Here is a 72,089-nt window from a genome sequence, read left to right as displayed (position 1 = left end):
TTTACTCCCATGGAGGAATGAGCGCATGGTGACTGTTGTATTCAATCCCGATGCAATTTCTGTGTTTCATCAACACTCTGATAGTCCACAGATTACAGATTGCCGCCAGATGTTCATCGGAAACTACTACTGGTCTTCCAAGGAACGATCAAAGCGTAGACTGTTTGAGACATTACTACCGTTGAGGAAAGTGCTCATCGTGACTGTTGTATTCAATCCCGTTGCAATTTCTGTGTTTCATCAACACTCTGATAGTCCACAGATTACAGAATGCTTCCAGATGTACATCGTAAACTACTACTGGTCTTCCAGGGAACGATCAAAGCGTAGACTGTTTGAGACATTACTCCCAAAGAGGAAACTGCGCATGGAGACTGTTGTATTCAACCCCGATGCAATTTCTGTGTTTCATCAACACTCTGATAGTCCACAGTGTACAGAAAGCCTCCAGATGTGCATAGCAAACTACTACTGGTCTTCTGGGGAATGATCAAAAAGTAGACTGTTAGAGAGATTACTCCCATGGAGGAAAGTGCGCATGGTGACTGTTGTATTCAATCCCGATGCAATTACTGTGATTCATTAACACCCTGATAGTCTACACATTACACAATGCCACCAGATGTGCATCGGAAACTACTACTGGTCTTCCAGGGAACGATCAAATCGTAGTTTGTTTGAGACATTACTCCCGTTTAGGAAAGTGCGAATGGTGACTGTTGTATTCAATCCGGATGCAATTTCTGTGTTTCATCAACACTCTGATAGTCCACATTTTACAGAATGCCTCCAGATGTGCATCGAAAACTACTACTGGTCTTCCAGGGAACTATGAAAGCGTAGACTGTATGAGACATTACTCCAATGGAGGAAAGTGCGCATGGTGACTGTTGTATTCAATCCCGATGCAATTTCTGTGTTTCATCAACACTCTAATAGTCCACAGATTACAGAATGCCTCCAGATGTGCATCGGAAACTACTACTGGTCTTACAGGGAACGATCAAAGCATAGACTGTTTGAGAATTACTCCCATGGAGGAAAGTGCGCATGGTGACTGTTGTATTCAATCCCGATGCAACATCTGTGTTTCATCAACACTCTGATAGGCCACAGAATACAGAATGCCGCCAGATGTGCATCGGAAACTACTACTGGTCTTCCAGGGAACGATCAAAGCGTAGACTGTTCAAGACATACCTCCCGTGGAGGAAAGTGCGCATGGTGACTGTTGTATTCAATCCCGACGCAATTTCTGTGTTTCATCAACACTCTGATAGTCCACAGTAAACAGAAAGCCTCCAGATGTGCATAGGAAACTACTACTGGTCTTAGAGGGAACGATCAAAGCGTAGACTGTTTAGACATTACTCCCATGGAGGAAAGTGCGCATGGTGACTGTTGCATTCAATCCCGATGCAATTTCTGTGTTTCATCGACACCCTAATAGTAAACAGATTACAGAATTTCTCCAGATGTGCATCGCAATCTACTACTGGTCTTCCAGGGAACGATCAAAGCGTTGACTTTTTGGGACATTACTCCCATGAAGGAATATGCGCATGGTGACTGTTGTATTCAATCCCGATGCAATTTCTGTGTTTCATCAACACTCTGATAGGCCACAGAGTACAGAAAGCCTCAAGATAAGCATCGGAAACTACTTCTGGAGTTCTAGGGAACGATCAAAACGTAGAATGTTAGAGACTTTACTCCCATGGAGGAAAGTGCGCATGGTGACTGTTGTATTCAATCCCGATGCTATTTCTGTGTTTCATCAACACTCTGATAGTCCACAGACTACAGAATGCCACCAGATGTGCATCGAAACTACTACTGGTCTTCCAGGGAACGATCAAAGCGTAGACTATTTGAGACATTACTCCCATGGAGGAAAGTGCGCATGGTGACTGTTGTATTCAATCCCGATGCAATTTCTGTGTTTCATCAACACTCTGATAGTCCACAGAGTACAGAAAGCCTCCAGATGTGCATCGGAAACTACTACTGGTCTTCCACGGAACGATCAAAGCGTAGACTGTTAGAGACATTACTCCCATGGAGGAAAGTGCGCATGGTGACTGTTGTATTCAATCCCGATGCAATTTCTGTGTTTCATCAACACTCTGATAGTCCACAGAGTACAGAATGCCTGGAGATTTGCATCGGAAACTACTACTGGTCTTACAGGGAACGATCAAAGCATAGACTGTTTGAGAATTTATCCCATGGAGGAAAGTGCGCATGGTGACTGTTGTATTCAATCCCGATGCAATTACTGTGTTTCATCAACACCCTGATAGTCTACACATTACAGAATGCCACCAGATGTGCATCGGAAACTACTACTGGTCATCCAGGGAACGATCAAATCGTAGTTTGTTTGAGACATTACTCCCATGGAGGAAAGTGCGCATTGTGAATGTTGTTTTCAATCCGGATGCAATTTCTGTGTTTCATCAACACTCTGATAGTCCACATTTTACAGAATGCCTCCAGATGTGCATCGAAAACTACTACTGGTCTTCCAGGGAACTATGAAAGCGTAGACTGTTTGAGACATTACTTTTATGGAGGAAAGTGCGCATGGAGACTGTTGTATTCAATCCCGATGCAATTTCTGTGTTTCATCAACACTCTGATAGTCCATAGATTACAGTATGCCTCCAGATGTTCATCGGAATCTAGTACTGGTCTTCCAGAGAACGATCAAATCGTAGACTGTTTGCGACATTACTTTTATGGGGGAATGTGCGCATGGCCACTGTTGTATTCAATCCCGATGCAATTTCTGTGTTTCATCAACACTCTAATAGTCCACAGATTACAGAATGCCTCCAGATGTGCATCGGAAACTACTACTGGTCTTACAGGGAACGATCAAAGCATAGACTGTTTGAGAATTACTCCCATGGAGGAAAGTGCGCATGATAACTGTTGTATTCAATCCCGATGCAATTTCTGTGTTTCATCAACACTCTGATAGTCCACAGATTACAGAAAGCCAAAGATGTTCATCGGAAACTACTACTGTTCTTCCAGGGACGATCAAAGCGTAGAATGTTTGAGACATTACTCCAATGGAGGTAACTGCGCAAGGAGACTGTTGTATTCAATCCCGATGTAATTTCTGTGTTTCATCAACACTCTGATAGTCCACAGATTACAGAATGCCTCCAGATGTTCATCGGAAACTAATACTGCTCTTCCAGGGAACGATCCAAGCGTAGACTGTTTGAGACTTTATTCCCATGGAGGGATGTGCGTATGGTTACTGTTGTATTCAATCACGATGCAATTTCTTTGTTTCATCAACACTCTGATAGTCCGCAGATTACTGAATGCCTCCAGATGTACATCGTAAACTACTACTGGTCTTCCAGGGAACGATCAAAGCGTAGACTGTTTGAGACATTACTCCCATGGAGGAAACTACGCATGGAGACTGTTGTATTCAACCCCGATGCAATTACTGAGTTTCATCATCACTCTGTTAGTCCACAGTGTACAGAAAGCCTCCAGATGTGCATAGGAAACTACTACTGGTCTTCTGGGGAACGATCAAAGCGTAGACTGTTAGTGACATTACTCCCATGGAGGAAAGTGCGCATGGTGACTGTTGTATTCAATCCCGAAGCAATTACTGTGTTTCATCAACACCCTGATAGTCTACACATTACAGAATGCCACCAGATGTGCATCGGAAACTACTACTGGTCTTCCAGGGAACGATCAAATCGTAGTTTGTTTGAGACATTACTCCCGTGGAGGAAAATGCGCATGGTGAATTTTGTATTCAATCCGGATGCAATTACTGAGTTTCATCATCACTCTGTTAGTCCACAGTGTACAGAAAGCCTCCAGATGTGCATAGGAAACTACTACTGGTCTTCTGGGGAACGATCAAAGCGTAGACTGTTAGTGACATTACTCCCATGGAGGAAAGTGCGCATGGTGACTGTTGTATTCAATCCCGAAGCAATTACTGTGTTTCATCAACACCCTGATAGTCTACACATTACAGAATGCCACCAGATGTGCATCGGAAACTACTACTGGTCTTCCAGGGAACGATCAAATCGTAGACTGTTTGAGACGTTACTTTTATGGGGGAATGTGCGCATGGCGACTGTTGTATTCAATCCCGATGCAATATCTGTGTTTCATCAACACTCTGATAGTCCACAGATTACAGAATGCCTCCAGATGTGCATCGGAAACTACTACTTGTCATACAGGGAACGATCAAAGCATGGACTGTTTGAGAAATACTCCCATGGAGGAAAGTGCGCATGGTGACTGTTGTATTCAATCCCGATGCAATTTCTGTGTTTCATCAACACTCTGATAGTCCACATTTGACAGAATTCCTCCAGATGTGCATCGTAAACTACTACTGGTCTTCCAGGGAATGATGAAAGCGTAGACTGTTTGAGACATTACTCCAATGGAGGAAAGTGCGCATGGTGACAGTTGTATTCAATCCCGATCCAATTTCTGTGTTTCATCAACACTCTGATAGGCCACAGAGTACAGAAAGCCTCAAGATGTGCATCGGAAACTACTTCTGGAGTTCTAGGGAACGATCAAAACGTAGAATGTTAGAGACTTTACTCCCATGGAGGAAAGTGCGCATGGTGACTGTTGTATTCAATCCCGATGCAATTTCTGTGTTTCATCAACACTCTGGTAGTCCACAGACTACAGAATGCCACCAGATGTGCATCGAAACTACTACTGGTCTTCCAGGGAACTATCAAAGCGAAGACTATTTGAGACATTACTCCCATGGAGGAAAGTGCGCATGGTGACTGTTGTATTCAATCCCGATGCAATTTCTGTGTTTCATCAACACTCTGATAGTCCACAGAGTACAGAATGCCTCCAGATGTGCATCGGAAACTACTACTGGTCTTCCACGGAACGATCAAAGCGTAGACTGTTAGAGACATTACTCCCATGGAGGAAAGTGCGCACGGTGACTGTTGTATTCAATCCCGATGCAATTTCTGGGTTTCATCAACACTCTGATAGTCCACAGAGTACAGAATGCCTCGAGATTTGCATCGGAAACTACTACTGGTCTTACAGGCAACGATCAAAGCATAGACTGTTTGAGAATTTATCCCATGGAGGAAAGTGCGCATGGTGACTGTTGTATTCAATCCCGATGCAATTACTGTGTTTCATCAACACTCTGATAGTCCACAGATTACAGATAGCCAAAGATGTTCATCGGAAACTACTACTGTTCTTCCAGGGAACGATCAAAGCGTAGAATGTTTGAGACATTACTCCAATGGAGGTAACTGCGCAAGGAGACTGTTGTATTCAATCCCGATGCAATTTCTGTGTTTCATCATCACTCTGTTAGTCCACAGTGTACAGGAAGCCTCCAGATGTGCATAGGAAACTACTACTGGTCTTCTGGGGAACGATCATAGCGTAGACTCTTAGAGACATTACTCCCATGGTGGAAAGTGCGCATGGTGACTGTTGTATTCAATCCCGATGCAATTACTGTGTTTCATCAACACCCTGATAGTCTAAACATTACAGAATGCCACCAGATGTGCATCGGAAACTACTACTGGTCTTCCAGGGAACGATCAAATCGTAGTTTGTTTGAGACATTACTCCCGTGGAGGAAAATGCGCATGGTGAATGTTGTATTCAATCCGGATGCAATTTCTGTGTTTCATCAAAACTCTGATAGTCCACATTTTACAGAATGCCTCCAGATGTGCATCGTAAACTACTACTGGTCTTCCAGGGAACGATGAAAGCGTAGACTGTTTGAGACATTACTCCAATGGAGGAAAGGGCGCATGGTGACAGTTGTATTCAATCCCGATGCAATTTCTGTGTTTCGTCAACACTCTTTTAGTCCATAGATTACAGAATGCCTCCAGATGTTCATCGGAAACTAGTACTGGTCTTCCAGGGAACGATCAAATCGTAGACTGTTTGAGACATTACTTTTATGGGGGAATGTGCGCATGGCGACTGTTGTATTCAATCCCGATGCAATTTCTGTGTTTTATCAACACTCTAATAGTCCACAGATTACAGAATGCCTCCAGATGTGCATCGGAAACTACTACTGGTCTTACAGGGAACGATCAAAGCATAGACTGTTTGAGAATTACTCCCATGGAGGAAAGTGCGCATGTTGACTGTTGTATTCAATCCCGATGCAATTTCTGTCGTTCATCAACACTCTGATAGTCCATAGATTACAGAAAGCCCCAGATGTTCATCGGAAACTACTACTGTTCTTCCAGGGAACGATCAAAGCGTAGAATGTTTGAGACATTACTCCAATGGAGGTAACTGCGTATGGTGACTGTTGTATTCAATCCCGATGCAATTTCTGTGCTTCATCAACACTCTGATAGTCCACAGATTACAGAATGCCTCCAGATGTTCATCGGAAACTACTACTGGTCTTCCAGGGAACGATCCAAGCGTAGACTGTTTGAGACTTTACTCCCATGGAGGGATGTGCGTATGGTGACTGTTGTATTCAATCACGATGCAATTTCTGTGTTTCATCAACACTCTGATAGTCCGCAGATTACAGAATGCCTCCAGATGTACATCGTAAACTACTACTGGTCTTCCAGGGAACGATCAAAGCGTAGACTGTTTGAGACATTACTCCCATGGAGGAAACTACGCATGGAGACTGTTGTATTCAACCCCGATGCAATTTCTGAGTTTCATCATCACTCTGTTAGTCCACAGTGTACAGAAAGCCTCCAGATGTGCATAGGAAACTACTACTGGTCTTCTGGGGAACGATCAAAGCGTAGACTGTTAGAGACATTACTCCCATGGAGGAAAGTGCGCATGGTGACTGTTGTATTCAATCCCGATGCAATTACTGTGTTTCATCAACACCCTGATAGTCTACACGTTACAGAATGCCACCAGATGTGCATCGGAAACTACTACTGGTCTTCCAGGGAACGATCAAATCGTAGTTTGTTTGAGACATTACTCCTGTGGAGGAAAATGCGCATGGTGAATGTTGTATTCAATCCGGATGCCATTTCTGTGTTTCATCAACACTCTGATTGTCCACATTTTACAGAATGCCTCCAGATGTGCATCGTAAACTACTACTGGTCTTCCAGGGAACTGTGAAAGCGTAGACTGTTTGAGACATTACTTTTATGGAGAAAAGTGCGCATGGTGACTGTTGTATTCAATCCCGATGCAATTTCTGTTTTTCATCAACATTCTGATAGTCCACAGATTACAGAATGCCTCCAGACGTTCATCGTAAACTACTACTGGTCTTCCAGGGAACGATCAAACCGTAGACTGTTTGAGACATTACTCCCATCGAGGACACTGCGCATGGAGACTCTTGTATTCAACCCCGATGCAATTTCTGTCTTTCATCAACACTCTGATAGTCCACAGTGTACAGAAAGCCTCTAGATGTGCATAGGAAACTACAACTGGTCTTCTGGGGAACGATCAAAGCGTAGACATTTAGAGACATTAATCCCATGAAGGAAAGTGCGCATGGTGACTGTTGTATTCAATCCCGAGACAATTTCTGTGTCTCATCAACACTCTGATAGTCCACAGATTACAGAAAGCCCCCGATGTGCATCGGACACTACTACTGGTCTTCCAGGGAACGATCAAAGCGTAGACTGTTTGAGACTTTACTCCCATGGAGGAATGAGCGCATGGTGACTGTTGTATTCAATCCCGATGCAATTTCTGTGTTTCATCAACACTCTGATAGTCCACAGATTACAGAATGCCGCCAGATGTTCATCGGAAACTACTACTGGTCTTCCAAGGAACGATCAAAGCGTAGACTGTTTGAGACATTACTACCGTTGAGGAAAGTGCTCATGGTGACTGTTGTATTCAATCCCGTTGCAATTTCTGTGTTTCATCAACACTCTGATAGTCCACAGATTACAGAATGCTTCCAGATGTACATCGTAAACTACTACTGGTCTTCCAGGGAACGATCAAAGCGTAGACTGTTTGAGACATTACTCCCAAGGAGGAAACTGCGCATGGAGACTGTTGTATTCAACCCCGATGCAATTTCTGTGTTTCATCAACACTCTGATAGTCCACAGTGTACAGAAAGCCTCCAGATGTGCATAGGAAACTACTACTGGTCTTCTGGGGAACGATCAAAAAGTAGACTGTTAGAGAGATTACTCCCATGGAGGAAAGTGCGCATGGTGACTGTTGTATTCAATCCCGATGCAATTACTGTGATTCATTAACACCCTGATAGTCTACACATTACACAATGCCACCAGATGTGCATCGGAAACTACTACTGGTCTTCCAGGGAACGATCAAATCGTAGTTTGTTTGAGACATTACTCCCGTGGAGGAAAGTGCGAATGGTGACTGTTGTATTCAATCCGGATGCAATTTCTGTATTTCATCAACACTCTGATAGTCCACATTTTACAGAATGCCTCCAGATGTGCATCGAAAACTACTACTGGTCTTCCAGGGAACTATGAAAGCGTAGACTGTTAGACATTACTCCAATGGAGGAAAGTGCGCATGGTGACTGTTGTATTCAATCCCGATGCAATTTCTGTGTTTCATCAACACTCTAATAGTCCACAGATTACAGAATGCCTCCAGATGTGCATCGGAAACTACTACTGGTCTTACAGGGAACGATCAAAGTATAGACTGTTTGAGAATTACTCCCATGGAGGAAAGTGCGCATGGTGACTGTTGTATTCAATCCCGATGCAATATCTGTGTTTCATCAACACTCTGATAGGCCACAGAATACAGAATGCCGCCAGATGTGCATCGGAAACTACTACTGGTCTTCCAGGGAACGATCAAAGCGTAGACTGTTCAAGACATACCTCCCGTGGAGGAAAGTGCGCATGGTGACTGTTGCATTCAATCCCGATGCAATTTCTGTGTTTCATCGACACCCTAATAGTAAACAGATTACAGAATTTCTCCAGATGTGCATCGCAATCTACTACTGGTCTTCCAGTTAACGATCAAAGCGTTGACTTTTTGGGACATTACTCCCATGAAGGAATATGCGCATGGTGACTGTTGTATTCAATCCCGATGCAATTTCTGTGTTTCATCAACACTCTGATAGGCCACAGAGTACAGAAAGCCTCAAGATGTGCATCGGAAACTACTTCTGGAGTTCTAGGGAACGATCAAAACGTAGAATGTTAGAGACTTTACTCCCATGGAGGAAAGTGCGCATGGTGACTGTTGTATTCAATCCCGATGCAATTTCTGTGTTTCATCAACACTCTGATAGTCCACAGACTACAGAATGCCACCAGATGTGCATCGAAACTACTACTAGTCTTCCAGGGAACGATCAAAGCGTAGACTATTTGAGACATTACTCCCATGGAGGAAAGTGCGCATGGTGACTGTTGTATTCAATCCCGATGCAATTTCTGTGTTTCATCAACACTCTGATAGTCCACAGAGTACAGAAAGCCTCCAGATGTGCATCGGAAACTACTACTGGTCTTCCACGGAACGATCAAAGCGTAGACTGTTAGAGACATTACTCCCATGGAGGAAAGTGCGCATGGTGACTGTTGTATTCAATCCCGATGCAATTTCTGTGTTTCATCAACACTCTGATAGTCCACAGAGTACAGAATGCCTCGAGATTTGCATCGGAAACTACTACTGGTCTTACAGGGAACGATCAAAGCATAGACTGTTTGAGAATTTATCCCATGGAGGAAAGTGCGCATGGTGACTGTTGTATTCAATCCCGATGCAATTACTGTGTTTCATCAACACCCTGATAGTCTACACATTACAGAATGCCACCAGATGTGCATCGGAAACTACTACTGGTCTTACAGGGAACGATCAAAGCATAGACTGTTTGAGAATTACTCCCATGGAGGAAAGTGCGCATGATGACTGTTGTATTCAATCCCGATGCAATTTCTGTGTTTCATCAACACTCTGATAGTCCACAGATTACAGAAAGCCAAAGATGTTCATCGGAAACTACTACTGTTCTTCCAGGGAACGATCAAAGCGTAGAATGTTTGAGACATTACTCCAATGGAGGTAACTGCGCAAGGAGACTGTTGTATTCAATCCCGATGTAATTTCTGTGTTTCATCAACACTCTGATAGTCCACAGATTACAGAATGCCTCCAGATGTTCATCGGAAACTAATACTGCTCTTCCAGGGAACGATCCAAGCGTAGACTGTTTGAGACTTTATTCCCATGGAGGGATGTGCGTATGGTTACTGTTGTATTCAATCACGATGCAATTTCTTTGTTTCATCAACACTCTGATAGTCCGAAGATTACTGAATGCCTCCAGATGTACATCGTAAACTACTACTGGTCTTCCAGGGAACGATCAAAGCGTAGACTGTTTGAGACATTACTCCCATGGAGGAAACTACGCATGGAGACTGTTGTATTCAACCCCGATGCAATTACTGAGTTTCATCATCACTCTGTTAGTCCACAGTGTACAGAAAGCCTCCAGATGTGCATAGGAAACTACTACTGGTCTTCTGGGGAACGATCAAAGCGTACACTGTTAGAGACATTACTCCCATGGAGGAAAGTGCGCATGGTGACTGTTGTATTCAATCCCGAAGCAATTACTGTGTTTCATCAACACCCTGATAGTCTACACATTACAGAATGCCACCAGATGTGCATCGGAAACTACTACTGGTCTTCCAGGGAACGATCAAATCGTAGTTTGTTTGAGACATTACTCCCGTGGAGGAAAATGCGCATGGTGAATGTTGTATTCAATCCGGATGCAATTTCTGTGTTTCATCAAAACTCTGATAGTCCACATTTTACAGAATGCCTCCAGATGTGCATCGTAAACTACTACTGGTCTTCCAGGGAACGATGAAAGCGTAGACTGTTTGAGACATTACTCCAATAGAGGAAAGGGCGCATTGTGACAGTTGTATTCAATCCCGATGCAATTTCTGTGTTTCATCAACACTCTGATAGTCCATAGATTACAGTATGCCTCCAGATGTTCATCGGAAACTACTACTGGTCTTCCAGGGAACGATCAAATCGTAGATTGTTTGAGACATTACTCCCGTGGAGGAAAGTGCGCATGGTGACTGTTGTATTCAGTCCCGATGCAATTTCTGTGTTTCGTCAACACTCTTATAGTCCATAGATTACAGAATGCCTCCAGATGTTCATCGGAAACTAGTACTGATCTTCCAGGGAACGATCAAATCGTAGACTGTTTGAGACATTACTTTTATGGGGGAATGTGCGCATGGCGACTGTTGTATTCAATCCCGATGCAATTTCTGTGTTTCATCAACACTCTAATATTCCACAGATTACAGAATGCCTCCAGATGTGCATCGGAAACTACTACTGGTCTTACAGGGAACGATCAAAGCATAGACTGTTTGAGAATTACTCCCATGGAGGAAAGTGCGCATGTTGAATGTTGTATTCAATCCCAATGCAATTTCTGTGGTTCATCAACACTCTGATAGTCCACAGATTACAGAAAGCCCCAGATGTTCATCGGAAACTACTACTGTTCTTCCAGGGAACGATCAAAGCGTAGAATGTTTGAGACATTACTCCAATGGAGGTAACTGCGCATGGTGACTCTTGTATTCAATCCCGATGAAATTTCTGTGTTTCATCAACACTCTGATAGTCTACAGATTACAGAATGCCTCCAGATGTTCATCGGAAACTACTACTGGTCTTCCAGGGAACGATCCAAGCGTAGACTGTTTGAGACTTTATTCCCATGGAGGGATGTGCGTATGGTGACTGTTGTATTCAATCACGATGCAATTTCTGTGTTTCATCAACACTCTGATAGTCCGCAGATTACAGAATGCCTCCAGATGTACATCGTAAACTACTACTGGTCTTCCAGGGAACGATCAAAGCGTAGACTGTTTGAGACATTACTCCCATGGAGGAAAGTGCGCATGGTGACTGTTGTATTCAATCCCGATGCAATTACTGTGTTTCATCAACACCCTGATAGTCTACACGTTACAGAATGCCACCAGATGTGCATCGGAAACTACTACTGGTCTTCCAGGGAACGATCAAATCGTAGTTTGTTTGAGACATTACTCCTGTGGAGGAAAATGCGCATGGTGAATGTTGTATTCAATCCGGATGCCATTTCTGTGTTTCATCAACACTCTGATAGTCCACATTTTACAGAATGCCTCCAGATGTGCATCGTAAACTACTACTGGTCTTCCAGGGAACTGTGAAAGCGTAGACTGTTTGAGACATTACTTTTATGGAGGAAAGTGCGCATGGTGACTGTTGTATTCGATCCCGATGCAATTTCTGTTTTTCATCAACATTCTGATAGTCCACAGATTACAGAATGCCTCCAGACGTTCATCGTAAACTACTACTGGTCTTCCAGGGAACGATCAAACCGTAGACTGTTTGGGACATTACTCCCATCGAGGACACTGCGCATGGAGACTCTTGTATTCAACCCCGATGCAATTTCTGTCTTTCATCAACACTCTGATAGTCCACAGTGTACAGAAAGCCTCTAGATGTGCATAGGAAACTACAACTGGTCTTCTGGGGAACGATCAAAGCGTAGACATTTAGAGACATTAATCCCATGAAGGAAAGTGCGCATGGTGACTGTTGTATTCAATCCCGAGACAATTTCTGTGTCTCATCAACACTCTGATAGTCCACAGATTACAGAAAGCCCCCGATGTGCATCGGACACTACTACTGGTCTTCCAGGGAACGATCAAAGCGTAGACTGTTTGAGACTTTACTCCCATGGAGGAATGAGCGCATGGTGACTGTTGTATTGAATCCCGATGCAATTTCTGTGTTTCATCAACACTCTGATAGTCCACAGATTACAGAATGCCGCCAGATGTTCATCGGAAACTACTACTGGTCTTCCAGGGAACGATCAAAGCGTAGACTGTTTGAGACATTACTACCGTTGAGGAAAGTGCTCATGGTGACTGTTGTATTCAATCCCGTTGCAATTTCTGTGTTTCATCAACACTCTGATAGTCCACAGATTACAGAATGCTTCCAGATGTACATCGTAAACTACTACTGGTCTTCCAGGGAACGATCAAAGCGTAGACTGTTTGAGACATTACTCCCATGGAGGAAACTGCGCATGGAGACTGTTGTATTCAACCCCGATGCAATTTCTGTGTTTCATCAACACTCTGATAGTCCACAGTGTACAGAAAGCCTCCAGATGTGCATAGGAAACTACTACTGGTCTTCTGGGGAACGATCAAAAAGTTGACTGTTAGAGAGATTACTCCCATGGAGGAAAGTGCGCATGGTGACTGTTGTATTCAATCCCGATGCAATTACTGTGATTCGTTAACACCCTGATAGTCTACACATTACACATTGCCACCAGATGTGCATCGGAAACTACTACTGGTCTTCCAGGGAACGATCAAATCGTAGTTTGTTTGAGACATTACTCCCGTGGAGGAAAGTGCGAATGGTGACTGTTGTATTCAATCCGGATGCATTTTCTGTGTTTCATCAACACTCTGATAGTCCACAGATTACGGAATGCCGCTAGATGTTCATCGGAAACTACTACTGGTCTTCCAGGGAACGATCAAAGCGTAGACTGTTTGAGACATTACTTTTATGGAGGAAAGTGCGCATGGTGACTGTTGTATTCAATCCCGACGCAATTTCTGTGTTTCATCAACACTCTGATAGTCCACAGTGTACAGAAAGCCTCCAGATGTGCATAGGAAACTACTACTGGTCATCTGGGGAACAATCAAAGCGTAGACTGTTAGAGACATTACTCCTATGGAGGAAAGTGCGCATGGTGACTGTTGTATTCAATCCCGATGCAATTACTATGTTTCATCAACACCCTGATAGTCTACACATTACAGAATGCCAGCAGATGTGCATCGGAAACTACTACTGTTCTTCCAGGGAACGATGAAGGCGTAGACTGTTTGAGACATTACTCCAATGGAGGAAAGTGCGCATGGTGACTGTTGTATTCAATCCCGATGCAATTTCTGTGTTTCATCAACACTCTGATAGTCCACAGATTACAGAATGCCTCGAGATGTTCATCGGAAACTACTACTGGTCTTCCTGGGAACGATCAAATCGTATACTGTTTGAGACATTACTTTTATGGGGGAATTCTCGCATGGTGACTGTTGTATTCAATCCCGATGCAATTGCTGTGTTTCATCAACACTCTAATAGTCCACAGATTACAGAATGCCTCCAGATGTGCATCGGTAACTACTACTGGTCTTACAGGGAACGATCAGAGAATAGACTGTTTGAGAATAACTCCCATGGAGGAAGGTGCGCATGGTGACTGTTGTATTCAATCCCGAGGTAATTTCTGTGTTTCATCAACACTCTGATAGTCCAGAGATTACAGAATGCCACCAGATGTGCATCGGAAACTACTTCTGGTCTTCCAGTGAAGGATCAAAGCGTAGACTGTTTGAGACATTACTCCCATGTAGGAAAGTGAGCATGGTGACTGTTGTATTCAATCCCGATGCAGTTTCTGAATTTCATGAACACTCTGATTGTCCCCAAATTACAGAATGCCACCAGATGTGCATCGGAAACTACTACTGGTCTTCCAGGGAACGATGAAATCGTAGACTGTTTCAGACATTACTCCCATGGAGGAGAGTGCGGATGGTGACTGTTGTATTCAATCCCGATGCAATTTCTGTGTTTCATCAACACTCTGATAGTCCACAGATTACAGAATGCCACCAGATGTGCATCGGAAACTACTACGGGTCTTCCAGTGAAGGATCAAAGCGTAGACTGTTTGAGACATTACTCCCATGTAGGAAAGTGAGCATGGTGACTGTTGTATTCAATCCAGAAGCAATTTCTGTGTTTCATCAACACTCTGATACTCCACAGCTTACAGAATGCCTCCAGATGTGCATTGGAAACTACTACTGGTCTACTGGGGAACGATCAAAGCGTAGACTGTTAGAGACATTACTCCCATGGAGGAAAGTGCGCATGGTGACTGTTGTATTCAATCCCGATGCAATTACTGTGTTTAATTAACACCCTGATAGTCTACACATTACAGAATGCCACCAGATGTGCATCTGAAACTACTACTGGTCTTCCAGGAAACGTTCAAAGCGTAGATTGTTTGAGACATTACTCCCATGGAAGAAAGTGCGCATGGTGACTGTTATATTCAATCCGGATGCAATTTCTGTGTTTCATCAACACTCTGATAGTCCACATATTACAGAATGCCTCCAGATGTGCATCGGAAACTACTACTGGTCTTCCAGGGAACTATGAAATCGTAGACTGTTTGAGACATTACTCCAATGGAGGAAACTGCGCATGTTGACTGTTGTATTCAATCCCGATGCAATTTCTGTGTTTCATCAACACTCTTATAGTCCATAGATTACAGAATGCCTCCAGATGTTCATCGGAAACTACTACTGGTCTTCCAGGGAACGATGAAATCGTAGACTGTTTGAGACATTTCTTTTATGGGGGAATGTGCGCATTGCGACTGTTGTATTCAATCCCGATGCAATTTCTGTGTTTCATCAACACTCTAATAGGCCACAGATTACAGAATGCCTCCAGATGTGCATCGGAAACTACTACTTGTCTTACAGGGAACGATCAAATCATAGACTGTTTGAGAATTACTCCCATGGAGGAAAGTGCGCATGGTGACTGTTGTATTCAATCCCGATGCAATTTCTGTGTTTCATCAACACTCTGATAGGCTACAGAGTACAGAAAGCCTCCAGATGTGCATCGGAAACTACTACTGGTCTTCTAGGGATCGATCAAAGCGTAGACTGTTAGAGACTTTACTCCCATGGAGGAAAGTGCGCATGGTGACTGTTGTATTCAATCCCGATGCAATTTCTGTGTTTCATCAACACTCTGATAGTAAAGAGACTACAGAATGCCTCCAGATGTGTATCGGAAACTACTACTGGTCTTCCAGTTAACGATCAAAGCGTAGATTATTTGAGACATTACTCCCATGGAGGAAAGTGCGCATGGTGACTGTTGTATTCAATCCCGATGCAATTTCTGTGTTTCATCAACACTCTGATAGTCCACAGAGTACAGAAAGCCTCCAGATATGCATCGGAAGCTACTACTGGTCTTCCAGGGAACGATCAAAGCGTAGACTGTTAGAGACATTACACCCATGGAGGAAAGTGCGCATATATTTCAGGCGTATTATAGTATTTGACAGTTGTAGCATCGCGCTTTATTGTTTACTTCGTAGATTCTTATTTAAATTGCGTGTGAGTTTCGTATAGGAGGTGCAATTTCTAGTTTTAGCTACTGTAATCGTAAATTCAGCAGATTGTAGCGCAGTCGTTAGGCATTTGTACAGGTTAGTTGATACATTCTTTGTGTGTTCCGCTTGCGTTATCTAGGCATGGACTCGTGTTTCAGTAACTGTTGTTAAACATCATTTAGAATGGACAGCGACTGCGATTTCTGTGTTCGGATGAGGGCTGACTTGGCATCCCTTTGCTCACAGCTGCAATCGGCGCTGACTTCGGTCGCGCAGCTTGAGGCTGTTGCCAATGGGCACCACTGTGGGGAGCCGGACTCGGGTATCACGGGGATGTCGACCTCATCCCGTCTGTTCCCAGATCGGGTATGCCGCTGTGGTTGCCCCGGTTGCTGCCCGCAGTGGGGCTGAGCCCTCGCCTGTGTTTCATTGGGAGGTCGTTCCAAGGCGTGGCAGGCAGCGATAGGCGTCCCCGGAGGCTGATCAGAAAGCCTCTCCGGTGCGTCTGACAAACCGGTTTCAGGCACTGTCTCTGGCTGAGCCAGATGCAGCCGCCTGCCCTGTTTCAGAGGATCATTCTCAGCCTTCAAGGTCCGGGCAATCGCAGAGGGTGGGCTTACTGGTAGTTGGGAGCTCCAATGTTAGGCGCGTAATGGGGCCCCCTAGGGATATGGCGGCTAAGGAGGGGAAGAAATCCAGTGTGCACTCCGTGTGCATTCCGGGAGGAGTCATTCCTGATGTGGAAAGGGTCCTTCCGGATGCCATGAAGAGCACAGGGTGCCGCCAGCTGCAGGTGGTGGCACATGTCGGCACTAATGACGTGTGTCGCTTTGGATCTGAGGAAATTCTCTCTGGATTCCAGCGGCTATCTGTTTTGGTGAAGGCTGCCGGTCTTGCTTACGAGATGAAGGCAGAGCAGACCATCTGCAGCATCGTTGACAGAACCGACTGCGGACCTTTGGTGCAGAGCCGGGTGGAGGGTCTGAATCAGAGGCTCAGACGGTTTTGCGACCGTATTGGCTGCAGATTCCTTGACTTGCGCCATAGGGTGGTGGGGTTTCGGGTTCCGCTGAATAGGTCAGGAGTTCACTACACTCAGCTGGCGGCTACACGGGTAGCGGAGGCTGTGTGGCATGGACTGGGCAGTTTTTTAGGTTAGAAGGCCTCGGGAAAGTGCGGGATGGGCTGCAATGTCAAAGGGTGCTTGGCAATTACAGGACGTGCTTGGATCAAGGAACAGTCGGAATTATAGTTGTAAACTGTTGTAGTTGCGCTGGAAAAGTCCCTGAGCTTCAAGCGCTAATAGAAAGCACAGAAGCTGATATCGTTATAGGTACAGAAAGCTGGCTAAAGCCTGAAATAAGTTCTGTAGAAATTTTTACGAAGTCTCAGACGGTGTTCAGGAAAGATAGATTAGGCAGAATTGGTGGTGGAGTGTTGGTGTCTGTCAGTAGTTGTTTATCTTGTAGTGAAGTCGAAGTAGATACTCCGTGCGAATTGGTGTGGGTGGAGGTTATACTTAACAGCCGAATTAAGTTAATAATTGGCTCCTTCTACCGACCCCCAGACTCCGATGATACAGTTGCGGAACAGTTCAGAGAAAGTTTGAGTCTCGTAACAAATAAATACCCCACTCATACGGTTATAGTTGGTGGGGACTTCAACCTACCCTCGGTATGTTGGCAAAAATACTTGTTCAAAACCGGTGGTAGGCAGAAAACGTCTTCCGAGATTGTCCTAAATGCATTCTCCGAAAATTATTTCGAGCAGTTAGTCCACGAACCCACGAGAATTGGAAATGGTTGCGAAAACACACTTGACCTCTTGGCCACAAACAATCCAGAGCTGATAGAGAGCATCATGACTGATACAGGGATTAGTGATCACAAGGTCATTGTAGCTAGGCTCAATACCATTTCTTCCAAATCCATCAGAAACAAACACAAAATAATTTTATTTAAAAAAGCGGATAAAGCGCCACTAGAAGCCTTCCTAAAAGACAATTTCCATTCCTTCCGAACTGACTATGCGAATGTAGACGAGATGTGGCTCAAATTCAAAGATATAGTAGCAACAGCAATTGAGATATTCATACCTCATAAATTGGTAAGAGATGGAACGGATCCCCCGTGGTACACAAAAAAGGTCCGAACGCTGTTGCAGAGGCAACGGAAAAAGCATGCGAAGTTCAGAAGAACGCGAAATCCTGAAGATGGGCTAAAATTTACAGACGCGCGAAATTTGGCACGTACTTCAATGCGAGATGCCTTTAATAGGTTCCACAACGAAACATTGTCTCGAAATTTGGTAGAAAATCCGAAGAAATTCTGGTCGTATGTAAAGTACACAAGCGGCAAGACGCAGTCAATACCTTCGCTGCGCAGTGCCGATGGTACTGTTATCGACGACTGTGCCCCTAAAGCGGAGTTATTGAACGCAGTTTTCCGAAATTCCTTCACCAGGGAAGACGAATGGAATATTCCAGAATTTGAAACACGAACATCTGCTAGCATGAGTTTCTTAGAAGTAGATACCTTAGGGGTTGCGAAGCAACTCAAATCGCTTGATACGGGCAAGTCTTCAGGTCCAGATTGTATACCGATTAGGTTCCTTTCAGATTACGCTGATACTATAGCTCCCTACTTAGCACTCATATACAACCTCTCGCTCACCGATAGATCTGTACCTACAGATTGGAAAATTGCGCAGGTCGCACCAGTGTTCAAGAAGGGTAGTAGGAGTAATCCATTTAACTACAGACCTATATCATTGACGTCGGTTAGCAGTAGGGTTTTGGAGCATATACTGTATTCAAACATTATGAATCACCTCGAAGAGAACGATATATTGACACGTAATCAGCATGGCTTCAGAAAACATCGCTCTTGTGCAACGCACGAAGTAATGGCCGCTATCGACAGGGGATCTCAAGTTGATTCCGTATTTCTAGATTTCCGGAAAGCTTTTGACACCGTTCCTCACAAGCGACTTCTAATCAAGCTGCGGAGCTATGGGGTATCGTCTCAGTTGTGCGACTGGATTCGTGATTTCCTGTCAGGAAGGTCGCAGTTCGTAGTAATAGACGGCAAATCATCGAGTAAAACTGAAGTGATATCAGGTGTTCCCCAGGGAAGCGTCCTGGGACCTCTACTGTTCCTGATCTATATAAATGACCTGGGTGACAATCTGAGCAGTTCTCTTAGACTGTTCGCAGATGATGCTGTAATTTACCGTCTAGTAAGGTCATCCGAAGACCAGTATCAGCTGCAAAGCGATTTAGAAAAGATTGCTGTATGGTGTGTCAGGTGGCAGTTGACGCTAAATAACGAAAAGTGTGAGATGATCCACATGAGTTCCAAAAGAACTCCGTTGGAATTCGATTACTCGATAAATAGTACAATTCTCAAGGCTGTCAATTCAACTAAGTACCTGGGTGTTAAAATTACGAACAACTTCAGTTGGAAGGACCACATAGATAATATTGTCGGGATGGCGAGCCAAAGGTTGCGTTTCATTGGCAGGACACTTAGAAGATGCAACAAGTCCACTAAAGAGACAGCTTACACTACACTCGTTCGTCCTCTGTTAGAATATTGCTGCGCGGTGTGGGATCCTTACCAGGTGGGATTGACGGAGGACATCGAGAGGGTGCAAAGAAGGGCAGCTCGTTTTGTATTATCGCGTTATAGAGGAGAGAGTGTGGCAGATGTGATACACGAGTTGGGATGGAAGTCATTACAGCATAGACGTTTTTCGTCGCGGCGAGAGCTTTTTACGAAATTTCAGTCACCAACTTTCTCTTCCGAATGCGAAAATATTTTGTTGAGCCCAACCTACATAGGTAGGAATGATCATCAAAATAAAATAAGAGATATCAGAGCTCGAACAGAAAGGTTTAGGTGTTCGTTTTTCCCGCTCGCTGTTCGGGAATGGAATAGTAGAGAGATAGTATGATTGTGGTTCGATGAACCCTCTGCCAAGCACTTAAATGTGAATTGCAGAGTAGTCATGTAGATGTAGATGTAGATGTGACTGTTGTATTCAATCCCGATGTAATTTCTGTGTTTCATCAACACTCTGATAGTCCACAGAGTACAGAATGCCTCGAGATTTGCATCGGAAACTACTACTGGTCTTACAGGGAACGATCAAAGCATAGACTGTTTGAGAATTGATCCCATGGAGGAAAGTGCGCATGGTGACTCTTGTATTCAATCCCGATGCAATTTCTGTGTTACATCAACACTCTGATAGTCCACAGAGAACAGAAAGCCTCCAGATGTGCATCGGAAACTACTACTGGTCTTCCAGGGAACGATCAAAGCCTATTCTGTTTGAGACATTACTCCCATGGAGGAAAGTGCGCATGGTGACTGTTGTATTCAATCCCGATGCAATGTCTGTGTTTCATCAACACTCTGATATTCCACAGATTACAGAATGCCTCCAGATGTGCATCGGAAATTACAACTGGTCTTCCAGGGAACGATCAAAGCGTAGACTCTTGAGACATTACTTTTATGGAGGAATGTGCGCATGGTTACTGTTGTATTCAATCCCGATGCAATTTCTGTGTTTCATCAACACTCTGATAATCCACAGATTACAGAATGCCTCCAGATGTGCATCGGAAACAGCTACTGGTATTCCAGGGAACGATCAAAGCGTAAACGCTTTGAAACATTACTCCCATGGAGGAAACTGCGCATGGAGACTGTTGTATTCAACCCCGATGCAATTTCTGTCTTTCATCAACACTCTGATAGTCCACAGTGTACAGAAAGCCTCCAGATGTGCATAGGAAACTACTACTGGTCTTCTGGGGAACGATCAAAGCGTAGACTGTTAGAGACATTACTCCCATTGAGGAAAGTGCGCATGGTGACTGTTGCATTCAATCCCGATGCAATTACTGTGTTTCATCAACACCCTGATAGTATACACATTACAGAATGCCACCAGATGTGCATCTGAAACTACTACTGGTCTTCCAGGAAACGATCAAAGCGTAAATTGTTTGAGACATTACTCCCATGGAAGAAAGTGCGCATGGTGACCGTTGTATTCAATCCGGATGCAATTTCTGTGTTTCATCAACACTCTGATAGTCCACATACTACAGAATGCCACGAGATGTGCATCGGAAACTACTACTGGTCTTCCAGGGAACGATCAAAGCGTAGACTCTTTCAGACATTACTCCCATGGAGGAAAGTGCGCATGGTGACTGGCGTATTCAATCCCGATGCATTTTCTGTGTTTCATCAACACTCTGATAGTCCACAGATTACAGAATGCCACCAGATGTGCATCGGAAACTACTACTGGTCTTCCAGGGAACGATCAAAGCGTAGATTGTTTGAGACATACCTCCCGTGGAAGAAAGTGCGCATGGTGTCTTTTGTATTCAATCCCGATGCAATTTCTGTGTTTCTTCAACACTCTGATAGTCCACAGATTACAGAATGCCACCAGATATGCATCGGAAACTACTACTGGTCTTACAGGGAACGATCAAAGCATAGACTGTTTGAGAATTACTCCCATGGAGGAAAGTGCGCATGTTGACTGTTGTATTCAATCCCGATGCAATTTCTGTGTTTCATCAACACTCTGATAGTCCACAGATTACAGAAAGCCCCAGAATTTCATCGGAAACTACTACTGGTCTTCCAGGGAACGATCAAAGCGTAGAATGTTTGAGACATTACTCCAATGGAGGTAACTGCGCAGGGAGACTGTTGTATTCAATCCCGATGCAATTTCTGTGATTCATCAACACTCTGATAGTCCACAGGTTACAGAATGCCGCCCGATGTTCATCGGAAACTACTACTGGTCTTCCAGGGAACGATCAAAGCGTAGACTGTTTGAGACATTACTACCATGGAGGAAAGTGCGCATGGTGAGTGTATTATTCAATCCCGTTGCAATTTCTGTGTTTCATCAAAGCTCTGATAGTCCACAGTGTACAGAAAGCCTCCAGATGTGCATAGGAAACTACTACTGGTCTTCTGGGGAACGATCAAAGCGTAGACTGTTAGAGACATTACTCCCATGGAGGAAAGTGCGCATGGTGACCGTTGTATTCAGTCCCAATGCAATTACTGTGTTTCATCAACACCCTGATAGTCTACACATTACAGAATGCCACCAGATGTGCATAGGAAACTACTACTGGTCTTCCAGGGAACGATCAAATCGAAGTTTGTTTGAGACATTACTCCCGTGGAGGAAAGTGCGCATGGTGAATGTTGTATTCAATCCGGATGCAATTTCTGTGTTTCATCAACACTCTGATAGTCCACATTTTACAGAATGCCTCCAGATGTGCTTCGAAAACTACTACTGGTCTTCCAGGGAACAATGAAACGTAGACTGTTTGAGACATTACTCCAATGGAGGAAAGTGCGCATGGTGACTGTTGTATTAAATCCCGATGCAATCTCTCTGTTTCATCAACACTCTGATAGTCCATAGATAACAGTATGCCTCCAGATGTTCGTCGGAAACTACTACTGGTCTTCCAGGGAACGATCAAACCGTAGACTGTTTGAGACATTACTTTTATGGGGAATGTGCGCATGGCGACTGTTGTATTCAATCCCGATGCAATTTCTGTGTTTCACCAACACTCTAATAGTCCACAGATTACAGAATGCCTCCAGATGTGCATCGGAAACTACTACTGGTCTTACAGAGAACAATCAATGCATAGACTATTTGAGAATTACTCCCATGGAGGAAAGTGCGAATGGTGACTGTTGTATTCAATCCCGATGCAATTTCTGTGTTTCATCAACACTCTGATTGTCCACAGAGTACAGAAAGCCTCCAGATGTGTACCGGAAACTACTACTAGTCTTCCAGGGAACGATCAAAGCGTGGACTGTTAGAGACATTACTAAAATGGAGGAAAGTGCGCATGGTGACTGTTGTATTCAATCCCGATGCAATTTCTGTGTTTCATCAACACTCTGATAGACCACAGATTAAAGATAGCTTCCAGATGTGCATCGGAAACTACTACTGGTCTTCCAGGGAACGAACAAAGCGTAGACTGTTTGAGACATTACTTTTATGGGGGAATGTGCGCATGGCGACTGTTGTATTCAATCCCGACGCCATGTCTGTGTTTCATCAACACTCTAATAGTCCACAGATTACAGAATGCCTCCAGATGTACATCGTAAACTACTACTGGTCTTCCAGGGAACGATCAAAGCGTAGACTGTTTGAGCCATTACTCCCATGGAGGAAACTGGGCATGGAGACTGTTGTATTCAACCCCGATGCAATTTCAGAGTTTCATCAACACTGTGATAGTCCACAGTGTACAGAAACCTCCAGATGTGCATAGGAAACTACTACTAGTCTTCTGGGGAACGATCAAAGCGTAGACTGTTAGAGACATTACTCCCATGGAGGAAAGTGCGCATTGTGACTGTTGTATTCAATCCCGAGACAATTTCTGTGTCTCATCAACACTCTGATAGTCCACAGATTACGGAAAGCCCCCAGATGTGTATCGGAAACTACTACTGGTCTTCCAGGGAACGATCAAAGCGTAGACTGTTTGAGACATTACTCCCATGGAGGAAACTGCGCATGGTGACTGTTGTATTCATTCCCGACGCAATTTCTGTGTTTCATCAACTCTCTGATAGTCCACAGATTACAGAATGCCACCAGATGTGCATCGGAAACTACTACTGGTCTTCCAGGGAACGATCAAAGCATTGACTGTTTCGGACATTACTCCCATGGAGGAAAGTGCGCATGGTGAGTGTTGTATTCAATCGAGATGCAATTTCTGTGTTTCATCAACACTCTGATAGTCCACAGATTACAGAATGCCTCCAGATGTGCATCGGAAACCACTACTGGTCTTCCAGGGAACGATCAAAGCGTAGACTGTTTGAGACATTACTTTTATGGAGGAAAGTGCGCATGTTGACTGTTGTATTCAATCCCGATGCAATTTCTGTGTTTCATCAACACTCTGACAGTCCACATTTTACAGAATGCCTCCAGATGTGCATCGAAAACTACTACTGGTCTTCCAGGGAACTATGAAAGCGTAGACTGTATGAGACATTACTCCAATGGAGGAAAGAGCGCATGGTGACTGTTGTATTCAATCCCGATGCAATTTCTGTGTTTCACCAACACTCTGATAGTCCATAGATTACAGAATGCCTCCAGATGTTCATCGGAAACTACTACTGGTCTTCCAGGGAACGATCAAATCGTAGACTGTTTGAGACATTACTTTTATGGGGGATTGTGCGCATGGCGACTGTTGTATTCAATCCCGATGCAATTTCTGTGTTTCATCAACACTCTAATAGTCCACAGATTACAGAATGCCACCAGATGTGCATCGGAAACTACTACTGGTCTTCCAGGGAACGATCAAAGCGTTGACTGTCTGGGACTTTACTCCCATGGAGGAAAGTGCGCATGGTGAGTGTTGTATTCAATCGAGATGCAATTTCTGTGTTTCATCAACACTCTGATAGTCCACAGATTACAGAATGCCTCCAGATGTGCATCAGAAACCACTACTGGTCTTCCAGGGAACGATCAAAGCGTAGACTGTTTGAGACATTACTTTTATGGAGGAAAGTGCGCAGGGTGACTGTTGTATTCAATCCCGATGCAATTTCTGTGTTTCATCAACACTCTGATAGGCCACAGATTACAGAATGCTACCAGATGTGCATCGGAAACTACTACTGGTCTTCCAGGGAACGATCAAAGCGTAGACTGTACGAGACATACCTCCCGTGGCGGAAAGTGCGCATGGTGACTGTTGTATTCATTCCCGATGCAATTTCTGTGTTTCTTTAACACTCTGATAGTCCACAGATTACAGAATGCCACCAGATGTGCATCGGAAACTACTACTGGTCTTCCAGGGAACGATCAAAGAATAGACTGTTTGAGACACTACTCCCTTGGAGGAAAGTGCGAATGGTGACTGTTGTATTCAATCCCGACGCAATTTCTGTGTTTCATCAACACTCTGATACTCCACAGATTACAGAATGCCTCCAGATGTGCATCGGAAACTACTACTGGTCTTCCAGGGAACGATCAAAGTGTAGACTATTTGAGACATTACTCCCATCTTGGAAAGTGCGCATGGTGACTGTTGTATTCAATCGCGATGCAATTTCTGTGTTTCATCAACACTCTGATAGTCCACAGAGTACAGAAAGCCTCCAGATGTGCTTCGGAAACTACTACTGGTCTTCCATGGAACGATCAAAGCGTGGACTGTTAGAGACATTACTAGAATGGAGGAAAGTGCGCATGGTGACTGTTTTGTTAAATCCCGATGCAATTTCTGTGTTTCATCAACATTCTGATAGTCCACAGATTACAGAATGCCTCCAGATGTTCATCGTAAACTACTACTGGTCTTCCAGGGAACGATCAAAGCGTAGACTGTTTGAGACCTTACTCCCATGGAGGACACTGCGCATGGTGACTCTTGTATTCAACCCCGATGCAATTTCTGTCTTTCATCAACACTCTGATAGTCCTCAGTGTACAGAAAGCCTCTAGATGTGCATAGGAAACTACTACTGGTCTTCTGGGGAACGATCATAGCGTAGACTGTTAGAGACCTTACTCCCATGGAGGAAAGTGCGCATGGTGACTGTTGTATTCAATCCGGATGCAATTTCTGTGTTTCATCAACACTCTGATAGTCCACAGATTTCAGAATGCCTCCAGATGTGCATCGGAAACTACTACTGGTCTTCCAGGGAACGATCAAAGCGTAGACTGTTTGAGACATTACTTTTAAGGAGGAATATGCGCATGGTGACTGTTGTATTCAATCCCGATGCAATTACTGTGTTTCATCAACACCCCGATAGTCTACACATTACAGAATGCCACCAGATGAGCATCGGAAACTACTACTGGTCTTCCAGGGAACGATCAAAGAATAGACTGTTTGAGACACTACTCCCTTGGAGGAAAGTGCGCATGGTGACTGTTGTATTCAATCCCGACGCAATTTCTGTGTTTCATCAACACTCTGATACTCCACAGATTACAGAATGCCTCCAGATGTGCATCGGAAACTACTACTGGTCTTTCAGGGAACGTTCAAAGTGTAGACTATTTGAGACATTACTCCCATGGAGGAAAGTGCGCATGGTGACTGTTGTATTCAATCGCGATGCAATTTCTGTGTTTCATCAACACTCTGATAGTCCACAGAGTAAAGAAAGCCTCCAGATGTGCTTCGGAAACTACTACTGGTCTTCCAGGGAACGATCAAAGCGTGGACTGTTAGAGACATTACTAAAATGGAGGAAAGTGCGCATGGTGACTGTTGTGTTCAATGCCGATGCAATTTCTGTGTTTCATCAACATTCTGATAGTCCACAGGTTACAGAATGCCTCCAGATGTTGATCGTAAACTACTACTGGTCTTCCAGGGAACGATCAAAGCGTAGACTGTTTGAGACATTACTCCCATGGAGGACACTGCGCATGGTGACTCTTGTATTCAACCCCGATGCAATTTCAGTCTTTCATCAACACTCTGATAGTCCACAGTGTACAGAAAGCCTTTAGATGTGCATAGGAAACTACTAGTGGTCTTCTGGGGAACGATCAAAGCGTAGACCGTTAGAGACATTACTCCCATGGAGGAAAATGCGCATGGTGACAGTTGTATTCAATCAAGAGACAATTTCTGTGTCTCATCAACACTCTGATAGTCCACAGATTTCAGAATGCCTCCAGATGTGCATCGGAAACTACTACTGGTCTTCCAGGGAACGATCAAAGCGTAGACTGTTTGAGACATTACTTTTAAGGAGGAATATGCGCATGGTGACTGTTGTATTCAATCCCGATGCAATTACTGTGTTTCATCAACACCCCGATAGTCTACACATTACAGAATGCCTCCAGATGTTCATCGGAAACTACTACTGGTCTTCCAGGGAACGATCAAAGTGTAGACTATTTGAGACATTACTCCCATGGAGGAAAGTGCGCATGGTGACTGTTGTATTCAATCGCGATGCAATTTCTGTGTTTCATCAACACTCTGATAGTCCACAGAGTACAGAAAGCCTCCAGATGTGCTTCGGAAACTACTACTGGTCTTCCAGGAAACGATCAAAGCGTGGACTGTTAGAGACATTACTAAAATGGAGGAAAGTGCGCATGGTGACTGTTGTGTTCAATCCCGATGCAATTTCTGTGTTTCATCAACATTCTGATAGTCCACAGATTACAGAATGCCTCCAGATGTTCATCGTAAACTACTACTGGTCTTCCAGGGAACGATCCAAGCGTAGACTGTTTGAGACATTACTCCCATGGAGGACACTGCGCATGGTGACTCTTGTATTCAACCCCGATGCAATTTCTGTCTTTCATCAACACTCTGATAGTCCACAGTGTACAGAAAGCCTCTAGATGTGCATAGGAAACTACTACTGGTCTTCCAGGGAACGATCAAAGCGTAGACTGTTTGAGACATTACTTTTATGGAGGAAAGTGCGCATGTTGACTGTTGTATTCAATCCCGATGCAATTTCTGTGTTTCATCAACACTCTGATAGTCCACATTTTACAGAATGCCTCCAGATATGCATCGAAAACTACTACTGGTCTTCCAGGGAACTATGAAAGCGTAGACTGTTTGAGACATTACTTTTATGGAGGAAAGTGCCCATGTTGACTGTTGTATTCAATCCCGATGCAATTTCTGTGTTTCATCAACACTCTGATAGTCCACATTTTACAGAATGCCTCCAGATATGCATCGAAAACTACTACTGGTCTTCCAGGGAACTATGAAAGCGTAGACTGTATGAGACATTACTCCAATGGAGGATAGTGCGCATGGTGACTGTTGTATTCAATCCCGATGCAATTTCTGTGTTTCATCAACACTCTGATAGTCCACAGATTTCAGAATGCGTCCAGATGTGCATCGGAAACTACTACTGGTCTTCCAGGGAACGATCAAAGCGTAGACTGTTTGAGACATTACTTTTAAGGAGGAATATGCGCATGGTGACTGTTGTACTCAATCCCGATGCAATTACTGTGTTCCATCAACACCCCGATAGTCCACACATTACAGAATGCCACCAGATGAGCATCGGAAACTACTACTGGTCTTCCAGGGAACGATCAAAGAATAGACTGTTTGAGACACTACTCCCTTGGAGGAAAGTGCGCATGGTGACTGTTGTATTCAATCCCGACGCAATTTCTGTGTTTCATCAACACTCTGATAGTCCACAGATTACAGAAAGCATCCAGATGTGCTTCGGAAAATACTACTGGTCTTCCAGGAAACTATCAAAGCGTGGACTGTTAGAGACATTACTAAAATGGAGGAAAGTGCGCATGGTGACTGTTGTGTTCAATCCCGATGCAATTTCTGTGTTTCATCAACATTCTGATAGTCCACAGATTACAGAATGCCTCCAGATGTTCATCGTAAACTACTACTGGTCTTCCAGGGAACGATCCAAGCGTAGACTGTTTGAGACATTACTCCCATGGAGGACACTGCGCATGGTGACTCTTGTATTCAACTCCGATGCAATTTCTGTCTTTAATCAACACTCTGATAGTCCACAGTGTACAGAAAGCCTCTAGATGTGCATAGGAAACTACTACTGGTCTTCCAGGGAACGATCAAAGCGTAGACTGTTTGAGACATAACTTTTATGGAGGAAAGTGCGCATGTTGACTGTTGTATTCAATCCCGATGCAATTTCTGTGTTTCATCAACACTCTGATAGTCCACATTTTACAGAATGATTCCAGATGTGCATCGAAAACTACTACTGGTCTTCCAGGGAACTATGAAAGCGTAGACTGTATGAGACATTACTCCAATGGAGGAAAGTGCGCATGGTGACTGTTGTATTCAATCCCGATGCAATTTCTGTGTTTCATCAACACTCTGATAGTCCATAGATTACAGAATGCCTCCAGATGTTCATCGGAAACAACTACTGGTCTTGCAGGGAACGATCAAATCGTAGACTGTTTGAGACATTACTTTTATGGGGGATTGTGCGCATGGCGACAGTTGTATTCAATCCAGAAGCAATTTCTGTGTTTCATCAACACTCTAATAGTCCACAGATTACAGAATGCCTCCATATGTGCATGGGAAACTACTACTGGTCTTACAGGGAACGATCAAAGCGTAGACTGTTTGAGAATTACTCCCATGGAGGAAAGTGCGCATGGTGACTGTTGTATTCATCAACACTCTGATAGACCACAGATTACAGAATGCTACCAGATGTGCATCGGAAAGTACTACTGGTCTTCCAGGGAACGATCAAAGAGTAGACTGTACGAGACATACCTCCGTGGAGGAAAGTGCGCATGGTGACTGTTGCATTCATTCCTCATGCAATTTCTGTGTTTCTTTAACACTCTGATAGTCCACAGATTACAGATTGCCACCAGATGTGCATCGGAAACTACTACTGGTCTTCCAGGGAACGATCAAAGAATAGACTTTTTGAGACACTACTCCCTTGGAGGAAAGTGCGCATGGTGACTGTTGTATTCAATCCCGACGCAATTTCTGTGTTTCATCAACACTCTGATACTCCACAGATTACTGAATGCCTCCAGATGTGCATCGGAAACTACTACTGATCATCCAGGGAACGATCAAAGTGTAGACTATTTGATACATTACTCCCATCTAGGAAAGTGCGCATGGTGACTGTTGTATTCAATCGCGATGCAATTTCTGTGTTTCATCAACACTCTGATAGTCCACAGAGTACAGAAAGCCTCCAGATGTGCTTCGGAAACTACTACTGGTCTTCCAGGGAACGATCAAAGCGTGGACTGTTAGAGACATTACTAGAATGGAGGAAAGTGCGCATGGTGACTGTTTTGTTCAATCCCGATGCAATTTCTGTGTTTCATCAACATTCTGATAGTCCACAGATTACAGAATGCCTCCAGATGTTCATCGTAAACTACTACTGGTCTTCCAGGGAACGATCAAAGCGTAGACTGTTTGAGACATTACTCCCATGGAGGACACTGCGCATGGTGACTCTTGTATTCAACCCCGATGCAATTTCTGTCTTTCATCAACAGTCTGATAGTCCACAGTGTACAGAAAGCCTCTAGATGTGCATAGGAAACTACTACTGGTCTTCTGGGGAACGATCATAGCGTAGACTGTTAGAGACATTACTCCCATGGAGGAAAGTGCGCATGGTGACTGTTGTATTCAATCCGGATGCAATTTCTGTGTTTCATCAACACTGTGATAGCCCACATTTACAGAATGCCTCCAGATGTGCATCGGAAACTACTACTGGTCTTCCAGGAAACGATCAAAGCGTAGACTGATTAGACATTACACCCATGGAGGATAGTGCGCATGGTGACTGTTGTATTCAATCCCGATGCAATTTCTGTGTTTCATCAACACTCTGATAGTCCACAGATTTCAGAATGCCTCCAGATGTGCATCGGAAACTACTACCGGTCTTCCAGGGAACGATCAAAACGTAGACTGTTTGAGACATTACTTTTAAGGAGGAATATGCGCATGGTGACTGTTGTACTCAGTCCCGATGCAATTACTGTGTTTCATCAACACCCCGATAGTCTACACATTACAGAATGCCACCAGAAGAGCATCGGAAACTACTACTGGTCTTCCAGGGAACGATCAAAGAATAGACTGTTTGAGGCACTACTCCCTTGGAGGAAAGTGCGCATGGTGACTGTTGTATTCAATCCCGACGCAATTTCTGTGTTACATCAACACTCTGATAGTCCACAGATTACAGAAAGCATCCAGATGTGCTTCGGAAACTACTACTGGTCTTCCAGGAAACGATCAAAGCGTGGACTGTTAGAGACATTACTAAAATGGAGGAAAGTGCGCATGGTGACTGTTGTGTTCAATCCCGATGCAATTTCTGTGTTTCATCAACATTCTGATAGTCCACAGATTACAGAATGCCTCCAGATGTTCATCGTAAACTACTACTGGTCTTCCAGGGAACGATCCAAGCGTAGACTGTTTGAGACATTACTCCCATGGAGGAAACTGCGCATAGTGACTCTTGTATTCAACCCCGATGCAATTTCTGTCTTTCATCAACACTCTGATAGTCCACAGTGTACGGAAAGCCATTAGATGTGCATAGGAAACTACTACTGGTCTTCCAGGGAACGATCAAAGCGTAGACTGTTTGAGACATTACTTTTATGGAGGAAAGTACGCATGTTGACTGTTGTATTCAATCCCGATGCAATTTCTGTGTTTCATCAACACTCTGATAGTCCACATTTTACTGAATGCCTCCAGATCTGCATCGAAAACTACTACTGGTCTTCTAGGGAACTATGAAAGCGTAGACTGTATGAGACATTACACCAATGGAGGAAAGTGCGCATGGTGACTGTTGTATTCAATCCCGATGCAATTTCTGTGTTTCATCAACACTCTGATAGTCCATAGATTACAGAATGCCTCCAGATGTTCATTGGAAACTACTACTGGTCTTCCAGGGAACGATCAAATCGTAGACTGTTTGAGACATTACTTTTATGTGGGATTGTGCGAATGGCGACTGTTGTAATCAATCCCGATGCAATTTCTGTGTTTCATCAACACTCTAATAGTCCACAGATTACAGAATGCCTCCATATGTGCATGGGAAACTACTACTGGTCTTCCAGGGAACGATCAAAGCGTAGACTGTACGAGATATACCTCCCGTGGAGGAAAGTGCGCATGGTGACTGTTGTATTCATTTCCGATGCAATTTCTGTGTTTCTTTAACACTCTGATAGTCCACAGATTACAGAATGCCACCAGATGTGCATCGGAAACTACTACTGGTCTTCCAGGGAACTATCAAAGAATAGACTGTTTGAGACACTACTCCCTTGGAGGAAAGTGCGCATGGTGACTGTTGTATTCAATCCCGACGCAATTTCTCTGTTTCATCAACACTCTGATACTCCACAGATTACAGAATGCCTCCATATGTGCATGGGAAACTACTACTGGTCTTCCAGGGAACGATCAAAGCGTAGACTGTACGAGACATACCTCCCGTGGAGGAAAGTGCGCATGGTGACTGTTGTATTCATTTCCGATGCAATTTCTGTGTTTCTTTAACACTCTGATAGTCCACAGATTACAGAATGCCACCAGATGTGCATCGGAAACTACTACTGGTCTTCCAGGGAACTATCAAAGAATAGACTGTTTGAGACACTACTCCCTTGGAGGAAAGTGCGCATGGTGACTGTTGTATTCAATCCCGACGCAATTTCTCTGTTTCATCAACACTCTGATACTCCACAGATTACAGAATGCCTCCAGATGTGCATCGGAAACTACTACTGGTCTTCCAGGGAACGATCAAAATGTAGACTGTTTGAGACATTACTCCCATGGAGGACACTGCGCATGGTGACTCTTGTATTCAACCCCGATGCAATTTCTGTCTTTCATCAACACTCTGATAGTCCACAGTGTACAGAAAGCCTCTAGATGTGCATAGGAAACTACTACTGGTCTTCTGGGGAACGATCATAGCGTAGACTGTTAGAGACATTACTCCCATGGAGGAAAGTGCGCATGGTGACTGTTGTATTCAATCCGGATGCAATTTCTGTGTTTCATCAACACTCTGATAGCCCACATTTACAGAATGCCTCCAGATGTGCATCGGAAACTACTACTGTTCTTCCAGGGAACGATCAAAGCGTAGACTGATTAGACATTACACCCATGGAGGATAGTGCGCATGGTGACTGTTGTATTCAATCCCGATGCAATTTCTGTGTTTCATCAACACTCTGATAGTCCACAGATTTCAGAATGCCTCCAGATGTGCATCGGAAACTACTACTGGTCTTCCAGGGAACGATCATAGCGTAGACTGTTTGAGACATTACTTTTAAGGAGGAATATGCGCATGGTGACTGTTGTACTCAATCCCGATGCAATTGCTGTGTTTCATCAACACCCCGATAGTCTACACATTACAGAATGCCACCAGATGAGCATCGGAAACTACTACTGGTCTTCCAGGGAACGGTCAAAGAGTAGACTGTTTGAGACACTACTCCCTTGGAGGAAAGTGCGCATGGTGGCTGTTGTATTCAATCCCGACGAAATTTCTGTGCTTCATCAACACTCTGATAGTCCACAGATTACAGAAAGCATCCAGATGTGCTTCGGAAACTACTACTGGTCTTCCAGGAAACGATCAAAGCGTGGACTGTTAGAGACATTACTAAAATGGAGGAAAGTGCGCATGGTGACTGTTGTGTTCAATCCCGATGCAATTTCTGTGTTTCATCAACATTCTGATAGTATACAGATTACAGAATGCCTACAGATGTTCATCGTAAACTACTACTGGTCTTCCAGGGAACGATCCAAGCGTAGACTGTTTGAGACATTACTCCCATGGAGGACACTGCGCATGGTGACTCTTGTATTCAACCCCGATGCAATTTCTGTCTTTCATCAACACTCTGATAGTCCACAGTGTACAGAATGCCTCTAGATGTGCATCGAAAACTACTACTGGTCTTCCAGGGAACTATGAAAGCGTAGACTGTATGAGACATTACTTTTATGGAGGAAAGAGCGCATGGTGACTGTTGTATTCAATCCCGATGCAATTTCTGTGTTTCATCAAGACTCTAATAGTCCACAGATTACAGAATGCCTCCATTTGTGCATGGGAAACTACTACTGGTCTTACAGGGAACGATCAAAGCGTAGACTGTTTGAGAATTACTCCCATGGAGGAAAGTGCGCATGGTGACTGTTGTATTCATCAACACTCTGATAGGCCACAGATTACAGAATGCTACCAGATGTGCATCGGAAACTACTACTTGTCTTCCAGGGAACGATCAAAGCGTAGACTGTACGAGACATACCTCCCGTGGAGGTAAGTGCGCATGGTGACTGTTGTATTCATTCCCGATGCAATTTCTGTGTTTCTTTAACACTCTGATAGTCCACAGATTACAGAATGCCACCAGATGTGCATCGGAAACTACTACTGGTCTTCCAGGGAACTATCAAAGAATAAACTGTTTGAGACACTACTCCCTTGGAGGAAAGTAAGCATGGTGATTGTTGTATTCAATCCCGACGCAATTTCTGTGTTTCATCAACACTCTGATACTCCACAGATTACAGAATGCCTCCAGATGTGCATCGGAAACTACTACTGGTCTTCCAGGGAACGATCAAAGTGTAGACTATTTGAGACATTACTCCCATCTAGGAAAGTGCGCATGGTGACTGTTGTATTCAATCGCGATGCAATTTCTGTGTTTCATCAACACTCTGATAGTCCACAGAGTACAGAAAGCCTCCAGATGTGCTTCGGAAACTACTACTTCTCTTCCAGGGAACGATCAAAGCGTGGACTGTTAGAGACATTACTAGAATGGAGGAAAGTGCGCATGGTGACTGTTTTGTTCAATCCCGATGCAATTTCTGTGTTTCATCAACATTCTGATAGTCCACAGATTACAGAATGTCTCCAGATGTTCATCGTAAACTACTACTGGTCTTCCAGGGAACGATCAAAGCGTAGACTGTTTGAGACATTACTTCCATGGAGGACACTGCGCATGGTGACTCTTGTATTCAACCCCGAAGCAATTTCTGTCTTTCATCAACACTCTGATAGTCCACAGTGTACAGAAGGCCTCTAGATGTGCATAGGAAACTACTACTGGTCTTCTGGGGAACGATCATAGCGTAGACTGTTAGAGACATTACTCGCATGGAGGAAAGTGCGCATGGTGACTGTTGTATTCAATCCGGATGCAATTTCTGTGTTCATCAACACTCTGATAGCCCACATTTACAGAATGCCTCCAGATGTGCATCGGAAACTACTACTGGTCTTCCAGGGAACGATCAAAGCGTAGACTGATTAGACATTACACCCATGGAGGATAGTGCGCATGGTGACTGTTGTATTCAATCCCGATGCAATTTCTGTGTTTCATCGACACTCTGATAGCCCACAGATTTCAGAATGCCTCCAGATGTGCATCGGAAACTACTACTGGTCTTCCAGGGAACGATCAAAGCCTAGACTTTTTGAGACATTACATTTAAGGAGGAATATGCGCATGGTGACTGTTGTACTCAATCCCGATGCAATTACTGTGTTTCATCAATACCCCGATAGTCTACACATTACAGAATGCCACCAGATGAGCATCGGAAACTACTACTGGTCTTCCAGGGAACGGTCAAAGAATAGACTGTTTGAGACACTACTCCCTTGGAGGAAAGTGCGCATGGTGGCTGTTGTATTCAATCCCGACGCAATTTCTGTGTTTCATCAACACTCTGATAGTCCACAGATTACAGAAAGCATCCAGATGTGCTTCGGAAACTACTACTGGTCTTCCAGGAAACGATCAAAGCGTGGACTGTTAGAGACATTACTAAAATGGAGGAAAGTGCGCATGGTGACTGTTGTGTTCAATCACGATGCAATTTCTGTGTTTCATCAACATTCTGATAGTCCACAGATTACAGAATGCCTCCAGATGTTCATCGGAAACTACTACTGGTCTTCCAGGGAACGATCCAAGCGTAGACTGTTTGAGACATTACTCCCATGGAGGACACTGCGCATGGTGACTCTTGTATTCAACCCCGATGCAATTTCTGTCTTTCATCAACACTCTGATAGTCCACAGTGTACAGAAGGCCTGTAGATGTGCATAGGAAACTACTACTGGTCTTCCAGGGAACGATCAAATCGTAGACTGTTTGAGACATTACTTTTATGGAGGAAAGTGCGCATGTTGACTGTTGTATTCAATCCCGATGCAATTTCTGTGTTTCATCAACACTCTGATAGTCCACATTTTACAGAATGCCTCCAGATGTGCATCGAAAACTACTACTGGTCTTCCAGGGAACTATGAAAGCGTAGACTGTATGAGACATTACTCCAATGGAGGAAAGTGCGCATGGTGACTGTTGTATTCAATCCCGATGTAATTTCTGTGTTTCATCAACACTCTGATAGTCCACAGAGTAAAGAAAGCCTACAGATGTGCTTCGGAAACTACTACTGGTCTTCCAGGGAACGATCAAAGCGTGGACTGTTAGAGACATTACTAAAATGGAGGAAAGTGCGCATGGTGACTGTTGTGTTCAATCCCGATGCAATTTCTGTGTTTCATCAACACTCTGATAGTCCACAGATTACAGAATGCCTCCAGATGTGCATCGGAAACTACTACTGGTCTTCCAGGGAACGATCAAAGCGTAGACTGATTAGACATTACACCCATGGAGGATAGTGCGCTTGGTGACTGTTGTATTCAATCCCGATGCAATTTCTGTGTTTCATCAACACTCTGATAGTCCACAGATTTCAGAATGCCTCCAGATGTGCATCGGAAGCTACTACTGGTCTTCCAGGGAACGATCAAAGCGTAGACTGTTTGAGACATTACTTTTAAGGAGGAATATGCGCATGGTGACTGTTGTACTCAATCCCGATGCAATTACTGTGTTTCATCAACACCCCGATAGTCTACACATTACAGAATGCCACCAGATGAGCATCGGAAACTACTACTGGTCTTCCAGGGAACGATCAAAGCGTAGACTGTTTGAGACATTACTTTTAAGGAGGAATATGCGCATGGTGACTGTTGTATTCAATCCCGATGCAATTACTGTGTTTCATCAACACCCCGATAGTCTACACATTACAGAATGCCTCCAGATGTTCATCGGAAACCACTACTGGTCTTCCAGGGAACGATCAAAGAATAGACTGTTTGAGATACTACTCCCTTGGAGGAAAGTGCGCATGGTGGCTGTTGTATTCAATCCCGACGCAATTTCTGTGTTTCATCAACACTCTGATACTCCACAGGTTACAGAATGCCTCCAGATGTGCATCGGAAACTACTACTGGTCTTCCAGGGAACGATCAAAGTGTAGACTATTTGAGACATTACTACCATGGAGGAAAGTGCGCATGGTGACTGTTGTATACAATCGCGATGCAATTTCTGTGTTTCATCAACACTCTGATAGTCCACAGAGTAAAGAAAGCCTCCAGATGTGCTTCGGAAACTACTACTGGTCTTCCAGGGAACGATCAAAGCGTGGACTGTTAGAGACATTACTAAAATGGAGGAAAGTGCGCATGGTGACTGTTGTGTTCAATCCCGATGCAATTTCTGTGTTTCATCAACATTCTGATAGTCCACAGATTACAGAATGCCTCCAGATGTTCATCGTAAACTACTACTGGTCTTCCAGGGAACGATCAAAGCGTAGACTGTTTGAGACATTACTCCCATGGAGGACACTGCGCATGGTGACTCTTGTATTCAACCCCGATGCAATTTCTGTCTTTCATCAACACTCTGATAGTCCACAGTGTACAGAAAGCCTCTAGATGTGCATAGGAAACTACTACTGGTCTTCTGGGGAACGATCAAAGCGTAGAATGTTAGAGACATTACTCCCATGGAGGAAAGTGCGCATGGTGACTGTTGTATTCAATCCCGATACAATTTCTGTGTCTCATCAACACTCTGATAGTCCTCAGATTTCAGAATGCCTCCAGATGTGCATCGGAAACTACTACTGGTCTTCCAGGGAACGATCAAAGAGTAGACTGTTTGAGACATTACTTTTAAGGAGGAATATGCGCATGGTGACTGTTGTATTCAATCCCGATGCAATTACTGTGTTTCATCAACAACCCGATAGTCTACACATTACAGAATGCCTCCAGATGTTCATCGGAAACCACTACTGGTCTTCCAGGGAACGATCAAAGCGTAGACTGTTTGAGACATTACTACCATGGAGGCAAGTGCGCATGGTGAGTGTTGTATTCAATCCCGTTGCAATTTCTGTGTTTCATCAACGCTCTGATAGTCCACAGATTACAGAATGCCTCCAGATGTACATCGTAAACTACTACTGGTCTTCCAGAGAACGATCAAAGCGTAGAATGTTTGAGACATTACTCCCATGGAGGAAACTGCGCATGGAGACTGTTGTATTCAACCCCGATGCAATTTCTGAGTTTCATCAACACTCTGATAGTCCACAGTGTACGGAAAGCCTAGAGATGTGCATAGGAAACTACTACTGGTCTTCTGGGGAACGATCAAAGCGTAGACTGTTAGAGACATTACTCCCATGGAGGAAAGTGCGCATGGTGACCGTTGTATTCAATCCCGATGCAATTACTGTGTTTCATCAACACCCTGATAGTCTACACATTACAGAATGCCACCAGATGTGCATCGGAAACTACTACTGGTCTTCCAGGGAACGATCAAAATGTAGACTATTTGAGACATTACTCCCATCTAGGAAAGTGCGCATGGTGACTGTTGTATTCAATCGCGATGCAATTTCTGTGTTTCATCAACACTCTGATAGTCCACAGAGTACAGAAAGCCTCCAGATGTGCTTCGGAAACTACTACTGGTCTTCCAGGGAACGATCAAAGCGTGGACTGTTAGAGACATTACTAGAATGGAGGAAAGTGCGCATGGTGACTGTTTTGTTCAATCCCGATGCAATTTCTGTGTTTCATCAACACTCTGATAGTCCACAGATTACAGAATGCCTCCAGATGTGCATCGGAAACTACTACTGGTCTTCCAGGGAACGATCAAAGCGTAGACTGATTAGACATTACACCCATGGAGGATAGTGCGCTTGGTGACTGTTGTATTCAATCCCGATGCAATTTCTGTGTTTCATCAACACTCTGATAGTCCACAGATTTCAGAATGCCTCCAGATGTGCATCGGAAACTACTACTGGTCTTCCAGGGAACGATCAAAGCGTAGACTGTTTGAGACATTACTTTTAAGGAGGAATATGCGCATGGTGACTGTTGTACTCAATCCCGATGCAATTACTGTGTTTCATCAACACCCCGATAGTCTACACATTACAGAATGCCACCAGATGAGCATCGGAAACTACTACTGGTCTTCCAGGGAACGATCAAAGCGTAGACTGTTTGAGACATTACTTTTAAGGAGGAATATGCGCATGGTGACTGTTGTATTCAATCCCGATGCAATTACTGTGTTTCATCAACAACCCGATAGTCTACACATTACAGAATGCCTCCAGATGTTCATCGGAAACCATTACTGGTCTTCCAGGGAACGATCAAAGCGTAGACTGTTTGAGACATTACTACCATGGAGGCAAGTGCGCATGGTGAGTGTTGTATTCAATCCCGTTGCAATTTCTGTGTTTCATCAACGCTCTGATAGTCCACAGATTACAGAATGCCTCCAGATGTACATCGTAAACTACTACTGGTCTTCCAGAGAACGATCAAAGCGTAGAATGTTTGAGACATTACTCCCATGGAGAAAACTGCGCATGGAGACTGTTGTATTCAACCCCGATGCAATTTCTGAGTTTCATCAACACTCTGATAGTCCACAGTGTACGGAAAGCCTAGAGATGTGCATAGGAAACTACTACTGGTCTTCTGGGGAACGATCAAAGCGTAGACTGTTAGAGACATTACTCCCATGGAGGAAAGTGCGCATGGTGACCGTTGTATTCAATCCCGATGCAATTACTGTGTTTCATCAACACCCTGATAGTCTACACATTACAGAATGCCACCAGATGTGCATCGGAAACTACTACTGGTCTTCCAGGGAACGATCAAAATGTAGACTATTTGAGACATTACTCCCATCTAGGAAAGTGCGCATGGTGACTGTTGTATTCAATCGCGATGCAATTTCTGTGTTTCATCAACACTCTGATAGTCCACAGAGTACAGAAAGCCTCCAGATGTGCTTCGGAAACTACTACTGGTCTTCCAGGGAACGATCAAAGCGTGGACTGTTAGAGACATTACTAGAATGGAGGAAAGTGCGCATGGTGACTGTTTTGTTCAATCCCGATGCAATTTCTGTGTTTCATCAACACTCTGATAGTCCACAGATTACAGAATGCCTCCAGATGTGCATCGGAAACTACTACTGGTCTTCCAGGGAACGATCAAAGTGTAGACTATTTGAGACATTACTACCATGGAGGAAAGTGCGCATGGTGACTGTTGTATACAATCGCGATGCAATTTCTGTGTTTCATCAACACTCTGATAGTCCACAGAGTAAAGAAAGCCTCCAGATGTGCTTCGGAAACTACTACTGGTCTTCCAGGGAACGATCAAAGCGTGGACTGTTAGAGACATTACTAAAATGGAGGAAAGTGCGCATGGTGACTGTTGTGTTCAATCCCGATGCAATTTCTGTGTTTCATCAACATTCTGATAGTCCACAGATTACAGAATGCCTCCAGATGTTCATCGTAAACTACTACTGGTCTTCCAGGGAACGATCAAAGCGTAGACTGTTTGAGACATTACTCCCATGGAGGACACTGCGCATGGTGACTCTTGTATTCAACCCCGATGCAATTTCTGTCTTTCATCAACACTCTGATAGTCCACAGTGTACAGAAAGCCTCTAGATGTGCATAGGAAACTACTACTGGTCTTCTGGAGAACGATCAAAGCGTAGACTGTTAGAGACATTACTCCCATGGAGGAAAGTGCGCATGGTGACTGTTGTATTCAATCCCGATACAATTTCTGTGTCTCATCAACACTCTGATAGTCCACAGATTTCAGAATGCCTCCAGATGTGCATCGGAAACTACTACTGGTCTTCCAGGGAACGATCAAAGAGTAGACTGTTTGAGACATTACTTTTAAGGAGGAATATGCGCATGGTGACTGTTGTATTCAATCCCGATGCAATTACTGTGTTTCATCAACAACCCGATAGTCTACACATTACAGAATGCCTCCAGATGTTCATCGGAAACCACTACTGGTCTTCCAGGGAACGATCAAAGCGTAGACTGTTTGAGACATTACTACCATGGAGGCAAGTGCGCATGGTGAGTGTTGTATTCAATCCCGTTGCAATTTCTGTGTTTCATCAACGCTCTGATAGTCCACAGATTACAGAATGCCTCCAGATGTACATCGTAAACTACTACTGGTCTTCCAGAGAACGATCAAAGCGTAGAATGTTTGAGACATTACTCCCATGGAGGAAACTGCGCATGGAGACTGTTGTATTCAACCCCGATGCAATTTCTGAGTTTCATCAACACTCTGATAGTCCACAGTGTACGGAAAGCCTAGAGATGTGCATAGGAAACTACTACTGGTCTTCTGGGGAACGATCAAAGCGTAGACTGTTAGAGACATTACTCCCATGGAGGAAAGTGCGCATGGTGACCGTTGTATTCAATCCCGATGCAATTACTGTGTTTCATCAACACCCTGATAGTCTACACATTACAGAATGCCACCAGATGTGCATCGGAAACTACTACTGGTCTTCCAGGGAACGATCAAATCGTAGTTTGTTTGAGACATTAATCCCGTGGAGGAAAGTGCGCATGGTGAATGTTGTATTCAATCCGGATGCAATTTCTGTGTTTCATCAACACTCTGATAGTCCACATTTTACAGAATGCCTCCAGATGTGCATCGAAAACTAATACTGGTCTTCCAGGGAACAATGAAACGTAGAATGTTTGAGACATTACTCCAATGGAGGAAAGTGCGCATGGTGACTGTTGTATTCAATCCCGATGCAAATTCTGTGTTTCATCAACACTCTGATAGTCCATAGATAACAGTATGCCTCCAGATGTTCATCGGAAACTACTACTGGTCTTCCAGGGAACGATCAAATCGTAGACTGTTTGAGAAATACTTCCATGGAGGAAAGTGCGCATGGTGACTGTTGTATTCAATCCCGATGCAATTTCTGTGTTTCATCAACATTCTGATAGTCCACAGATTACAGAATGCCTCCAGATGTTCATCGTAAACCTCTACTGGTCTTCCAAGGAACCATCAAAACGTAGACTGTTTGAGACATTACTCCCATGGAGGAAACTGCGCATGCAGAATCTTGTATTCAATCCCGATGCAATTTCTGTGTTTCATCAGCACTCTTATAGTCCACAGACTACAGAATGCCTCCAGATGTGCATCGGAAACTACTACTGGTCATCCACGGAACGATCAAAGCGTATACTGTTTGAGATATTACTCCCATGGAGGAAAGTGCGCATGGTGACTGTTGTATTCAATCCCGATGCAATTTCTGTGTTTCATCAACACTCTGATAGTCCACAAAATATAGAATGCCTCCAGATGTTCATCGGAAACTACTACTGGTCTTCCAGGGAAAGATCAAAGCATAGACTGTTTGAGAATTACTCCCATTGTAGGAAAGTGCGCATGGTGACTGTTGTATTCAATCCCGATGCAATTTCTGTGTTTCATCAACACTCTGATAGTCCACAAATTATAGAATGCCTCCAGATGTTCATCGGAAACTACTACTGGTCTTCCAGGGAAAGATCAAAGCATAGACTGTTTGAGAATTACTCTTATTGTAGGAAAGTGCGCATGGTGACTGTTGTATTCAATCCCGATGCAATTTCTGTGTTTCATCAGCACTATGATTGTCCACAAACTACAGAATGCATCCAGATGTTCATCGGAAACTACTACTGGTCTTCCAGGGAACGATCAAAGCGTAGACTGTTTGAGACATTACTTTTATGGAGGAATGTGCGCATGGTGACTGTTGTATTCAATCCCGATGCAATTTCTGTGTTTCATCAACACTGTAATAGTCCACAGATTACAGAATGCCTCGAGATGTGCATCGGAAACTACTACTGGTCTTACGGGGAACGATCAAAGCGTAGACTGTTGGAGACAATACTCCCATGGCGGAAACTGCGAATGGAGACTCTTGTATTCAATCCCGATGCAATTTCTGTGTTTCATCAACACTCTGATAGTCCACAGAGAACAGAAAGCCTCCAGATGTGCATCGGAAACTACTACTGGTCTTCCAGGGAACGATCAAAGCGTAGACTGTTAGAGACATTACTCCCATGGAGGAAAGTGCGCGTGATGACTGTTGTATTTAATCCCGATGGAATTACTGTGTTTCATCGACACTCTGATAGTCTACACATTACAGAATGCCACCAGATGTGCATCAGAAACTACTAGTGGTCTTCCAGGGAACGATCAAAGCGTAGACTGTTTGAGACATTACTCCCATGGAGGAAAGTGCGCCTGGTGACTGTTGTATTCAATCCCCATGCAATTTCTGTGTTTCATCAACACTCTGATAGTCCACAAATTAGAGAATGCCTCTAGATGTGCATCGGAAACTACTACTGGTCTTCCAGGGAAAGATCAAAGCGTAGACTGTCTGAGACATTACTCCCATGGCGGAAAGTGCGCATAGTGACTATTGTATTCAATCCCGATGCAATTTCTGTGTTTCATCAACACTCTGATAGTCCACAGAGTACAGAAGGCCTCCAGATGTGCATCGGAATCTACTACTGGTCTTCCAGGGAGCGATCAAAGCGTAGACTGTTAGAGACATTACTCCCATGGAGGAAAGAGCGCATGGTGACTGTTGTATTAAATCCCGATGCAATTTCTGTGTTTCATCAACACTCTGATAGACCACAGAGTACAGAATGCCTCGAGATGTGCATCGGAAACTACTACTGGTCGTACAGGGAACGATCAAAGCATAGACTGTTAGAGAATTACTCCCATGGAGGAAGGTGCGCATGGTGACTGCTGTATTCTATCCCGAGGCAATTTCTGTGTTTCATCAACACTCTGATAGTCCACAGATTACAGAGAGCCCCCAGATGTGCAACTGAAACTACTACTCGTCTTCCAGGAAACGATCAAAGCGTAGACTGTTTGAGAATTACTCCCATGGAGGAAAGGGCGCATGGTGACTGTTGTCTTCAATCCCGATGCAATTTCTGTGTTTCATCAACATTCTGATAGTCCACAGATTACAGAATGCCTCCAGATGTTCATCGTAAACCTCTACTGGTCTTCCAAGGAACCATCAAAACGTAGACTCTTCGAGACATTACTCCCATGGAGGAAACTGCGCATGGAGAATCTTGTATTCAATCCCGATGCAATTTCTGTGTTTCATCAACACTCTGATACTCCTCAGATTACAGAATGCCTCCAGATGTGCATCGGAAACTACTACTGGTCTTCCAGGGAACGATCAAAGCGTAGACTGTTTGATACATTACTCCCACGGAGGAAAGTGCGCATGGTGACTGTTGTATTCTATCCCGATGCAATCTCTGTGTTTCAGCAACACTCTGATATTCCACAGATTACAAAATGCCTCCAGAAGTGCATCGGAAACTACTACTGGTCTTCCAGGGAACGATCAAAGCGTAGACTGTTGAGACATTACTTTTATGGAGGAATGTGCGCGTGGTGACTGTTGTATTCAATCCCGATGCAATTTGTGTGTTTCATCAACACTCTGATACTCCACAGACTACAGAATGCCTCCACATGTGCATCGGAAACTGCTACTGGTCTTCCAGGGAACGATCAAAGCGTAAACTCTTTGAAACATTACTCCCATGGAGGAAAGTGCGCATGTTGACTGTTGTATTCAATCCCGATGCAATTTCAGTGTTTCATCAACACTCTGATAGTCCACAGATTACGGACAGCCTCCATATGTGCATCAGAAACTACTACTGGTCTTCCAGGGAACGATCAAAGCGTAGACTGTTAGAGACATTATTCCCATTTAGTAAAGTGCGCATGGTGACTGTTCTATTCAATCCCGATGCAATTTCTGTGTTTCATCAACACTCTGATAGTCCACAGATTACAGAATGCCTCCTGATGTGCAATTGAAACTACTACTGGTCTACCTGGGAACGACCAAATCGTAGACTGTTTGAGACATTACTCCCATGGAGGTAACTGCGCATGGAGACTGTTGTATTCTATCCCGAGGCAATTTCTGTGTTTCATCAACACTCTGATAGTCCACAGATTACAGAGGGCCCCCAGATGTGCATCTGAAACTACTACTAGTCTTCCAGGGAAGGATCAAAGCGTAGACTGTTTGAGAAATACTCCCATGGAGGAAAGTGCGCATGGTGACTGTTGTATTCAATCCCGATGCAATTTCTGTGTTTCATCAACATTCTGATAGTCCACAGATTACAGAATGCCTCCAGATGTTCATCGTAAACCTCTACTGGTCTTCCAAGGAACCATCAAAACGTAGACTGTTTGAGACATTACTCCCATGGAGGAAACTGCGCATGGAGAATCTTGTATTCAATCCCGATGCAATTTCTGTGTTTCATCAGCACTCTGATACTCCACAGATTACAGAATGCCTCCAGATGTGCATCGGAAACTACTACTGGTCTTCCAGGGAACGATCAAAGCGTAGACTGTTTGATACATAACTCCAATGGAGGAAAGTGCTCATGGTGACTGTTGTATTCAATCCCGATGCAATTTCTGTGTTTCATCAACAGTCTGATAGTCACAGATTACAGAGTGCCACCAGATGTGCATCGGAAACTACTACTGGTCTTCCACGGAACGATCAAATCGTAGAATGTTAGAGACATTACTCCCATGGAAGAAAGTGCTCATGGTGACTGTTGTTTTCAATCTCGATGCAATTTCTGTGTTTCATCAACAGTCTGATAGTCCACAGAGTACAGAAAGCCTCCAGATGTGCATCGGAAACTACTACTGGTCTTCCAGGGAACGATCAAAGCGTAGACTGTTAGAGACATTACTCCCATGGAGGAAAGTGTGCATGGTGACTGTTGTATTCAATCCCGATGCAATTACTGAGTTTCATCAACACTCTGATAGTCCACAGATTACAGAATTTCTTCAGATGTGGATCAATAACTACTACTGGTCTTCCAGGGAACGATCAAAGCGTAGGCTGTTTTAGTTATTAATCACATGGAGGATAGTGCGCATGGTGACTGTTGTATTTAATCCCGATGGAATGACTGTGTTTCATCAACACTCTGATAGTCTACACATTACAGAATGCCACCAGATGTGCATCAGAAACTACTAGTGGTCTTCCAGGGAACGATCAAAGCGTAGACTCTTTGAGACATTACTCCCATGGAGGAAAGTGCGCCTGGTGACTGTTGTATTCAATCCCGATGCAATTTCTGTGTTTCATCAACACTCTGATAGTCCACAAATTACATAATGCCTCCAGATGTGCATCGGAAACTACTACTGGTCTTCCAGGGAAAGATCAAAGAGTAGACTGTCTGAGACATTACTCCCATGGCGGAAAGTGCGCATAGTGACTATTGTATTCAATCCCGATGCAATTTCTGTGTTTCATCAACACTCTAAAAGTCAAAAGAATGCCTCCAGATAAAAATCGGAAACTACTCCTGGTCTTACTGGGAACGGTAAAAGAATAGACTGTTTGAGAATTACTCTGATGGAGGAAAGTGCGCATGGTGACTGTTGTATTCAATCCCGATGCAATTACTATGCTTCATCAACACTCTGATAGTCCACAGAGTACAGAAAGCCTCCAGATGTGCATCGGAAACTACTATTGGTCTTCCAGGGAACGATCAAAGCGAAGACTGTTAGAGACATTACTCCAATGGAGGAAAGAGCGCATGGTGACTGTTGTATTCATTCCCGATGGAATTTCTGTATTTCATCAACACTCTGATAGTCCAGAGAGTACAGAATGCCTCGAGATGTGCATCGGAAACTACTACTGGTCTTCCAGGGAACGATCAAAGCGTAGACTGTTTGAGACATCACTCCCATGGAGGAAACTGTGCATGGTGTCTGTTGTATTCATTCCCGATGCAATTTCTGTGTTTCATCAACACTCTGATAGTCCACAGATTACAGAATGAGACCAGATGTGCATCGGAAACTACTACTGGTCTTACAGGGCACGATCAAAGCATAGACTATTTGAGAATTACTCCCTTTAAAGAAAGTGCGCATGGTGACTGTTGTATTCAATCCCGAAGCAATTTCTGTGTTTCATGAACATTCTGATAGTCCACAGATTACTGAATGCCTCCAGATGTTCATCGTAAACCTCTACTGGTCTTCCAGGGAACGATAAAAGCGTAGACTGTTTGATACATTACTCCCATGGAGGAAAGTGCGCATGGTGACTGTTGTATTCTATCCCGATGCAACCTCTGTGTTTCAGCAACACTCTGATATTCCACAGATTACAAAATGCCTCCAGATGTGCATCGGAAACTACTACTGGTCTTCCAGGGAACGATCAAAGCGTAGACTGTTGAGACATTACTTTTATGGAGGAATGTGCGCATGGTGACTGTTGTATTCATTCCCGATGCAATTTCTGTGTTTCATCAACACTCTGATACTCCACAGTTTAGAGAATGCCTCCACATGTGCATCGGAAACTGCTACTGGTCTTCCAGGAACGATCAAAGCGTAAACTCTTTGAAACATTACTCCCATGGAGGAAAGTGCGCATGTTGACTGTTGTATTCAATCCCGATGCAATTTCTGTGTTTCATCAACACTCTGATAGTCCACAGATTACGGAAAGCCTCCATATGTGCATCGGACACTACTACTGGTCTTCCAGGGAACGATCAAAGCGTAGACTGTTAGAGACATTATTCCCATTTAGTAAAGTGCGCATGGTGACTGTTGTATTCAATCCCGATGCAATGTCTGTGTTTCATCAACACTCTGGTAGTCCACAGATTACAGAATGCCTCCTGATGTGCAATTGAAACTACTACTGGTCTACCAGGGAACGATCAAATCGTAGACTGTTTGAGACATTACTCCCATGGAGGAAACTGCGCATGGAGACTGTTGTATTCAATCAAGATGCAATTTCTGTGTTTCATCAACACTCTGATAGTTCACAGAGTACAGAAAGCCTCCAGATGTGCATCGGAAACTACTACTGGTCTTCCAGGGAACGATCAAACCGTAGACTGTTGGACACATTACTCCCATGGAGGAAAGTGCGCATGGTGACTGTTGTATTCAATCCCGATGCAATTACTGTGTTTCATCATCACTCTGATAGTCCACAGATTACAGAATTTCTTCAGATATGCATCAATAATTACTACTGGTCTTCCAGGGAACGATCAAAGCGTAGGCTGTTTTAGATATTACTCGAATGGAGGATAGTGCGCATGGTGACTGTTGTATTCAATCCCGATGCAATTTCTGTGTTTCATCAACACTCTGATAGTCCACAGATTACAGAATGCCTCCAGATGTGCATCGGAAACTACTACTGGTCTTCCAGGGAACGATCAAAGCGTAGACTGTTGGAGACATTACTCCCATGGCGGAAAATGCGCATGATGACTATTGTATTCAATCCCGATGCAATTTCTGTGTTTCATCAACACTCTGATAGTCCACAGATTACAGAATGCCTTCAGATGTGCATCGGAAACTACTACTGGTCTTACAGGGAACGATCAAAGCATAGACTGTTTGAGAATTACGCATGGAGACTGTTGTATTCAATCCCGATGCAATTTATTTGTTTCATGAACACTCTGATAGTCCACAGAGAACAGAAAGCCTCCAGATGTTCATCCTAAACTACTACTGGTTTTCCAGGGAACGATCAAAGTGTAGACTGTTAGTGACATTACTCCCATGGCGGAAAGTGCGCATGGTGACTATTGTATTCAATCCCGATGCAATTTCTGTGTTTCATCAACACTCTGATAGTCCACAAATTATAGAATGCCTCCAGATGTTCATCGGAAACTACTACTGGTCTTCCAGGGAAAGATCAAAGCATAGACTGTTTGAGAATTACTCCCATTGTAGGAAAGTGCGCATGGTGACTTTTGTATTCAATCCCGATGCAATTTCTGTGTTTCATCAACACTCTGATAGTCCACAATTTATAGAATGCCTCCAGATGTTAATCGGAAACTACTACTGATCTTCCAGGGAAAGATCAAAGCATAGACTGTTTGAGAATTACTCCCATTGTAGGAAAGTGCGCATGGTGGCTGTTGTATTCAATCCCGATGCAACTTCTGTGTTTCATCAACACTATGATTGTCCACAAACTACAGAATGCCTCCAGATGTTAATCGGAAACTACTACTGGTCTTCCAGGGAACGATCAAAGCGTAGACTGTTTGAGACATTACTTTTATGGAGGAATGTGCGCATGGTGACTGTTGTATTCAATCCCGATCAAATTTCTGTGTTTCATCAACACTGTAATAGTCCACAGATTACAGAATGCCTCGAGATGTGCATCGGAAACTACTACTGGTCTTACAGGGAACGATCAAAGCGTAGACTGTTGGAGACATTACTCCCATGGCGGAAACTGCGCATGGAGACTGTTGTATTCAATCCCGATGCAATTTCTGTGTTTCATCAACACTCTGATAGTCCACAGAGAACAGAAAGCCTCCAGATGTGCATCGGAAACCACTACTGGTCTTCCAGGGAACGATCAAAGCGTAGACTGTTAGAGACATTACTCCCATGGAGGAAAGTGCGCATGATGACTGTTGTATTTAATCCCGATGGAATTACTGTGTTTCATCAACACTCTGATAGTCTACACATTACAGAATGCCACCAGATGTGCATCAGAAACTACTAGTGGTCTTCGAGGGAACGATCAAAGCGTAGACTGTTTGAGACATTACTCCCATGGAGGAAAGAGCGCATGGTGACTGTTGTATTCAATCCCGATGCAATTTCTGTGTTTCATCAACACTCTGATAGTCCACAGAGTACAGAATGCCTCGAGATGTGCATCGGAAACTACTACTGGTCTTACAGGGAACGATCAAAGCATAGACTGTTAGAGAATTACTTCCATGGAGGAAGGTGCGCTTGGTGACTGCTGTATTCTATCCCGAGGCAATTTCTGTGTTTCATCAACACTCTGATAGTCCACAGATTACAGAGAGCCCCCAGATGTGCATCTGAAACTAATACAAGTCTTCCAGGGAACGATCAAAGCGTAGACTGTTTGAGACATGTCTCCCATGGAGGAAAGTGCGCATGGTGTCTGTTGTATTCATTCCCGATGCAATTTCTGTGTTTCATCAACACTCTGATTGTCCACAGATTACAGAATGCCACCAGATGTGCATCGGAAACTACTACTGGTCTTATAGGGAACGATCAAATCATAGACTGTTTGAGAATTACTCCCATGGAGGAAAGTGCGCATGGTGACTGTTGTATTCAATCCCGATGCAATTTCTGTGTTTCATCAACATTCTGATAGTCCACAGATTACAGAATGCCTCCAGATGTTCATCGTAAACCTCTACTGGTCTTCCAAGGAACCATCTAAACGTAGACTCTTTGAGACATTACTCCCATGGAGGAAACTGCGCATGGAGAATCTTGTATTCAATCCCGATGCAATTTCTGTGTTTCATCAACACTCTGATACTCCACAGATTACAGAATGCCTCCAGATGGCATCGGAAACTACTACTGGTCTTCCAGGGAACGATCAAAGCGTAGACTGTTTGATACATTACTCCCACGGAGGAAAGTGCGCATGGTGACTGTTGTATTCTATCCCGATGCAATCTCTGTCTTTCAGCAACACTCTGATATTCCACAGATTACAAAATGCCTCCAGATGTGCATCGGAAACTACTACTGGTCTTCCAGGGAACGATCAAAGCGTAGACTGTTGAGACATTACTTTTATGGAGGAATGTGGGCATGGTGAGTGTTGTATTCAATCCCGATGCAATTTGTGTGTTTCATCAACACTCTGATACTCCACAGATTACAGAATGCCTCCACATGTGCATCGGAAACTGCTACTGGTCTTCCAGGGAACGATCAAAGCGTAAACTCTTTGAAACATTACTCCCATGGAGGAAAGTGCGCATGTTGACTGTTGTATTCAATCCCGTTGCAATTTCTATGTTTCATCAACACTCTGATAGTCCACAGATTACGGAAAGCCTCCATATGTGCATCGGAAACTACTACTGGTCTTCCAGGGAACGATCAAAGCGTGGACTGTTAGAGACATTATTCCCATTTAGTAAAGTGCGCATGGTGACTGTTGTATTCAATCCCGATGCAATTTCTGTGTTTCATCAACACTCTGGTAGTCCACAGATTACAGAATGTCTCCTGATGTGCAATTGAAACTACTACTGGTCTACCAGGGAACGATCAAATCGTAGACTGTTTGAGACATTACTCCCATGGAGGAAACTGCGCATGGAGACTGTTGTATTCAAACAAGATGCAATTTCTGTGTTTCATCAACACTCTGATAGTTCACAGAGTACAGAAAGCCTCCAGATGTGCATCGGAAACTACTACTGGTCTTCCAGGGAACGATCAAACCGTAGACTGTTGGACACATTACTCCCATGGAGGAAAGTGCGCATGGTGACTGTTGTATTCAATCCCGATGCAATTACTGTGTTTCATCATCACTCTGATAGTCCACAGATTACAGAATTTCTTCAGATATGCATCAATAATTACTACTGGTCTTCCAGGGAACGATCAAAGCGTAGGCTGTTTTAGATATTACTCGAATGGAGGATAGTGCGCATGGTGACTGTTGTATTCAATCCCGATGCAATTTCTGTGTTTCATCAACACTCTGATAGTCCACAGATTACAGAATGCCTCTAGATGTGCATCGGAAACTACTACTGGTCTTCCAGGGAAAGATCAAAGCGTAGACTGTCTGAGACATTACTCCCATGGCGGAAAGTGCGCATAGTGACTATTGTATTCAATCCCGATGCAATTTCTGTGTTTCATCAACACTCTGATAGTCCACAGAGTACAGAAGGCCTCCAGATGTGCATCGGAATCTACTACTGGTCTTCCAGGGAGCGATCAAAGCGTAGACTGTTAGAGACATTACTCCCATGGAGGAAAGAGCGCATGGTGACTGTTGTATTAAATCCCGATGCAATTTCTGTGTTTCATCAACACTCTGATAGACCACAGAGTACAGAATGCCTCGAGATGTGCATCGGAAACTACTACTGGTCGTACAGGGAACGATCAAAGCATAGACTGTTAGAGAATTACTCCCATGGAGGAAGGTGCGCATGGTGACTGCTGTATTCTATCCCGAGGCAATTTCTGTGTTTCATCAACACTCTGATAGTCCACAGATTACAGAGAGCCCCCAGATGTGCAACTGAAACTACTACTCGTCTTCCAGGAAACGATCAAAGCGTAGACTGTTTGAGAATTACTCCCATGGAGGAAAGGGCGCATGGTGACTGTTGTCTTCAATCCCGATGCAATTTCTGTGTTTCATCAACATTCTGATAGTCCACAGATTACAGAATGCCTCCAGATGTTCATCGTAAACCTCTACTGGTCTTCCAAGGAACCATCAAAACGTAGACTCTTCGAGACATTACTCCCATGGAGGAAACTGCGCATGGAGAATCTTGTATTCAATCCCGATGCAATTTCTGTGTTTCATCAACACTCTGATACTCCTCAGATTACAGAATGCCTCCAGATGTGCATCGGAAACTACTACTGGTCTTCCAGGGAACGATCAAAGCGTAGACTGTTTGATACATTACTCCCACGGAGGAAAGTGCGCATGGTGACTGTTGTATTCTATCCCGATGCAATCTCTGTGTTTCAGCAACACTCTGATATTCCACAGATTACAAAATGCCTCCAGAAGTGCATCGGAAACTACTACTGGTCTTCCAGGGAACGATCAAAGCGTAGACTGTTGAGACATTACTTTTATGGAGGAATGTGCGCGTGGTGACTGTTGTATTCAATCCCGATGCAATTTGTGTGTTTCATCAACACTCTGATACTCCACAGACTACAGAATGCCTCCACATGTGCATCGGAAACTGCTACTGGTCTTCCAGGGAACGATCAAAGCGTAAACTCTTTGAAACATTACTCCCATGGAGGAAAGTGCGCATGTTGACTGTTGTATTCAATCCCGATGCAATTTCAGTGTTTCATCAACACTCTGATAGTCCACAGATTACGGACAGCCTCCATATGTGCATCAGAAACTACTACTGGTCTTCCAGGGAACGATCAAAGCGTAGACTGTTAGAGACATTATTCCCATTTAGTAAAGTGCGCATGGTGACTGTTCTATTCAATCCCGATGCAATTTCTGTGTTTCATCAACACTCTGATAGTCCACAGATTACAGAATGCCTCCTGATGTGCAATTGAAACTACTACTGGTCTACCTGGGAACGACCAAATCGTAGACTGTTTGAGACATTACTCCCATGGAGGAAACTGCGCATGGAGACTGTTGTATTCTATCCCGAGGCAATTTCTGTGTTTCATCAACACTCTGATAGTCCACAGATTACAGAGGGCCCCCAGATGTGCATCTGAAACTACTACTAGTCTTCCAGGGAAGGATCAAAGCGTAGACTGTTTGAGAAATACTCCCATGGAGGAAAGTGCGCATGGTGACTGTTGTATTCAATCCCGATGCAATTTCTGTGTTTCATCAACATTCTGATAGTCCACAGATTACAGAATGCCTCCAGATGTTCATCGTAAACCTCTACTGGTCTTCCAAGGAACCATCAAAACGTAGACTGTTTGAGACATTACTCCCATGGAGGAAACTGCGCATGGAGAATCTTGTATTCAATCCCGATGCAATTTCTGTGTTTCATCAGCACTCTGATACTCCACAGATTACAGAATGCCTCCAGATGTGCATCGGAAACTACTACTGGTCTTCCAGGGAACGATCAAAGCGTAGACTGTTTGATACATAACTCCAATGGAGGAAAGTGCTCATGGTGACTGTTGTATTCAATCCCGATGCAATTTCTGTGTTTCATCAACAGTCTGATAGTCACAGATTACAGAGTGCCACCAGATGTGCATCGGAAACTACTACTGGTCTTCCACGGAACGATCAAATCGTAGAATGTTAGAGACATTACTCCCATAAAAGAAAGTGCTCATGGTGACTGTTGTTTTCAATCTCGATGCAATTTCTGTGTTTCATCAACAGTCTGATAGTCCACAGAGTACAGAAAGCCTCCAGATGTGCATCGGAAACTACTACTGGTCTTCCAGGGAACGATCAAAGCGTAGACTGTTAGAGACATTACTCCCATGGAGGAAAGTGTGCATGGTGACTGTTGTATTCAATCCCGATGCAATTACTGAGTTTCATCAACACTCTGATAGTCCACAGATTACAGAATTTCTTCAGATGTGGATCAATAACTACTACTGGTCTTCCAGGGAACGATCAAAGCGTAGGCTGTTTTAGTTATTAATCACATGGAGGATAGTGCGCATGGTGACTGTTGTATTTAATCCCGATGGAATGACTGTGTTTCATCAACACTCTGATAGTCTACACATTACAGAATGCCACCAGATGTGCATCAGAAACTACTAGTGGTCTTCCAGGGAACGATCAAAGCGTAGACTCTTTGAGACATTACTCCCATGGAGGAAAGTGCGCCTGGTGACTGTTGTATTCAATCCCGATGCAATTTCTGTGTTTCATCAACACTCTGATAGTCCACAAATTACATAATGCCTCCAGATGTGCATCGGAAACTACTACTGGTCTTCCAGGGAAAGATCAAAGAGTAGACTGTCTGAGACATTACTCCCATGGCGGAAAGTGCGCATAGTGACTATTGTATTCAATCCCGATGCAATTTCTGTGTTTCATCAACACTCTAAAAGTCAAAAGAATGCCTCCAGATAAAAATCGGAAACTACTCCTGGTCTTACTGGGAACGGTAAAAGAATAGACTGTTTGAGAATTACTCTGATGGAGGAAAGTGCGCATGGTGACTGTTGTATTCAATCCCGATGCAATTACTATGCTTCATCAACACTCTGATAGTCCACAGAGTACAGAAAGCCTCCAGATGTGCATCGGAAACTACTATTGGTCTTCCAGGGAACGATCAAAGCGAAGACTGTTAGAGACATTACTCCAATGGAGGAAAGAGCGCATGGTGACTGTTGTATTCATTCCCGATGGAATTTCTGTATTTCATCAACACTCTGATAGTCCAGAGAGTACAGAATGCCTCGAGATGTGCATCGGAAACTACTACTGGTCTTCCAGGGAACGATCAAAGCGTAGACTGTTTGAGACATCACTCCCATGGAGGAAACTGTGCATGGTGTCTGTTGTATTCATTCCCGATGCAATTTCTGTGTTTCATCAACACTCTGATAGTCCACAGATTACAGAATGAGACCAGATGTGCATCGGAAACTACTACTGGTCTTACAGGGCACGATCAAAGCATAGACTATTTGAGAATTACTCCCTTTAAAGAAAGTGCGCATGGTGACTGTTGTATTCAATCCCGAAGCAATTTCTGTGTTTCATGAACATTCTGATAGTCCACAGATTACTGAATGCCTCCAGATGTTCATCGTAAACCTCTACTGGTCTTCCAGGGAACGATAAAAGCGTAGACTGTTTGATACATTACTCCCATGGAGGAAAGTGCGCATGGTGACTGTTGTATTCTATCCCGATGCAACCTCTGTGTTTCAGCAACACTCTGATATTCCACAGATTACAAAATGCCTCCAGATGTGCATCGGAAACTACTACTGGTCTTCCAGGGAACGATCAAAGCGTAGACTGTTGAGACATTACTTTTATGGAGGAATGTGCGCATGGTGACTGTTGTATTCATTCCCGATGCAATTTCTGTGTTTCATCAACACTCTGATACTCCACAGTTTAGAGAATGCCTCCACATGTGCATCGGAAACTGCTACTGGTCTTCCAGGAACGATCAAAGCGTAAACTCTTTGAAACATTACTCCCATGGAGGAAAGTGCGCATGTTGACTGTTGTATTCAATCCCGATGCAATTTCTGTGTTTCATCAACACTCTGATAGTCCACAGATTACGGAAAGCCTCCATATGTGCATCGGACACTACTACTGGTCTTCCAGGGAACGATCAAAGCGTAGACTGTTAGAGACATTATTCCCATTTAGTAAAGTGCGCATGGTGACTGTTGTATTCAATCCCGATGCAATGTCTGTGTTTCATCAACACTCTGGTAGTCCACAGATTACAGAATGCCTCCTGATGTGCAATTGAAACTACTACTGGTCTACCAGGGAACGATCAAATCGTAGACTGTTTGAGACATTACTCCCATGGAGGAAACTGCGCATGGAGACTGTTGTATTCAATCAAGATGCAATTTCTGTGTTTCATCAACACTCTGATAGTTCACAGAGTACAGAAAGCCTCCAGATGTGCATCGGAAACTACTACTGGTCTTCCAGGGAACGATCAAACCGTAGACTGTTGGACACATTACTCCCATGGAGGAAAGTGCGCATGGTGACTGTTGTATTCAATCCCGATGCAATTACTGTGTTTCATCATCACTCTGATAGTCCACAGATTACAGAATTTCTTCAGATATGCATCAATAATTACTACTGGTCTTCCAGGGAACGATCAAAGCGTAGGCTGTTTTAGATATTACTCGAATGGAGGATAGTGCGCATGGTGACTGTTGTATTCAATCCCGATGCAATTTCTGTGTTTCATCAACACTCTGATAGTCCACAGATTACAGAATGCCTCCAGATGTGCATCGGAAACTACTACTGGTCTTCCAGGGAACGATCAAAGCGTAGACTGTTGGAGACATTACTCCCATGGCGGAAAATGCGCATGATGACTATTGTATTCAATCCCGATGCAATTTCTGTGTTTCATCAACACTCTGATAGTCCACAGATTACAGAATGCCTTCAGATGTGCATCGGAAACTACTACTGGTCTTACAGGGAACGATCAAAGCATAGACTGTTTGAGAATTACGCATGGAGACTGTTGTATTCAATCCCGATGCAATTTATTTGTTTCATGAACACTCTGATAGTCCACAGAGAACAGAAAGCCTCCAGATGTTCATCCTAAACTACTACTGGTTTTCCAGGGAACGATCAAAGTGTAGACTGTTAGTGACATTACTCCCATGGCGGAAAGTGCGCATGGTGACTATTGTATTCAATCCCGATGCAATTTCTGTGTTTCATCAACACTCTGATAGTCCACAAATTATAGAATGCCTCCAGATGTTCATCGGAAACTACTACTGGTCTTCCAGGGAAAGATCAAAGCATAGACTGTTTGAGAATTACTCCCATTGTAGGAAAGTGCGCATGGTGACTTTTGTATTCAATCCCGATGCAATTTCTGTGTTTCATCAACACTCTGATAGTCCACAATTTATAGAATGCCTCCAGATGTTAATCGGAAACTACTACTGATCTTCCAGGGAAAGATCAAAGCATAGACTGTTTGAGAATTACTCCCATTGTAGGAAAGTGCGCATGGTGGCTGTTGTATTCAATCCCGATGCAACTTCTGTGTTTCATCAACACTATGATTGTCCACAAACTACAGAATGCCTCCAGATGTTAATCGGAAACTACTACTGGTCTTCCAGGGAACGATCAAAGCGTAGACTGTTTGAGACATTACTTTTATGGAGGAATGTGCGCATGGTGACTGTTGTATTCAATCCCGATCAAATTTCTGTGTTTCATCAACACTGTAATAGTCCACAGATTACAGAATGCCTCGAGATGTGCATCGGAAACTACTACTGGTCTTACAGGGAACGATCAAAGCGTAGACTGTTGGAGACATTACTCCCATGGCGGAAACTGCGCATGGAGACTGTTGTATTCAATCCCGATGCAATTTCTGTGTTTCATCAACACTCTGATAGTCCACAGAGAACAGAAAGCCTCCAGATGTGCATCGGAAACCACTACTGGTCTTCCAGGGAACGATCAAAGCGTAGACTGTTAGAGACATTACTCCCATGGAGGAAAGTGCGCATGATGACTGTTGTATTTAATCCCGATGGAATTACTGTGTTTCATCAACACTCTGATAGTCTACACATTACAGAATGCCACCAGATGTGCATCAGAAACTACTAGTGGTCTTCGAGGGAACGATCAAAGCGTAGACTGTTTGAGACATTACTCCCATGGAGGAAAGAGCGCATGGTGACTGTTGTATTCAATCCCGATGCAATTTCTGTGTTTCATCAACACTCTGATAGTCCACAGAGTACAGAATGCCTCGAGATGTGCATCGGAAACTACTACTGGTCTTACAGGGAACGATCAAAGCATAGACTGTTAGAGAATTACTTCCATGGAGGAAGGTGCGCTTGGTGACTGCTGTATTCTATCCCGAGGCAATTTCTGTGTTTCATCAACACTCTGATAGTCCACAGATTACAGAGAGCCCCCAGATGTGCATCTGAAACTAATACAAGTCTTCCAGGGAACGATCAAAGCGTAGACTGTTTGAGACATGTCTCCCATGGAGGAAAGTGCGCATGGTGTCTGTTGTATTCATTCCCGATGCAATTTCTGTGTTTCATCAACACTCTGATTGTCCACAGATTACAGAATGCCACCAGATGTGCATCGGAAACTACTACTGGTCTTATAGGGAACGATCAAATCATAGACTGTTTGAGAATTACTCCCATGGAGGAAAGTGCGCATGGTGACTGTTGTATTCAATCCCGATGCAATTTCTGTGTTTCATCAACATTCTGATAGTCCACAGATTACAGAATGCCTCCAGATGTTCATCGTAAACCTCTACTGGTCTTCCAAGGAACCATCTAAACGTAGACTCTTTGAGACATTACTCCCATGGAGGAAACTGCGCATGGAGAATCTTGTATTCAATCCCGATGCAATTTCTGTGTTTCATCAACACTCTGATACTCCACAGATTACAGAATGCCTCCAGATGGCATCGGAAACTACTACTGGTCTTCCAGGGAACGATCAAAGCGTAGACTGTTTGATACATTACTCCCACGGAGGAAAGTGCGCATGGTGACTGTTGTATTCTATCCCGATGCAATCTCTGTCTTTCAGCAACACTCTGATATTCCACACATTACAAAATGCCTCCAGATGTGCATCGGAAACTACTACTGGTCTTCCAGGGAACGATCAAAGCGTAGACTGTTGAGACATTACTTTTATGGAGGAATGTGGGCATGGTGAGTGTTGTATTCAATCCCGATGCAATTTGTGTGTTTCATCAACACTCTGATACTCCACAGATTACAGAATGCCTCCACATGTGCATCGGAAACTGCTACTGGTCTTCCAGGGAACGATCAAAGCGTAAACTCTTTGAAACATTACTCCCATGGAGGAAAGTGCGCATGTTGACTGTTGTATTCAATCCCGTTGCAATTTCTATGTTTCATCAACACTCTGATAGTCCACAGATTACGGAAAGCCTCCATATGTGCATCGGAAACTACTACTGGTCTTCCAGGGAACGATCAAAGCGTGGACTGTTAGAGACATTATTCCCATTTAGTAAAGTGCGCATGGTGACTGTTGTATTCAATCCCGATGCAATTTCTGTGTTTCATCAACACTCTGGTAGTCCACAGATTACAGAATGTCTCCTGATGTGCAATTGAAACTACTACTGGTCTACCAGGGAACGATCAAATCGTAGACTGTTTGAGACATTACTCCCATGGAGGAAACTGCGCATGGAGACTGTTGTATTCAAACAAGATGCAATTTCTGTGTTTCATCAACACTCTGATAGTTCACAGAGTACAGAAAGCCTCCAGATGTGCATCGGAAACTACTACTGGTCTTCCAGGGAACGATCAAACCGTAGACTGTTGGACACATTACTCCCATGGAGGAAAGTGCGCATGGTGACTGTTGTATTCAATCCCGATGCAATTACTGTGTTTCATCATCACTCTGATAGTCCACAGATTACAGAATTTCTTCAGATATGCATCAATAATTACTACTGGTCTTCCAGGGAACGATCAAAGCGTAGGCTGTTTTAGATATTACTCGAATGGAGGATAGTGCGCATGGTGACTGTTGTATTCAATCCCGATGCAATTTCTGTGTTTCATCAACACTCTGATAGTCCACAGATTACAGAATGCCTCCAGATGTGCATCGGAAACTACCACTGGTCTTCCAGGGAACGATCAAAGCGTAGACTGTTGGAGACATTACTCCCATGGCGGGAAGTGCGCATGGTGACTATTGTATTCAATCCCGATGCAATTTCTGTGTTTCATCAACACTCTGATAGTCCACAGATTACAGAATGCCTTCAGATGTGCATCGGAAACTACTATTGGTCTTACAGGGAACGATCAAAGCATAGACTGTTTGAGAATTACGCATGGAGACTGTTGTATTCAATCCCGATGCAATTTATTTGTTTCATGAACACTCTGATAGTCCACAGAGAACAGAAAGCCTCCAGATGTTCATCGTAAACTACTACTGGTTTTCCAGGGAACGATCAAAGTGTAGACTGTTAGAGACATTACTCCCATGGCGGAAAGTGCGCATGGTGACTATTGTATTCAATCCCGATGCAATTTCTGTGTTTCATCAACACTCTGATAGTCCACAAATTATAGAATGCCTCCAGATGTTCATCGGAAACTACTACTGGTCTTCCAGGGAAAGATCAAAGCATAGACTGTTTGAGAATTACTCCCATTGTAGGAAAGTGCGCATGGTGACTTTTGTATTGAATCCCGATGCAATTTCTGTGTTTCATCAACACTCTGATAGTCCACAATTTATAGAATGCCTCCAGATGTTCATCGGAAACTACTACTGATCTTCCAGGGAAAGATCAAAGCATAGACTGTTTGAGAATTACTCCCATTGTAGGAAAGTGCGCATGGTGGCTGTTGTATTCAATCCCGATGCAATTTCTGTGTTTCATCAACACTATGATTGTCCACAAACTACAGAATGCCTCCAGATGTTCATCGGAAACTACTACTGGTCTTCCAGGGAACGATCAAAGCGTAGACTGTTTGAGACATTACTTTTATGGAGGAATGTGCGCATGGTGACTGTTGTATTCAATCCCGATGCAATTTCTGTGTTTCATCAACACTGTAATAGTCCACAGATTACAGAATGCCTCGAGATGTGCATCGGAAACTACTACTGGTCTTACAGGGAACGATCAAAGCGTAGACTGTTGGAGACATTACTCCCATGGCGGAAACTGCGCATGGAGACTGTTGTATTCAATCCCGATGCAATTTCTGTGTTTCATCAACACTCTGATAGTCCACAGAGAACAGAAAGCCTCCAGATGTGCATCGGGAACCACTACTGGTCTTCCAGGGAACGATCAAAGCGTAGACTGTTAGAGACATTACTCCCATGGAGGAAAGTGCGCATGGTGTCTGTTGTATTCATTCCCGATGCAATTTCTGTGTTTCATCAACACTCTGGTAGTCCACAGATTACAGAATGTCTCCTGATGTGCAATTGAAACTACTACTGGTCTACCAGGTAACGATCAAATCGTAGACTGTTTGAGACATTACTCCCATGGAGGAAACTGCGCATGGAGACTGTTGTATTCAATCAAGATGCAATTTCTGTGTTTCATCAACACTCTGATAGTTCACAGAGTACAGAAAGCCTCCAGATGTGCATCGGAAACTACTACTGGTCTTCCAGGGAACGATCAAAGCGTAGACTGTTAGACACATTACTCCCATGGAGGAAAGTGCGCATGGTGACTGTTGTATTCAATCCCGATGCAATTACTGTGTTTCATCATCACTCTGATAGTCCACAGACTACAGAATTTCTTCAGATATGCATCAATAATTACTACTGGTCTTCCAGGGAACGATCAAAGCGTAGGCTGTTATAGATATTACTCGAATGGAGGATAGTGCGCATGGTGACTGTTGTATTCAATCCCGATGCAATTTCTGTGTTTCATCAACACTGTAATAGTCCACAGATTACAGAATGCCTCGAGATGTGCATCGGAAACTACTACTGGTCTTCCAGGGAAAGATCAAAGCGAGGACTGATAGGGACATTACTCCCATGGAGGAAAGTGCGCATGGTGACTTTGGTATTCAATCCCGATGCAATTTCTGTGTTTCATCAACACTCTGATAGTCCACAGATTACAGAGAGCCCCCAGATGTGCATCTGAAACTACTACAAGTCTTCCAGGGAACGATCAAAGCGTAGACTGTTTGAGACATCACTCCCATGGAGGAAAGTGCGCATGGTGTCTGTTGTATTCATTCCCGATGCAATTTCTGTGTTTCATCAACACTCTGATTGTCCACAGATTACAGAATGCCACCAGATGTGCATCGGAAACTACTACTGGTCTTATAGGGAACGATCAAATCATAGACTGTTTGAGAATTACTCCCATGGAGGGTAGTGCGCATGGTGACTGTTGTATTCAATCCCGATGCAATTTCTGTGTTTCATCAACATTCTGATAGTCCACAGATTACAGAATGCCTCCAGATGTTCATCGTAAACCTCTACTGGTCTTCCAAGGAACCATCGAAACGTAGACTCTTTGAGACATTACTCCCATGGAGGAAACTGCGCATGGAGAATCTTGTATTCAATCCCGATGCAATTTCTGTGTTTCATCAACACTCTGATACTCCACAGATTACAGAATGCCTCCAGATGGCATCGGAAACTACTACTGGTCTTCCAGGGAACGATCAAACCGTAGACTGTTAGAGACATTATTCCCATTTAGTAAAGTGCTCATGGTGACTGTTGTATTCAATCCCGATGCAATTTCTGTGTTTCATCAACACTCTGGTAGTCCACAGATTACAGAATGTCTCCTGATGTGCAATTGAAACTACTACTGGTCTACCAGGGAACGATCAAATCGTAGACTGTTTGAGACATTACTCCCATGGAGGAAACTGCGCATGGAGACTGTTGTATTCAATCAAGATGCAATTTCTGTGTTTCATCAACACTGTGATAGTTCACAGAGTACAGAAAGCCTCCAGATGTGCATCGGAAACTACTACTGGTCTTCCAGGGAACGATCAAAGCGTAGACTGTTAGACACATTACTCCCATGGAGGAAAGTGCGCATGGTGACTGTTGTATTCAATCCCGATGCAATTACTGTGTTTCATCATCACTCTGATAGTCCACAGATTACAGAATTTCTTCAGATATGCATCAATAATTACTACTGGTATTCCAGGGAACGATCAAAGCGTAGGCTGTTATAGATATTACTCGAATGGAGGATAGTGCGCATGGTGACTGTTGTATTCAATCCCGATGCAATTTCTGTGTTTCATCAACACTCTGATAGTCCACAGATTACAAAATGCCTCCAGATGTGCATCGGAAACTACTACTGGTCTTCCAGGGAACGATCAAAGCGTATACTGTTGGAGACATTACTCCCATGGCGGAAAATACGCATCGTGACTATTGTATTATATCCCGATTCAATTTCTGTGTTTCATCAACACTCTGATAGTCCACAGATTACAGAATGCCTTCAGATGTGCATCGGAAACTACTACTGGTCTTACAGGGAACGATCAAAGCATAGACTGTTTGAGAATTACCCCAATGGAGGAAAGTGCGCATGGAGACTGTTGTATTCAATCCCGATGCAATTTATTTGTTTCATGAACACTCTGATAGTCCACAGAGAACAGAAAGCCTCCAGATGTTCATCGTAAACTACTACAGGTCTTCCAGGGAACGATCAAAGCGTAGACTGTTAGAGACATTACTCCCATGGACGAAAGTGCGCATGGTGACTGTTGTATTCAATCCCGATGCAATATCTGTGTTTCATCAACACTCTTATAGTCCACAGACTACAGAATGCCTCCAGATGTGCATCGGAAACTACTACTGGTCTTCCACGGAACGATCAAAGCGTATACTGTTTGAGACATTACTCCCATGGTGGAAAGTGCGCATGGTGACTGTTGTATTCAATCCCGATGCAATTTCTGTGTTTCATCAACACTCTGATTGTCCACAAACTACAGAATGCCTCCAGATGTTCATCGGAAACTACTACTGGTCTTCCAGGGAACGATCAAAGCGTAGACAGTTTGAGACATTACTTTTATGGAGGAATGTGCGCATGGTGACTGTTGTATTCAATCCCGATGCAATTTCTGTGTTTCATCAACACTGTAATAGTCCACAGATTACAGAATGCCTCGAGATGTGCATCGGAAACTACTACTGGTCTTCCAGGGAAAGATCAAAGCGAGGACTGATAGAGACATTACTCCCATGGAGGAAAGTGCGCATGGTGACTGTGGTATTCAATCCCGATGCAATTGCTGTGTTTCATCAACACTCTGGTAGTCTACACATTACAGAATGCCACCAGATCTGCATCGGAAATTACTACTGGTCTTCTAGAGAACGATCAAAGCGTTGACTAATTGAGACATTACTCCCATGGAGGAAAGTGCGCATGGTGACTGTTGTATTCAATCCCGATGCAATTTCTGTGTTTCATCAACACTCTGATAGTCCACAGAGAACAGAAAGCCTCCAGATGTGCATCGGAAACTACTACCGATCTTCCAGGGAACGAGCAAAGCGTAGACTGTTAGAGACATTACTCCCATGGAGGAAAGTGCGCATGGTGACTGTTGTATTTAATCCCGATAGAATTACTGTGTTTCATCAACACTCTGATAGTCTACACATTACAGAATGCCACCAGATGTGCATCAGAAACTACTAGTGGTCTTCCAGGAAACGATCAAAGCGTAGACTGTTTGAGACATTACTCCCATGGAGGAAAGTGCGCCAGGTGACTGTTGTATTCAATCCCGATGCAATTTCTGTGTTTCATCATACACTCTGATAGTCCACAAATTACAGAATGCCTCCAGATGTGCATCGGAAACTACTACTGGTCTTTCAGGGAAAGATCAAAGCGTAGACTGTCTGAGACATTACTCCCATGGCGGAAAGTGCGCATAGTGACTATTGTATACAATCCCGATGCAATTTCTGTGTTTCATCAACACTCTGATAGTCCACAGAGAACAGAAAGCCTCCAGATGTGCATCGGAAACTACTACTGGTCTTCCAGCGAACGATCAAAGCGTAGACTGTTAGACACATTACTCCCATGGAGGAAAGTGCGCATGGTGACTGTTGTATTCAATCCCGATGCAATTACTGTGTTTCATCATAACTCTGATAGTCCACAGATTACAAAATTTCTTCAGATATGCATCAATAATTACTACTGGTCTTCCAGGGAACGATCAAAGCGTAGGCTGTTTTAGATATTACTCGCATGGAGGATAGTGCGCATGGCGACTGTTGTATTCAATCCCGATGCAATTTCTGTGTTTCATCAACACTCTGATAGTCCACAGATTACAGAATGCCTCCAGATGTGCATCGGAAACTACTACTGGTCTTCCAGGGAATGTCAAAGCGTAGATTGTTGGACACATTACTCCCATGGCGGAAAGTGCGCATGGTGACTATTGTATTCAATTCCGATGCAATTTCTGTGTTTCATCAACACTCTGATAGTCCGCAGATTACAGAATGCCTTCAGATGTGGATCGGAAACTACTACTGGTCTTCCAGGGAACGATCAAAGCGTTGACTGTTTGAGACATTACTCCCATGGAGGAAAGTGCGCATGGTGACTGTTGTATTCAATCCCGATGCAATTTCTGTGTTTCATCAACACTCTGATAGTCCACAGAGAACAGAAAGCCTTTAGATGTGCATCGGAAACTACTACTGGTCTTCCAGGGAACGAGCAAAGCGTAGACTGTTAGAGACATTACTCCCATGGAGGAAAGTGCGCATGGTGACTGTTGTATTTAATCCCGATAGAATTACTGTGTTTCATCAACACTCTGATAGTCTACACATTACAGAATGCCTCCAGATGTGCATCGGAAACTACTACTGGTCTTCCAGGGAAAGATCAAAGCGTGGACTGTCTGAGACATTACTCCCATGGCGGAAAGTGCGCATAGTGAATATTGTATTCAATCCCGATGCAATTTCTTTGTTTCATCAACACTCTGATAGTCCACAGATTACAGAATGCCTTCAGATGTGCATCGGAAACTACTACTGGTCTTACAGGGAACGATCAAAGCATAGACTGTTCGAGAATTATTCCCATGGAGGAAAGTGCGCATGGAGACTGTTGTATTCAATCCCGATGCAATTTATTTGTTTCATGAACACTCCGATAGTCCACAGAGTACAGAAAGCCTCCAGATGTTCATCGTAAACTACTACAGGTCTTCCAGGGAACGATCAAAGCGTAGACTGTTAGAGACATTACTCCCATGGAAGAAGGTGCGCGTGGTGACTGTTGTATTTAATCCCGATAGAATTACTGTGTTTCATCAACACTCTGATAGTCTACACATTACAGAATGCCAACAGATGTGCATCAGAAACTACTAGTGGTCTGCCAGGGAACGATCAAATCGTAGACTGTTTGAGACATTACCCCCATGGAGTAAAGTGCGCCTGGTGACTGTTGTATTCAATCCCGATGCAATTTCTGTGTTTCATCAACACTATGATATTCCACAGATTACAAAATGCCTCCAGATGTGCATCGGAAACTACTACTGGTCTTCCAGGGAACGATCACAGCGTGGACTGTTGAGACATTACTTTTATGGAGGAATGTGCGCATGGTGACTGTTGTATTCAATCCCGATGCAATTTCTGTGTTTCATCAACACTCTGATAGTCCACAGAGAACAGAAAGCCTCCAGATGTGCATCGGAAACTACTACTGGTCTTCCAGGGAACGAGCAAAGCGTAGACTGTTTGAGACATTACTCCCATGGAGGAAAGTGCGCATGGTGACTGTTGTATTTAATCCCGATAGAATTACTGTGTTTCATCAACACACTGATAGTCCACAGATTACAGAATGCCTTCAGATGTGCATCGGAAACTACTACTGGTCTTCCAGGGAACGAGCAAAGCGTAGACTGTTAGAGACATTACTCCCATGGAGGATAGTGCGCATGGTGTCTGTTGTATTTAATCCCGATAGAATTACTGTGTTTCATCAACACTCTGATAGTCTACACATTACAGAATCCTACCAGATGTGCATCAGAAACTACTACTGGTCTTCCAGTGAACGATCAATGCGTAGACTGTTTGAGACATTACTCCCATGGAGGAAAGTGCGCATGGTGACTGTTGTATTCAATCTCGATGCAATTTCTGTGTTTCATCAACAGTCTGATAGTCACAGATTATAGAGTGCTGCCAGATGTGCATCAGAAATTACTACTGGTCTTCCAGTGAACGATCAATGCGTAGACTGTTTGAGACATTACTCCCATGGAGGAAAGTGCGCATGGTGACTTGTATTCAATCCAGAAGCAATTACTGTGTTTCATCAACACTCTGATAGTCCACAGATTACAGAATTTCTTCAGATGTGCATCAATAACTACTACTGGTCTTCCAGGGAACGATCAAAGCGTAGGCTGCTTTAGATATTAATCGCATGGAGGATAATGCGCATGGTGACTGTTGTATTGAATCCCGATGCAGTTTCTGTGTTCCATCAACACTCTGATAGTCCTCAGATTACAGAATGCATCCAGATGTGCATCGGAAACTACTACTGGTCTTCCAGGGAACCATCAAAGCGTTGCCTGTTGGAGACATTCCTCCCATGGCGGAAACTGCGCATGGAGACTGTTGTATTCAATCCCGATGCAATTTCTGTGTTTCATCAACACTCTGATAGTCCACAGAGAACAGAAAGCCTCCATATGTGCATCGGAAACTACTACTGGTCTTCCAGGGAACGATCAAAGCGTACACTGTTTGAGACATCACTCCCATGGAGGAAACTGCGCTTGGTGTCTGTTGTATTCATTCCCGATGCAATTTCTGTGTTTCATCAACACTCTGATAGTCCACAGATTACAGAATGCCACCAGATGTGCATCGGAAACTACTACTGGTCTTACAGGGAACGATCAAATCGTGGACTGTTTGAGACATTACTCCCATGGAGGAAAGTGCGCCTGGTGACTGTTGTATTCAATCCCGATGCAATTTCTGTGTTTCATCATACACTCTGATAGTCCACAAATTACAGAATGCCTCCAGATGTGCATCGGAAACTACTACTGGTCTTCCAGGGAAAGATCAAAGCGTAGACTGTCTGAGACATTACTCCCATGGCGGAAAGTGCGCATAGTGACTATTGTATTCAATCCCGATGCAATTTCTGTGTTTCATCAACACTCTGATAGTCCACAAAGAACAGAATGCCTTCAGATGTTCATCGGAAACTACTACTAGTCTTCCTGGGAAAGATCAAAGCATAGACTCTTTGAGAATTACTCCCATTGGAGGAAAGTGCGCATGGTGAGTGTTCTATTCAATCCCGATTCAATTTCTGTGTTTCATCAACACTCTGATAGTCCACCAAGTACAGAAAGCCTCCAGATGTGCATCGGAAACTACTACTGGTCTTCCAGGGAAAGATCAAAGCGAGGACTGTTAGAGACATTACTCCCATGGAGGAAAGTGCGCATGGTGACTGTGGTATTCAATCTCGATGCAATTACTGTGTTTCATCAACACTCTGATAGTCTACACATTACAGAATGCCACCAGATGTGCATCAGAAACTACTAGTGGTCTTCCAGGGAACGATCAAATCGTAGACTGTTTGAGACATTACTCCCATGGAGGAAAGTGCGCGTGGTGACTGTTGTATTCAATCCCGATGCAATTTCTGTGTTTCATCGTACACTCTGATAGTCCACAAAATACAGAATGCCTCCAGATGTGCATCGGAAACTACTACTGGTCTTCCAGGCAACGATCAAAGCGTAGACTGTTGGAGACATTACACCCATGGCGGAAAGTGCGCATGGTGACTATTGTATTCAATCCCGATGCAATTTCTGTGTTTCATCAACACTCTGATAGTCCACAGATTACAGAATGCCACCAGATGTGCATCAGAAACTACTAGTGGTCTTCCAGGGAACGATCAAAGCGTTGACTATTTGAGACATTATTCCCTTAGAGGAAAGAGCGCATGGTGAGTGTTGTATTCAATCCCGATGCAATTTTTGTGTTTCATCAACACTCTGATAGTTCACGGAGAACAGAAAGCTTCCAGATGTGCATCGGAAACTACTACTGGTCTTCCAGGGAATGGGCAAAGCGTAGACTGTTAGAGACATTACTCCCATGGAGGAAGGTGCGCATGGTGACTGTTGTATTTAATCCCGATAGAATTACTGTGTTTCATCAACACTCTGATAGTCTACACTTTACAGAATGCCACCAGATGTGCATCAGAAACTACTAGTGGCCTGCAAGGGAAAGATCAAATCGTAGACTGTTTGAGACATTACTCCCATGGAGTAAAGTGCGCCTGGTGACTATTGTATTCAATCCCGATGCAATTTCTGTGTTTCATCAACACTATGATATTCCACAGATTACAGAATGCTTCCAGATGTGCATCGGAAACTACTACTGGTCTTCCAGGGAACGATCACAGCGTGGACTGTTGAGACATTACTTTTATGGAGGAAAGTGCGCATGGTGACTGTTGTATTCAATCCCGATGCAATTTCTGTGTTTCATCAACACTCTGATAGTCCACAGAGAACAGAAAGCCTCCAGATGTGCATCGGAAACTACTACTGGTCTTCCAGGGAACGAGCAAATCGTAGACTGTTTGAGACATTACTCCCATGGAGGAAAGTGCGCATGGTGACTGTTGTATTTAATCCCGATAGAATTACTGTGTTTCAACAACACACTGATAGTCCACAGATTACAGAATGCCTTCAGATGTGCATCGGAAACTACTACTGGTGTTCCAGGGAACGAGCAAAGCGTAGACTGTTAGAGACATTACTCCCATGGAGGATAGTGCGCATGGTGACTGTTGTATTTAATCCCGATAGAATTACTGTGTTTCATCAACACTCTGATAGTCTACACATTACAGAATCCTACTAGATGTGCATCAGAAACTACTACTGGTCTTCCAGTGAACGATCAATGCGTAGACTGTTTGAGACATTACTCCCATGGAGGAAAGTGAGCATGGTGACTGTTGTATTCAATCTCGATGCAATTTCTGTGTTTCATCAACAGTCTGATAGTCACAGATTACAGAGTGCCACCAGATGTTCATCAGAAACTACTACTGGTCTTCCAGTGAACGATCAATGCGTAGACTGTTTGAGACATTACTCCCATGGAGGAAAGTGCGCATGGTGACTTGTATTCAATCCAGATGCAATTACTGTGTTTCATCAACACTCTGATAGTCCACAGATTACAGAATTTCTTCAGATGTGCATCAATAACTACTTCTGGTCTTCCAGGGAACGATCAAAGCGTAGGCTGTTTTAGATATTAATCGCATGGAGGATAATGCGCATGGTGACTGTTGTATTTAATCCCGATGCAGTTTCTGTGATTCATCAACACTCTGATAGTCCACAGATTACAGAATGCCTCCTGATGTGCATCGGAAACTACTACTGGTCTTCCAGGGAACGATCAAAGCGTAGACTTTTGGAGACATTACTCCCATGGCGGTAACTGCGCATGGAGACTGTTGTATTCAATCCCGATGCAATTTCTGTGTTTCATCAACACTCTGATAGTCCACAGAGAACAGAAAGCCTCCATATGTGCATCGGAAACTACTACTGGTCTTCCAGGGAACGATCAAAGCGTACACTGTTTGAGACATCACTCCCATGGAGGAAACTGCGCATGGTGTCTGTTGTATTCATTCCCGATGCAATTTCTGTGTTTCATCAACACTCTGATAGTCCACAGATTACAGAATGCCACCAGATGTGCATCGGAAACTACTACTGGAGTTACAGGGAACGATCAAATCGTAGACTGTTTGAGACATTACTCCCATGGAGGAAAGTGCGCCTGGTGACTGTTGTATTCAATCCCGATGCAATTTCTGTGTTTCATCATACACTCTGATAGTCCACAAATTACAGAATGCCTCCAGATGTGCATCGGAAACTACTACTGGTCTTCCAGCGAAAGATCAAAGCGTAGACTGTCTGAGACATTACTCCCATGGAGGAAAGTGCGCATAGTGACTATTGTATTCAATCCCGATGCAATTTCTGTGTTTCATCAACACTCTGATAGTCCACAAAGAACAGAATGCCTTCAGATGTTCATCGGAAACTACTACTGGTCTTCCAGGGAAAGATCAAAACATAGACTCTTTGAGAATTACTCCCATTGGAGGAAAGTGCGCATGGTGACTGTTCTATTTAATCCCGATTCAATTTCTGTGTTTCATCAACACTCTGATAGTCCACCAAGTACAGAAAGCCACCAGATGTGCATCGGAAACTACTACTGGTCTTCCAGGGAAAGATCAAAGCGAGGACTGTTAGAGACATTACTCCCATGGAGGAAAGTGCGCATGGTGACTGTGGTATTCTATCCCGATGCAATTACTGTGTTTCATCAACACTCTGATAGTCTACACATTACAGATTGCCACCAGATCTGCATCGGAAACTACTAATGGTCTTCCAGGGAACGATCAAAGCGTAGATAGTTTGAGACATTACACCCGTGGAGGAAAGTGCGCATGGTGACTGTTGTATTCAATCCCGATGCAATTCCTGTGTTTCGTCAACAATCTGATAGTCCACAAATTACATTATGCCTCCAGATGTTCATCGGAAACTACTACTGGTGTCCCAGGGAACGATCAAAGCGTAGACTGTTTGAGACATTTCCTTTATGGAGGAATGTGCGCATGGAGACTGTTGTATTCAATCAAGATGCAATTTCTGTGTTTCATCAACACTCTGATAGTCCACAGAGTACACAAAGCCTCCAGATGTGCATCGGAAACTACTAC

The sequence above is a fragment of the Schistocerca gregaria genome, chromosome 4 (genome assembly GCF_023897955.1).
Source record: "Schistocerca gregaria isolate iqSchGreg1 chromosome 4, iqSchGreg1.2, whole genome shotgun sequence".
Classification (NCBI taxonomy): Eukaryota; Metazoa; Arthropoda; class Insecta; order Orthoptera; family Acrididae; genus Schistocerca; species Schistocerca gregaria.
This window is presented reverse-complemented; position numbering follows the sequence as displayed.